We start from the raw sequence: 72,089 nt of genomic DNA, 5'->3' as shown, positions 1-72,089 counted from the left end.
AGACTCTACTCCGCAGTAAATTAGTGTTAGTCATGACGAGCAATTGACATGAAATTTCACTCTGTATTTAACAGGTGGACATAACTCTTGAGGACTTCCACGTGGACAAGCGGGACTATTTTGACAACGGTGAATGGGAGATAGTGAAGGCCACAGGCAGCCGTGGTCTGAGGACAGACAGCAGCTGTACCTATCCCACCATCACCTACTACTTCATCATCCGCCGGTTGCCTCTTTTCTACACACTCTTCCTCATCATACCCTGCATTGGCCTGTCCTTCCTCACCATCCTCGTCTTCTATCTGCCCTCTAACGGTGGCGAGAAGATCTCTCTCTGCACCTCTGTCCTGGTGTCGCTCACAGTTTTCCTCCTGGTCATTGAGGAAATCATTCCTTCCTCTTCCAAGACTATCCCTCTCATCGGGGAGTACCTGGTCTTCACCATGATCTTCGTCACACTCTCCATCTGCATCACAGTCTTTGCCATCAACATCCACAATCGCTCCTCCTCTACACATCATGGCATGGCACCGTGGGTGAGGAGGATCTTCCTACATCGACTGCCTAAGCTGCTGTGCATGCGCAGCCATGTGGACCGATACTCTCCAGCTGATATAGCCAGAGCAGGAGGACTGGGTATGATGAAGACCTCAACATCTGAACTTACACCTCTGCTCTACACCAGACATAACCTACAAGCAGCTTTGGATTCTATTCGCTACATAACCATGCATGTGGTTAAAGAAAATGAGGTCCGAGAGGTGAGTATGTTGGATTTGTATGTATTTGTACATCATATGTAATAAGATAATTGGTTAAAGAGGACATATAATGCTAATTTTCAGGGTTCATCTTTGTATTTTGCGTCTCTACTGTGACATGTTTCCATGTTTAATGTTCAAAAAGCTCTATATTCTTCTCCTAGTGCTTGTGCTGCAGCACCTCTTTTCACCCTCTGTCTGAAACCAGAGCCCAGTCTGCTCTGATTGGTTAGCTGGCCGGCTCTGTTGTGATTGGTGAACCGCTTAGAGATGAAGCCAATAGAAGTGCATGTGTTACAGAGTGATGTCACTATGTCCCCCTCTGGAGGGTACTTTGTGATTTTAGCCTTTGCAGATCATTTACATGAAGAAATCGATATCACACTACAGGAAAGGGGAAACCCCAACAAGCATAATAGGGCCTCTTTAATACTTTCACTGACTTGAAACAACTGATGTGCTTCTCTCGTACTCCAGGTGGTTCAAGACTGGAAATGTGTAGCCCAGGTCCTGGATCGAGTGTTTCTTTGGGCCTTCCTCGTGGTGTCGATCCTGGGCTCTGCACTGCTCTTCATTCCTGTTATTTACAAATGGGCCAGCATAATCGTCCCTAACCATGCTGGAAGTACCCTCTAAGCCGCGGTTAAACAAACCGCAAATGGAGGCAAAGCACATCAACATGTCGTTATGGGTCCTATTTGAGATTTTAAAGACTGAGATACTGTGATTATCGCATAGATATGGTCCTACTCTGCCAACTACATTCAGGCTGACTGATCCGCCAGAGATGAAGCTGCAGATTTGAGGCATCGTTTGCTGAGTGTATCATTCAAATACTTTGTTTTGTTTATAAGAGTTTATTTCTGTATTTCCGCGTGTAAAGATACCTTAAAATACTCAATTGATGTATAACATATAATGATAAAATCACCCATGCTTCATCCACACAGAAATACACTCATTTCCACTTGCTGGCATCTTAGATAGAGGTCTGATAGCGATACTAGGTGGCAGACAACATGTCCTCACAGGATATTTTTGATAGCATCAGGCTAATGGCTGTTGGTCACGGAGGTGGCAGGGTGGTGTGGTAAATAAAAATGTAGTTGTATTCACTTTAAACATCGTAAGAGTAATTTAATAACAGCTTCCAACCTAGATATTCAGATACACCATAGATAGAAAAAGAACTTCATTCTCATTCTTCATTATTGTACTCTGTGTGCATATCTGCTATGTATTCTGTAAGGCAGAATTACAATAAAACTTATGGATCTACTTTGATTTTATGTTATTCTAGATCTATAACTGAGGAAAGTGGAAAAGAGAAAGGAAGTGAGAAAAGAACCCTATACAACATACTTCTACTATAACACCTTTGTGTCTCACTGACATGTGTACATTCAGAAGAGCAAAGCTACCATCTGCTATTCCAAAAGCCACACCTCTTCAGGGTGCACATGGTTTTTCTGAATACCTTCTGCGTGACTGCTCGGGAAGAAGAGGCGGACGTTCGTGCCCAGACTTGAGTTTCTCTGAAAGCCTTTCTGCCTTAGGGACAAATCCTGCATTCGTTTTCGGGGAACACGATTCTTAGTAACACATCATTACAGAGGCAATGCATGTCCAGGAAGTTTTTTAGAAAACTGCAAGTAACTCAAATGATGTAATACAGTGCAATGCAACAGAAAGCCTTGGGTTCACTAAACCAAAATCAACATCTCTAAGCACAAAGATAAATTTCTCAATTCCCAGTCTGCAAATCCTCCCTCCTCTCTCAATCCTTGCCTTGTGTCTTACGGGCCCCTACACACGGCGGCGTGCGTTGCCGATTCAACGATTTCTGCCCATTCACTTTGAATGGGGTGGACGTTACACGATTCGCCGAACTGCATTGGGGAGCAAAGCGTAGCTTCTCTCGAGGTGCTCGCTGCAAAAGTAGAGCAATGTTCTACTTTTTGCCGCCTCGACGGAGGCGTCAGCCAATCAAATCCCTCGTATGAAAATCTGACAGTACAAGCATAGCCAATCAAACCAGGTGTATGTTGGGAGAGCCAGACCGCAGTTATTTCCCATATGTCAACAAATGGAGGAGAAAATGGATCGTGGCGGTAGGGAATTACCCGGTACTCTATGACCAGTCCCTTCTTTACATACAGGGATACAAACCGGAGGAGCCAGGCATGGGGGGAAGGGTGGCATAGACCAGGGGGGGAAACTGGTAGTTTTCGCTTGTTGGGAGTTTATATCCAGTGTATTTCGTTTGAATGGACAGCTAGCAAGCATAGACAGTATATTTAGCCAGCATGGATGTAGCATGAATGCTTTGCTTTGTATGTCCGGGGGCAGGACATTCATGTGATTGGTTGTGGTCGTGTTGCTCGCGTTGACCTCCCCAGCTCAAGACAACGCCAAGGGCAACGCATCGCCGCCTCGGTTCTAGGGCCCGGTACGTCCACACGAGCAAGCTTCAGAAAGGAAACTTCAACGCTTTCTCTGCCCATTGACCTTTGAATGGGGATGACGTCACTTGTGCCTCGCTTTTCGCCGAACTGCATTGTGGGGGAGCGAAGCGAAGATTTCCAGGATGTCCAGGATTCAAAAGTTGAGCAATGTTCAACTTTTGAAGCTGAGCTGGAAGCGCCAGCCAATCAAACACGTTTATGCAAATTTGACAGTAGAAGCGCTAGCCAATCAAACCGCGTGTAAGCAGGGAGAACCAGACCGCAGTTCATTTCCTCATATTCCAAACGAGAAATCACGGTAGCAAATCACCCGGTTCTTTACGACCAGAACTATTAACGGGAAACAAACCGGAGGAACCAGGCATGGAGGGAGGTGGCAGAGACAGTGGGTGAAACTGGTAGGTTTTCGCCTGTTTGGGGAGTTTATATATATATATATTGCTCGCATAAAATCCCCGTTTTTTTTTGCTTTGTATGTCGGGGGCGGGAGATTCATGTGATTGGTTGTTGGTCGCATTGCTCGCAAAAAATCCCCAAGCTGTCAGACACGCCCACCTCCAAGATTTTCAAGATTTTTGAAAAGCTGCTGTGTGGACGTACCGTGAGTCCCACCCAGAGGAGATGCGAGTGGAGAAGGCAAGGAAGAGTCTCTAGGAGAAAGGAGTCAAGGAGGAGAAACATTTAGAAACGAGAAAGGACTGATGAACTCTCAGTGCTCCAGAAGCTCAGCCCGCACTGCCTCAGCATGGCCATGTCTGCACATTACAGCAACAAAAAAGCAACACAGGCACCATCAACAAAACATGTTGGTGATTGTAGTGATGAAATCTGTGAATTTCAGTTGGTGCTCCATCAAATATAGTAGAGACTGTAAATACAATGTTTTTGTTGTTTTCAAACAAACAAAGACAGTTTAAACTGGTCCTGAAGAAAGTGCATTTTTCTAAACTGCTCAAAAAATCTTCATAGCTGTCTACAAAACACTTTAACACACGTTAACTATAAAAGGTACAATTACTTTGCATGGAATTCAAAATGATAAAAAACAATCCAATCCAAAACATGTCATGCATCCAATGCAACTAAATCTGCACAAAGTTGGATTAGTCTGGGATCCTTACAGTAAAAACAGTTATGCAAAGATACATGGTTATCATTATTATAGCCTTTGAAGACATTTTTATCTAAACAAGACACAAGTATTTGGATCCCCTTTGCTCTTTCCTGAAAGATCAACAAACATGTTATTAGTTGGTATGAGCACCCTCTTGAAAATCCTCCTATATAAAGAGCATGTTATTGACCATAAATAAGAAGTACTGAAGGCTACTTCAGAACAGAATTCACTCGAGGAGGTACAAATAAGTAGCTTTAACACATTGCTAAGCAACAAAGAGGCCACATTGTTGTCCATCCCAGAAGAAAAGATTATCCATAATCCACTTATATAAGCTTTCATGGAATTTCTCATTTTGTATTGAGTGTTTCCTTTGGCGTTTCACACAAACATCTTAGCGCCTGCTACCCGGAGTTACTTCATGTAAAACAGGTACGTTGCAGATCAATCTTGCATGTATTTTAATTATTTTAATGGGAAATGTTTGATGCAAAAGTACTTTATTGAAGTATATGTTTAAGGTTAGATTTCGAGAGTGAATAATGATGTCTTTATCTGTTTCTCATGTTCAGGTTAAATATGCCCCTTTACAGAAATGCAACAAGTCTGTTCCTGTTATCCTTCGTGTGCTTGTCATGGAGAATGTGTCACGGAGGGAAGATTTTGATCCTTCCTTTGGAAGGTAGCCACTGGGTTAACATGGACATCATGATCGAAGCTCTCCACTCTCGAGGACACTCTGTCGATGTGGTGCGGACCAATAAAAGCTGGTACATCCAGGATGACTCTCCGCACTTCAACACAATCACCGTTCCTGTCACTGAGGCCTTTAATAATGACTTCATCAACGAGATCCTGAAGAAGATCTTTGCCATAGAAAGAGAAGGGAGCTCAGTTTTGAGCTTTGCAAGTTTGCAGGCGGAGATGTTTGCTGCGATGTTTAACATGCACAGAATAATGTGCAAAATGGCTACTGGCATGTTTAAAGATAAGGACTTAATGAATAGTTTGAAGGAGAGTAAGTATGACTTGGTGCTTACTGACCCGGCGTGGGGTGCTGGTATATTGTGGCTCACGCTCTTAAGCTGCCTCTGGTCTATAATGTGCGGTGGATAACTAGTGGAGAAGGACATAGGGCCATTGCACCGTCTCCTTTATCGTATGTCCCATTGACCGGCTCAGGACTGTCAGACAAAATGACCTTCTTTCAAAGAGTCAAGAACTTCCTTTTCTCTCTCATTTGGCAAGCTCAGGATGCATTTTTTATCCGCCCTCAGTATCAAGCTGTTTGTGATAAGTTCTTCGACCCAGAAGTCCGGTATACTGACTTATTACAGGGAGCAGACCTGTGGCTGATGAGAGTGGACTTTGTGTTTGAGTTCCCTCGTCCCACCATGCCTAATGTTGTCTATATTGGAGGGTTCCAGTGCAAACCAGCAAAACCTCTCCCTGAGCACCTGGAGGAGTTTGTGCAGAGTTCTGGAGAGCATGGGGTCATCATCATGTCTCTGGGGACCTTTGTAAGTGAACTTCCTGCTGATATGACAAACGAGATCGCTGCAACCTTTGCGAAATTACCCCAGAAAGTCATCTGGAGACATAAAGGTGACAGACCAGCGACTCTGGGCAACAACACTCTGCTAGTGGACTGGATGCCTCAGAATGACCTTTTAGGACATCCCAAGATAAAACTGTTTGTGGCTCACGGAGGAACCAATGGAGTCCAAGAGGCTATTTATCACAGTGTCCCAGTTGTTGGTATACCTTTGTTTTTTGACCAATACGACAACCTGCTGCGTCTAAAGGAGAGAGGAGCAGCTAGGATTCTTACACTAGCGACAGTGGACAAAGACAACAACTTTCAGGATGCCATCCAGGACGTCCTGAATGAGCCCTCCTACAGGTTGAACATGCAGAGACTCTCCAGGCTGCACAGAGATCAGCCGATGAAGCCGCTGGACACCGCCCTCTTCTGGATAGAGTTTGTCATGAGACACAAAGGTGCAGCTCACCTGAGAACTGAGTCCTACAGACTGCCCTGGTATTCCTACCACTCTGTAGATATACTACTGTCTTTTCTGGCTACTGTTGCAGCGATTGCTCTTCTCCCTCTTGTGTTTGTAAGTTGTCTATGTCGTAAGAAGAGCTTGAAAAGGAAAACAAGTAAAAAATGAGAACCCACTGAACTCTGACCTGTTTTTTGTACAATCATATTATACATCATTATGTTTACGAATCTTTATTACCTGACAAAAAGACAAAGTAACATACAGTATATTGAGTGTCCACCAGCTGCCCTTGCAGCAGGGGGATTATGGTTGGGTTGCATTTGTAAGCCTTCACAGTATAACAGGAATATGGTGTTAGTTTTCAATGCTGGATAAAGGCTGGTTGTGTAAGGCCTTTTTACAAAGCTGTGTAACAATGAGAATAGGTCAACCCCTTCCAACACAGACACGGGTGAACAACAACACTGTGACACAATCCATATTCAGGTTTAGCAGGCACAGCAAGCAGTTATGAGCAGACATGCTCATAACTGCTTGCTGTGCCTGCAAGATTAGATATCTGACACATGTGCAATCTGTTTAGAACATTGCTTTCCATGCAGGCTGCAGTCACAGTATACGTAAATGCCCTAGTTTGTGGCCTCACATGGTTCAAATTAAAAGTGAAAAATAGTGCCATACAGTTAAAGCCACTATCATGTAATTGAATATTTACAGCAATGCACACACTACTGCTCTGATGATAAAGCTGTGACTGGATTCTTTCTGTCAGCGGCTCCGTTGTATTTCCCACAGGAGCTGCAGCAGTGATGAGAGAGGGGAGGAAAGCAGCAGTGACACATATATTGGATGCCTCTCGTAATTGGTAGCTCATGAAGAACAGGGTTTGTCATTACAGCCACTGCGGCAGATGGAGTACGTTTCTTATCAGATAATGTCAGGCCCTCTTTGGTTGAACTTTCACGAGGGGACACTGGTAATGGGGGATGCAGACAGCTTGTATATGAATGATTTGACAGTGTTGAATCAAAACAAAATGAGAAAACAAAAATGATTGGTATTAAATGTCATCATTAACCACGTCTGGCCAAAATAATGAATGATTCCCGCATGCTGCTGTGGAGAGGCAGTGAAGTGAGGTGGCTGCACGGAGGCGTCGACTATCCCTGTTTATGATTGGTGACCACAGAATGCCAGGAGAAGGGGAAGGGGAGGTGTGTGGGGGGCGGACTCTCTGTAGGAAGAGGAGGAGGAGCAGGAGAGGAGGATGCATTGCCCGTTCATTACTGGAAGCAGCAGGGAGTGAAGCAGCATCTGTTTGAGGCGAGAAAAAGAACCTGCATGGAATGGAGGAGCGCTAGAGCTGCACCGTCGCTGTCGTCAAGACTCCCACCGCCTCCACCACTGCTGCCACTCTGGACTGGGATTTAATGGGAGACACTCAGAGCGGGTATCTATACATCATTTGAATGCTTACTCTGTGAAATGTATCACCTTAGAGAGGGTCAAGTTAGCAAGGTGATGACAGATTGCATTCTTGGCTTGTAAAGGATGCTATAAAATGTGTAATGGATACTGTTTAGTATGGACGTCATTAGGGTTTTAAGCTTTGCACAGCTTGTTCACTGAAATCAGGAACTGTGGTTGAACGTATAGCTTCATTAGAGGGGAGGAGGGTTGGCTGCCTGGGGATTTGAACCCTTAACCCAGGTTTAATTGAAGCTATAGCTCAGTTGTGTGCCTGTACACAAAAGCAGCTTTTTCATAACCACTGTTATTGATATTCTTTCCAGCGCTGTGATGCCCGAGAGACCAGTCGTGTGGATCCAGTGCCACCTCTGATACGATGCTGAGAGCAGGGGGGGCAGCCACCTCTCTGGCACTGCTGCTGCTGCTGCCGCTGCTCTGCTGCTGCCACCTGTGCCACTCGTTGCGTAAGTTTCTCAAGGACTGGGAATGCCTCATCCAATTACAGATGGTATAGTTGCAGCTAAGGTGGTCTCTCAGGGATATTAAGAATCAAAGAAAGAAGATGTCAGATGGTCAGTAAAGAGTAGAGAACTTGCAGAGACAAATCAAAAGTACTGATTTCAGTTTACAACAGTAGAACAGTTTTACATTTGTAGGGGGGTTAACAATTTCAATTTGTTATCTGGTTTCCTAGTCCTGGCTGTCTTTGTAGGGATTTACCATTTACAGGATCATCTTTGCTAAGTAACACATAATCAATAGTTGATTATGAATAGTTAAAATAGTTGATTAATGCTGTGGCATTCATGCCATTTTGGATAGAACTGTCATGTCTACAACTCTGGCACAAGGGCAAGGTTATAGTTCCCATTTGGTCAAAGGACAACTCAGGATAGGAAGAGAGTTGAGAGTTCTCTGACATAATAACAACTTATGAAATAACTTTGGTTTTATTTCATTGTTACAAGTCTATTCAAAGCATCCATGTTGCCTTTTGTTCTCAGTCCGTAAGACCTCTTTGATTAATTGGTCATTTTTTAGTGTTCATGCTGAATTACTAATTTCCAAGAAACTTCAGAGCACATCTCTTGGACCCGAGATTAAAAGTGATGCTTTTGCACGTCACTTTTTGGAGAAACTCGGTTTTACAGATCTGACTATTAAATTAACAAAATGTTTAGACGAAAAAAGGTATGAGTGTTCATTTCCCAATACTTTTTTAGTCCAGGAAAGCCGTATAATATGCACAATACAATGAGGCTGGAAGTAACTGGTCAAAACGGGGACAACAACAGGAGCAAACAACATAGTAAAGTTGTTCACCTTAAGTTACAAGTAAATGACGGCTATCCTTCCTTCTAAGGTGAATACAGTTCAGTTTGGAGGTCACGTGACCGGGTCAGGTGATAACTCGGTTGTAAACTTGGAAGATGCTGCTTGTGGGCAGCTGGGGAACATGGGTGAGGAATAAGGGGGGAGGTTATTACTGTCTGCACAACACAGAGATTAACGGCATGTTGCAGGAGAGGAGGAAAGAGGGAGACCGCTGTTGCCATGACATCGTGTGCATATTTGTCTGCGTGTGTATCAACTGTACAGTATAGGTATGCATATACACAGTATGTTGTGCATATGTTGGTATGTGTATACATCTTATGATTCTGTGGGTCTCTCTTTCTGTTGCTTTGCATATTTGGCTGAATTTCACAACATGTCTCACTGTAATCCTCACCATCTGTACAAGAGCACACATAACATACATTATGTATTACATATTTAATTTATATCGATGTTTTTGTTATAAAACCAACTGCACCTTACATACAGTATTGACCCAGGAAAAAGATGTTCATATTAAATATCAATGTTGCTCAGCATGAGGTGCACATGAGCATTCCCTTTTAGCTTATAGCACACACCTTATATCTATGCATTTCATCAATCACACACTTACACAGAACATGTAGAATCCAGCAGCTTGCTTTTCAGTGGAGCAAAATGCTGCTGATAGTGGGAGTAGATGCTGTAGAAATGATGAATTTGCTTATCACACACAGTCATTGATTGAGGGTGTTGCAGCCTTGTTGTTATTGATCCGCACACATGTCTGAGAGGGTGACACCATACATTTGTGGTCAGTCTTGGTCTAGATTTCCAGCCACATTCTCCATCCATATATTGGGTTTATAACCGCATTGCTGAAAGATTTAAAGAGCAGGCTCAAAGATAGAGTGTAATTCAAAATGTGTCTACATTGGAGCTCTTCTTCAGGATAACAATGAACCAGTTTAACTGATTCTGTCTGCACTGCTATATCAATAGATTCATCTTGTAACTGCGCATAACGCAATATCTACGTGTTTTGTCACCCAGTCTGAGGGTCATTTTTTTAATGTATTGATACAAAATATATAGTTGATACTTTGAGCAGGTTTCCTAAGTAGAAGTACTGTTGACCAACAGGCCACATGTACTGGTTGCATAGAAGTCAGATTGTAGAAGTCTATGAGAAAATGATCCGACTTCTTTCCCAAAACCGGTTTCACAACTTGTTTATCACAACATTATTGTCCCATTTAGATTAAAATAGATGATATAGCAGCGTATTAAGGGCTTGTCTACCTTGTGATTATTAAGAGTATTTTCCGGCCTTGGTGTTTTGAATTTTTCATCTTACAGCTTTTACCATTTCACAGTGTGTTTTCAGTTCATTTGGTCAGTTACAAATGTTTCGTTTCGTGTTTTGGTTGTACCTCCACCCTCTTTTCATTAGGATTACCGCATGGTCATTAAGATGACTATGTCTACTTCTCATATACAGTCTATAATGTGGGCTCCAGTTGACAAGCAACCCTGACTGCTTTATTGAATATATCCTTTGCTGTTGATACTACTTTCTTTAAGGCATTTTAGGACACCTGTTTTCTCTGTTTCTGATAGAGAGCAGACATGAGGTCACATCTAATCATCTGAGCATTGAGCAAACCTTCCGTTTTTCTGCAAATAAAGTCATAACCACGAAGGGCATATCCATATTCTATAGATAACACTGTAGCAAAAGTTAGAGAAATGAATTGCAGTGCTATTTGAGAGAATAAAGGAAACATAGCTGTATATGGATTAATTATCAAACATTGGACGACTGAATAAATCCACAGATGCTTTTACTTTCGTTGAAATACATTTAAGTTGGTATGAACTGTATTATAAAATGGTATTTTTACATTACATTACATTTTTCCACATCATTTAGGGGTTCCAAAACCTCTCCGCTTTGGCAAAAGCAGAGGATAAGCTGTTCAAATAACCTCTTGTAAACTACCAGAAATGGGTCCCGGCCAGTGGAATACCTGAACCAGACGATCAGCGTGAAGTTTGGCCTGGCCATCTCCCAGCTAGTTGATGTGGGTAAGAAAGAAAAGCACTGATTATTGATATAATTCTAGTCTTGAGTCTCCGATGTGTTGACTACAGCCTATGAATGTAAAACATATTAGGCTTGAAAGACAGAGTGGTCATACATTTCTTTCAACTCGGCTACTTTTTAATTGAAACTCTTTTACACTGTTTTTAGGATGAGAAAAATCAACGAATGACAACCAATGTGTGGATGAAACAGGCAAGTGTACTTCACATCGAACCTAAACATTACAATATATCATTTGTAATCATGCAGGTTTAAGGTATTGCTGATAGTGTTTATTTAGTGGTTGAGGAACTACTCTTAACAACCTCTGACACATGGCATTTAGAGGCGACAAGTCACCCTTTTTATCTGGTCTGGTGGCATTTCACTGACAGCTCTCATATGAGTCCTTTGGGCCCTGTGCCCACGCACCCTGGCTCCACCAGCCGCCTCTCCCCAACTCCTGTCAGCCTTATTCATGGCTTTAAGTGTCCTGTCTGTTGAGCTTCCTTTGAGTTATCACCACAGACTAGACTCTGTCATTGGGGTCAGTTGCTCCCTTTCAAAGTGATGGATTACCTCTTGCCAAAAGGCTGATGGAAGGGCAATGCCCCCTGTGGTGATGTCTATATATCATACATGTAATTTGCAAAGTATTTCAGTGTCAGATTTAGTGATTTAATTTATCGCAATCTTTTGGCGGGCCGCTTTTTGATTTAGAAAAAGGAAATACCGAACTACAGTTTTTTTTCATACACTGGTTTACCCTCCAGCGTTTCACAAGGGATTTATCGTGTAGCATATTTTCCACATTAAACAGATTTGGTACATTGTGCTATATTAATGCTAGAAAATACAACATTACACATAATATACCACATCTAAGGAACAGTTTTGTATTGGTCTTTATGCCAAGAGTTAGATGAGAGAATTGATACAGTTAATATGAAGCTAAAGCCAGCAGCCGGTTAGCCTAGCTTAGCATAAAGACTAATGATGTAAAAACTAGTCTAGCTCTATCCAAAGGTTACAAATCCACTTAGACTTCTAAACTAATTAGGACATTGTTCAGTATAAACCGGTTGCCCACACTTCCATAAAAAAGCAGTTTGTCATTTTTACAACTGTTGTGATTTCCTATGAGTCAGACGAGCCGTGCCCCCTTCTTTTGGTTTTTTAGCGTATTGTGGTCTGTGGTTTGAGTGTTCTAATCTGACATTATGGGAAATATGCTTATTTGCTGTTGTGCCAAGGGTTAAAGCTTCACTTAAAAGCCTCTATGTGTAGATGTTTTTGTCAAATGTGTTCAATGTTTCCTTTATGTAGGAGTGGACTGACAGGAAACTAAGATGGAATCCTGATGACTATCAGGGCCTACAGCCATCCGAGTCCCTTCTAACAGGATCTGGCTTCCCGACGTCGTACTGTACGATAAGTATGGGCCATTATATAAGGAATAAATTTACATCTGTGTCAGTCATTTAATTTTCTGTTAGCCATGGCCACACGGAAATGCTGACAGTGCTGTTACATACAGTCTTAAATGATATCTATTTCAACAGTTCAGATGGGCATTTCGAGGGAACTGTCACTAAGGCAGTTGTTAAGTATGATGGGACCATAACATGGACACCACCAGCCAATTACAAATCAGCCTGCACCATTGATGTCACCTTCTTCCCTTTTGACCATCCAGAACTGCTCAATGAAGTTTGGCTCTTGGACATATGATGGCTCCCAGGTGAGACTCTTACTCCGCAGTAAATTAGTGTTAGTCATGACGAGCAATTGACATGAAATTTCACTCTGTATTTAACAGGTGGACATAACTCTTGAGGACTTCCACGTGGACAAGCGGGACTATTTTGACAACGGTGAATGGGAGATAGTGAAGGCCACAGGCAGCCGTGGTCTGAGGACAGACAGCAGCTGTACCTATCCCACCATCACCTACTACTTCATCATCCGCCGGTTGCCTCTTTTCTACACACTCTTCCTCATCATACCCTGCATTGGCCTGTCCTTCCTCACCATCCTCGTCTTCTATCTGCCCTCTAACGGTGGCGAGAAGATCTCTCTCTGCACCTCTGTCCTGGTGTCGCTCACAGTTTTCCTCCTGGTCATTGAGGAAATCATTCCTTTCCTCTTCCAAGACTATCCCTCTCATCGGGGAGTACCTGGTCTTCACCATGATCTTCGTCACACTCTCCATCTGCATCACAGTCTTTGCCATCAACATCCACAATCGCTCCTCCTCTACACAATCATGGCATGGCACCGTGGGTGAGGAGGATCTTCCTACATCGACTGCCTAAGCTGCTGTGCATGCGCAGCCATGTGGACCGATACTCTCCAGCTGATATAGCCAGAGCAGGAGGACTGGGTATGATGAAGACCTCAACATCTGAACTTACACCTCTGCTCTACACCAGACATAACCTACAAGCAGCTTTGGATTCTATTCGCTACATAACCATGCATGTGGTTAAAGAAATGAGGTCCGAGAGGTGAGTATGTTGGATTTGTATGTATTTGTACATCATATGTAATAAGATAATTGGTTAAAGAGGACATATAATGCTAATTTTCAGGGTTCATCTTTGTATTTTGCGTCTCTACTGTGACATGTTTCCATGTTTAATGTTCAAAAAGCTCTATATTCTTCTCCTAGTGCTTGTGCTGCAGCACCTCTTTTCACCCTCTGTCTGAAACCAGAGCCCAGTCTGCTCTGATTGGTTAGCTGGCCGGCTCTGTTGTGATTGGTGAACCGCTTAGAGATGAAGCCAATAGAAGTGCATGTGTTACAGAGTGATGTCACTATGTCCCCCTCTGGAGGGTACTTTGTGATTTTAGCCTTTGCAGATCATTTACATGAAGAAATCGATATCACACTACAGGAAAGGGGGAAACCCCAACAAGCATAATAGGGCCTCTTTAATACTTTCACTGACTTGAAACAACTGATGTGCTTCTCTCGTACTCCAGGTGGTTCAAGACTGGAAATGTGTAGCCCAGGTCCTGGATCGAGTGTTTCTTTGGGCCTTCCTCGTGGTGTCGATCCTGGGCTCTGCACTGCTCTTCATTCCTGTTATTTACAAATGGGCCAGCATAATCGTCCCTAACCATGCTGGAAGTACCCTCTAAGCCGCGGTTAAACAAACCGCAAATGGAGGCAAAGCACATCAACATGTCGTTATGGGTCCTATTTGAGATTTTAAAGACTGAGATACTGTGATTATCGCATAGATATGGTCCTACTCTGCCAACTACATTCAGGCTGACTGATCCGCCAGAGATGAAGCTGCAGATTTGAGGCATCGTTTGCTGAGTGTATCATTCAAATACTTTGTTTTGTTTATAAGAGTTTTTATTCTGTATTTCCGAGTGTAAAGATACATTAAAATACTCAATTGATGTATAACATATAATGATAAAATCACCCATGCTTCATCCACACAGAAATACACTCATTTCCACTTGCTGGCATCTTAGATAGAGGTCTGATAGCGATACTAGGTGGCAGACAACATGTCCTCACAGGATATTTTTGATAGCATCAGGCTAATGGCTGTTGGTCACGGAGGTGGCAGGGTGGTGTGGTAAATAAAAAATGTAGTTGTATTCACTTTAAACATCGTAAGAGTAATTTAATAACAGCTTCCAACCTAGATATTCAGATACACCATAGATAGAAAAAGAACTTCATTCTCATTCTTCATTATTGTACTCTGTGTGCATATCTGCTATGTATTCTGTAAGGCAGAATTACAATAAAACTTATGGATCTACTTTGATTTTATGTTATTCTAGATCTATAACTGAGGAAAGTGGAAAAGAGAAAGGAAGTGAGAAAAGAACCCTATACAACATACTTCTACTATAACACCTTTGTGTCTCACTGACATGTGTACATTCAGAATAGCAAAGCTACCATCTGCTATTCCAAAAGCCACACCTCTTCAGGGTGCACATGGTTTTTCTGAATACCTTCTGCGTGACTGCTCGGGAAGAAGAGGCGGACGTTCGTGCCCAGACTTGAGTTTCTCTGAAAGCCTTTCTGCCTTAGGGACAAATCCTGCATTCGTTTTCGGGGAACACGATTCTTAGTAACACATCATTACAGAGGCAATGCATGTCCAGGAAGTTTTTTAGAAAACTGCAAGTAACTCAAATGATGTAATACAGTGCAATGCAACAGAAAGCCTTGGGTTCACTAAACCAAAATCAACATCTCTAAGCACAAAGATAAATTTCTCAATTCCCAGTCTGCAAATCCTCCCTCCTCTCTCAATCCTTGCCTTGTGTCTTACGGCCCCTACACACGGCGGCGTGCGTTGCCGCTTCAACGATTCTGCCCATTCACTTTGAATGGGGTGACGTCACGATTCGCCGAACTGCATTGTGGGAGCAAAGCGTAGCTTCTCTCGAGGTGCTCGCTGCAAAAGTAGAGCAATGTTCTACTTTTGCCGCCTCGACGGAGGCGTCAGCCAATCAAATCCCTCGTATGAAAATCTGACAGTACAAGCATAGCCAATCAAACCAGGTGTATGTTGGGAGAGCCAGACCGCAGTTATTTCCCATATGTCAACAAATGGAGGAGAAAATGATCGTGGCGGTAGGGAATTACCCGGTACTCTATGACCAGTCCCTCTTTACATACAGGGATACAAACCGGAGGAGCCAGGCATGGGGGGAGGTGGCAGAGACAGTGGGGGAAACTGGTAGGTTTTCGCTTGTTTGGGGAGTTTATATCCAGTGTATTTCGTTTGAATGGACAGCTAGCAAGCATAGACAGTATATTTAGCCAGCATGGATGTAGCATGAATGCTTTGCTTTGTATGTCCGGGGCAGGACATTCATGTGATTGGTTGTTGGTCGTGTTGCTCGCGTTGACTCCCCAAGCTCAAGACACGCCAAGCGGCAACGCACGCCGCCGTGTCTAGGGGCCCGGTACGTCCACACAGCAGCTTCAGAAGAAACTTCCAACGCTTCTCTGCCCATTGACTTTGAATGGGGATGACGTCACTTTGCCTCGCTTTTTCGCCGAACTGCATTGTGGGGGAGCGAAGCGAAGATTTCCAGATGTCCAGGATTCAAAAAGTTGAGGCAATGTTCAACTTTTGAAGCTGAGCTGGAAGCGCCAGCCAATCAAGACAACGTTATTATATGCAAATTTGACAGTAGAAGCGCTAGCCAATCAAACCGCGTGTAAGCAGGGAGAGAACAGACCGCAGTTCATTTCCTCATATTCCAACGAGAAATCACGGTAGCAAATCACCCGGTTCTTTACGCCAGAACTATTAACGGGAAACAAACCGGAGGAACCAGGCATGGAGGGAGGTGGCAGAGACAGTGGGTGAAACTGGTAGGTTTTCGCCTGTTTGGGGAGTTTATATATATATATTGCTCGCATAAAATCCCCGTTTTTTTTTGCTTTGTATGTCGGGGGCGGGAGATTCATGTGATTGGTTGTTGGTCGCATTGCTCGCAAAAAATCCCCAAGCTGTCAGACACGCCCACCTCCAAGATTTTCAAGATTTTTGAAAAGCTGCTGTGTGGACGTACCGTGAGTCCCACCCAGAGGAGATGCGAGTGGAGAAGGCAAGGAAGAGTCTCTAGGAGAAAGGAGTCAAGGAGGAGAAACATTTAGAAACGAGAAAGGACTGATGAACTCTCAGTGCTCCAGAAGCTCAGCCCGCACTGCCTCAGCATGGCCATGTCTGCACATTACAGCAACAAAAAAGCAACACAGGCACCATCAACAAAAACATGTTGGTGATTGTAGTGATGAAATCTGTGAATTTCAGTTGGTGCTCCATCAAATATAGTAGAGACTGTAAATACAATGTTTTTGTTGTTTTCAAACAAACAAAGACAGTTTAAAACTGGTCCTGAAGAAAGTGCATTTTTCTAAACTGCTCAAAAAATCTTCATAGCTGTCTACAAAACACTTTAACACACGTTAAACTATAAAAGGTACAATTACTTTGCATGGAATTCAAATGATAAAAAACAATCCAATCCAAAACATGTCATGCATCCAATGCAACTAAATCTGCACAAAGTTGGATTAGTCTGGGATCCTTACAGTAAAAACAGTTATGCAAAGATACATGGTTATCATTATTATAGCCTTTGAAGACATTTTTATCTAAACAAGACACAAGTATTTGGATCCCTTTGCTCTTTCCTGAAAGATCAACAAAACATGTTATTAGTTGGTATGAGCACCCTCTTGAAAATCCTCCTATATAAAGAGCATGTTATTGACCATAAATAAGAAGTACTGAAGGCTACTTCAGAACAGAATTCACTCGAGGAGGTACAAATAAGTAGCTTTAACACATTGCTAAGCAACAAAGAGGCCACATTGTTGTCCATCCCAGAAGAAAAGATTATCCATAATCCACTTATATAAGCTTTCATGGAATTTCTCATTTTGTATTGAGTGGTTTCCTTTGGCGTTTCACACAAACATCTTAGCGCCTGCTACCCGGAGTTACTTCATGTAAAACAGGTTACGTTGCAGATCAATCTTGCATGTATTTTAATTATTTTAATGGGAAATGTTTGATGCAAAAGTACTTTATTGAAGTATATGTTTAAGGTTAGATTTCGAGAGTGAATAATGATGTCTTTATCTGTTTCTCATGTTCAGGTTAAATATGCCCCTTTACAGAAATGCAACAAGTCTGTTCCTGTTATCCTTCGTGTGCTTGTCCATGGAGAATGTGTCACGGAGGGAAGATTTTGATCCTTCCTTTGGAAGGTAGCCACTGGGTTAACATGGACATCATGATCGAAGCTCTCCACTCTCGAGGACACTCTGTCGATGTGGTGCGGACCAATAAAAGCTGGTACATCCAGGATGACTCTCCGCACTTCAACACAATCACCGTTCCTGTCACTGAGGCCTTTAATAATGACTTCATCAACGAGATCCTGAAGAAGATCTTGCCATAGAAAGAGAAGGGAGCTCAGTTTTGAGCTTTGCAAGTTTGCAGGCGGAGATGTTTGCTGCGATGTTTAACATGCACAGAATAATGTGCAAAATGGCTACTGGCATGTTTAAAGATAAGGACTTAATGAATAGTTTGAAGGAGAGTAAGTATGACTTGGTGCTTACTGACCCGGCGTGGGGTGCTGGTATATTGTTGGCTCACGCTCTTAAGCTGCCTCTGGTCTATAATGTGCGGTGGATAACTAGTGGAGAAGGACATAGGGCCATTGCACCGTCTCCTTTATCGTATGTCCCATTGACCGGCTCAGGACTGTCAGACAAAATGACCTTCTTTCAAAGAGTCAAGAACTTCCTTTTCTCTCTCATTTGGCAAGCTCAGGATGCATTTTTTATCCGCCCTCAGTATCAAGCTGTTTGTGATAAGTTCTTCGACCCAGAAGTCCGGTATACTGACTTATTACAGGGAGCAGACCTGTGGCTGATGAGAGTGGGACTTTGTGTTTGAGTTCCCTCGTCCCACCATGCCTAATGTTGTCTATATTGGAGGGTTCCAGTGCAAACCAGCAAAACCTCTCCCTGAGCACCTGGAGGAGTTTGTGCAGAGTTCTGGAGAGCATGGGGTCATCATCATGTCTCTGGGGACCTTTGTAAGTGAACTTCCTGCTGATATGACAAATGAGATCGCTGCAACCTTTGCGAAATTACCCCAGAAAGTCATCTGGAGACATAAAGGTGACAGACCAGCGACTCTGGGCAACAACACTCTGCTAGTGGACTGGATGCCTCAGAATGACCTTTTAGGACATCCCAAGATAAAACTGTTTGTGGCTCACGGAGGAACCAATGGAGTCCAAGAGGCTATTTATCACAGTGTCCCAGTTGTTGGTATACCTTTGTTTTTTGACCAATACGACAACCTGCTGCGTCTAAAGGAGAGAGGAGCAGCTAGGATTCTTACACTAGCGACAGTGGACAAAGACAACAACTTTCAGGATGCCATCCAGGACGTCCTGAATGAGCCCTCCTACAGGTGAACATGCAGAGACTCTCCAGGCTGCACAGAGATCAGCCGATGAAGCCGCTGGACACCGCCCTCTTCTGGATAGAGTTTGTCATGAGACACAAAGGTGCAGCTCACCTGAGAACTGAGTCCTACAGACTGCCCCTGGTATTCCTACCACTCTGTAGATATACTACTGTCTTTTCTGGCTACTGTTGCAGCGATTGCTCTTCTCCCTCTTGTGTTTGTAAGTTGTCTATGTCGTAAGAAGAGCTTGAAAAGGAAAACAAGTAAAAAATGAGAACCCACTGAACTCTGACCTGTTTTTTGTACAATCATATTATACATCATTATGTTTACGAATCTTTATTACCTGACAAAAAGACAACGTAACATACAGTATATTGAGTGTCCACCAGCTGCCCTTGCAGCAGGGGGATTATGGTTGGGTTGCATTTGTAAGCCTTCACAGTATAACAGGAATATGGTGTTAGTTTTCAATGCTGGATAAAGGCTGGTTGTGTAAGGCCTTTTTACAAAGCTGTGTAACAATGAGAATAGGTCAACCCCTTCCAACACAGACACGGGTGAACAACAACACTGTGACACAATCCATATTCAGGTTTAGCAGGCACAGCAAGCAGTTATGAGCAGACATGCTCATAACTGCTTGCTGTGCCTGCAAGATTAGATATCTGACACATGTGCAATCTGTTTAGAAACATTGCTTTCCATGCAGGCTGCAGTCACAGTATACGTAAATGCCCTAGTTTGTGGCCTCACATGGTTCAAATTAAAAGTGAAAAATAGTGCCATACAGTTAAAGCCACTATCATGTAATTGAATATTTACAGCAATGCACACACTGCTGCTCTGATGATAAAGCTGTGACTGGATTCTTTCTGTCAGCGGCTCCGTTGTATTTCCCACAGGAGCTGCAGCAGTGATGAGAGAGGGGAGGAAAGCAGCAGTGACACATATATTGGATGCCTCTCGTAATTGGTAGCTCATGAAGAACAGGGTTTGTCATTACAGCCACTGCGGCAGATGGAGTACGTTTCTTATCAGATAATGTCAGGCCCTCTTTGGTTGAACTTTCACGAGGGGACACTGGTAATGGGGGATGCAGACAGCTTGTATATGAATGATTTGACAGTGTTGAATCAAAACAAAATGAGAAAACAAAGAATGATTGGTATTAAATGTCATCATTAACCACGTCTGGCCAAAATAATGAATGTGTGGATATTAAATAAATAAATACATTGAAAAAAAGACACATAAAAAGATAAATAATAATAATGTTGTCAGTCAAAGTAATCTTTATTTTTGTTTATTTAGCATTTTCTCTCTTTTTTCAATTTTTCTATCTATCTATTAGCGTATCTCTTTTCATCTGGATTATTTTCAAGATAGACAACATGTTTTTTCTAAAATAAAATAGTTATGTTAATAAACTAATTTGGAGTCAAAACCAAATGCATGTCATCCAACCCAGTCTCACGGCATTTTGTGTTATAGTCACGAAATGTAATCTATTGATTTGTGTTCACCAACACGATTTTCCCATTTTTTTTCGTGTCACACAGAACGATTTTAAAAGCAATGTATTTCTATTGGTAGTACGTTTCGTGCCTGCACCAAATAATAACAAATTAGAAAGAAAAAAAGATTTAAAAAATACAGATTTCAGTATTCTGAGCCTCTGAGCCCCATTTCTTTTCCTCACGGACGGCAAAAAAAGTCTGACATTATACAATTTAACATAAAAACAATAATCTGGATATTGAGTAAGAACATGTTTTTATGAACCACACAGCTTCCGGTCTTCCACGACCCGACCGGACAAAATGACGTGGTGCAGGCACGTAACATACTAAGAATACAAATACATTGCTTTTAAAATCGTTCTACACGGAAAAAAAAGTGGGACATCGTGATGGTGAAGACGAATCAATAGATTACATTTATTTCGTGACTATAACACGAAATGCCGTGAGACTGGGTTGCGTCATCATGTATGTATTACTATGATGCCAATAATGAAATGTCTAAATATCACAGTTATTGTCAGTATACCGGTATGTTGTGATACCCCTTGTATAAACAAATATGCAAAGATACAGATTTTTTTTGTAAAATGTTTAATCATCTCATGCAACACAATTTACACCAGCTGCAGTCTTGATTATTATTAACAAACTGTTGCACACTTTATAAGACACTGATTGTACAAAATGGCATGAACACTTACTCTTTTTTCAAATATTCACTTGTGTAATATATACAAAAGATAATGTAACCCCTCTCAAATACAGAAAGGATCGATGTGGTTTTTGATTTGATTTGATTTATTTCGAATGTGTAAAACAATAATACAAACATTTAACATGATAATTATTATACAATACAAAATGAAGCAGTGTCGAATTGATATACAAAAATATTACTGATTCTAAGTTATGTATAAACAAATGATCTACTAATTACACATCCGAAAAGGGGTGGGAAGAAGTTTACACTTATTTGATTTATTTGTATCCTACTCCTGCTTTATTGATTATCAATTAAAAAATAATTTCGCATTTAGATGTTTATGAGGCACTGTACTTTCAAAAAACGAGTTCCTTCATCCAATTTAAAGATTAACATTCATTTCAAATGTGACTGAACCAAAGGGGGGCATCACAGGCTGGTGTTCCAGTTCAATCAGGGGAGATGTGGATTTCTTATTTCCTCTCTGAATGACACGGCATACACTGGTCCTGCAGCTGGATCCTCTGTGATAAAGAAGTTCACAGGTTAGTAGCGGCTCTGTGGTAAATGATGGCGCTCATGCATTCATTCTTGATACTTTCTCTCTGAATGTCATAACCAGATTAGCTGTAGTGAGTCAGAGAGCACAACATGCTATACATATCTGCACTGCAGCTAAACATTCATTTGTGGTTTTCCTGTAAGATGCACTGAAGACAAGTTTACAGAAAAACAGCCAATCTAAAACAATGCAGTATCATATTGCCTTCTAAGCTTTACTATTATAACCTTATTATGTATGTTCTGCCTTGTTCTTGAGCATTGTTAGAAAAGCAAAGAAATCCAAGCAATAAGAACCAATTTGATTGGATTTGACTTTATTTCTCACGCAGCCAGCTGTGCGCTATATGAGAATAGTGCACAATAAGGATTTGACAGGACCTTAAGCCCTAAACATATGGGAGTTGGCACACATCTGATCAAAGTAATCAAACTCATCATCATCCTCATCTACATGTTAGAAACCAAAGTCATCTACTTGCCTTTAATGGGCAAAACTACTTCTGTAATAACTCAAAGTAGGTTATCTCTGACCTGCAACATGGTACACTCCTTCATGATCAGCAGAGTACGTGAAGTCCTCATCGCCTAGGTTCTGATACCTGAGGAAAATCAAAGTCTTTGTATTAAGAATGCAGACAAAATAAAATATAAGTATAACTATTTTTTTAAAGTTTTAAAAGTCTGTTTATTTTGCAAATCATTATTTGTTATGGTGGTACTAAACTGCTAAAGTATGACACAATAAATAATTACTTGCCACGAAAAACAACACGTAAAATATCATTTGTAATAATATGTTATGTTCTTACTCTTCGTCCTGCTCCATGCTGAAAGAGTCTATTTAATCGGGGGGGGAAAGACAAAAAACAGTGATACATTCGTTTTTTTAATTGTGACAATTGTTTATAACATATTTGTTTAGCACTTTTCTTACATAAGTCATAGTGCTTTGACAACAAGACATTAATAACCTAATTAACAAAATATTTGAAGCTACTACTCTTCCTCAGGAGTTAGTATGATCACATGATTGCATGTAAAAGTCTTAAAGACAAATATGGAGGCGTTGCAAATTAGAGGACAGATGTAATTAAAGAGACCAGAAAGTAGCTACATTATGTTTTCTTTCTAAGTCATACTCATTTCATTACCATCTCTCCAGAGCAGGGGTCTCAAACTCAAGGCCCGGGGGCCAATCCCGGCCCGCGACTTCATTTTATGTGGCCCCGCAAGAGCTTGCAACGAACATGAGCAGGTTGCCCATAAACTACCCACAATGCATCTCGTTTTGTGACATGCCCACTGAAGAGACTTGCAATTATTTTCCCTGGACTTCTGCTTTCAGAAGTAGTTAATTACTAAGTTATTATCCTATCCAATAATAATCAAATTCAGAGGCAATCATGTAATATATATATTATATATATATATTATATTTATATAGGTACAACCGGCCCTTTGAGTGCAACCTTTATGTGAATGTGGCCCACGATGAAATTGAGTTTGACACCCCTGCTCCAGTCCAGAGTCTGCCTTTACGGTAAGTCCATTTTCAACCTACCAAATTGTGCGTCTCCCTCTCTCTGCACCTGCTGTTCCTCCGTCATGTCCGCCTGCTGGTCCGCTACACTGTAGGACAAACACTTTAATCAACTCAGAATGACAGATGAGCGGCTGAATTTAGGCGTGTATTCAGTATACTTGAGTTCACTGTAAACATCAAGCATCTAAAACGATGTCTCCAAGCACAATCCACTGAACAAAATGAAAAATGATTTCTCACTCACCATGAGTTGGAAGCAAAGCATACTGAAATAGGAACAAAAAAAATAGTTTTAAAGTAAAATAAAGCATTTTTACTGCATATGTTGAGGTTCTAACGATATAACAAGCTGGTGTCATACAGAATACAACTTATATATGAATACTAATAACTTAAAGGTGGGGTAGGTACGTTTCAGAGACCGGCTCGAGATACACTTTTTGTTATATTCCATGGAATGATCTTACCTGCCTGTCAGCCTTCCATCGGGGCACAAACTTATCTCGTGCCCTCATTGGTCATGTGCGCATTCGTGTGTGTTGGAGGAGGGGCTCTGTGAGGAAGTGGCAGATTTTCTCCGGTTGTGTATTTTCAAATTCTAGCGATCTCGAGCCGGTTTCTCAAATGTACCTACCCCACCTTAACTTAAGCTGGTCAGACAATGATAGCTTTATACTGCAAAAAATGAATGATTTGCATTTTGATTTCCTTCTGATGTACTGACCTTGTTTGTTGTTCCACCACAGACACAGTCCCAGTAATATCATCAGGGCTATGACTCCAAAAGATGCAATAAACCTAAAGATCAAACTTTCTGGAAAGCAAAAACACACGTGATTGGCTTTACTGTTTCAAAATACATGTTTTAACATTGGAGCCAAAGCAAATTTCACTTTTGCTGCATTTCTTTTACAGCTGACATTCTCACCTTTGACCTCGACTAATACTGCGTTATTTCCATACAGTGTTTTCTCGCGCTCTTGGATGCATTTTGATGGCAGCACCACACAGCTGTAAAGGCCCGAATCCCTCACCACGGCACCTTCGATGGTGAACTTCGCCTCCATACGGGCGACATTAAATGCTTGCACTTGGAGGATGGTCTCATTTCTCATCAGGTAAGAGTGTATGAGCTGACATTCACCGAGTGTTTGCAGGGGGCCAGAAACGATACACCTGAATGCCACATCGTCTCCCTCGTGGACATCGGACGGCGCAGCTACTGAAATATCTGCAGGGAGAAAATTGGCTGTGCAACAGGAAGGACAACATGAGTGGAGAGAAATAACATTGACATGAAGCTTTCATAGGGATAAAAGTCCTTACATATAACCACAATCTCAATGGCACGTCTTTCCTCGGTTACTTTTGTAGGCACATTTTTACTTGCTGAGTCTTTCATTGCAGAGTAGACACAGCTGTAGTTCCCACTGTCATTAAGACCCACTCTGTGTATGGTGAAGGTGGTATCATTTTGATCTTTCTTCTGTAGCTTTGTGTCGATCCAAATGTCGCCCTTACATAAATAAACTGTAACCTGGATCTGTTTCTTTCCAAACGTGCTGCAGGTCAAATGAAGGTCGCTGTTCTCGCTTATAGTTTTCTGCTGGGCCAGGATTTTCGCAGAAGAAATATCTGTAACATTGAGTTGAGTTGAAACAGAGACAGCATGGATTAGCGATACAATGCAAATCAATCATATTGAGAATACAGCCGACAGAGGGGAACATCTATCAGGGGTCTCAAACTCAAGGCCCGGGGGCCAAATCCGGCCCGCGACTTCATTTTATGTGGCCCCGCAAGAGCTTGCAAAGAATATAATACGTTTATTATACCGGTTACATGCCACTTTACAGAAGCAGTTTGCCCATAAACTACATGTCCCACAATGCATCTCGTTTTGTGACATGCGCACTGAAGAGACCTGGACTTCTGCTTTCATACGTAGTTAATTACTAAGTTATTATCCTATCCGATAATAATCCAATTCAGAGGCAATAATGTAATATATAATACATTATTTTATATTTATATTATATATTTATATCGTTACAACCGGCCTATGCGAATGTGGCCCGTGATGAAATTGAGTTTGACACCCCTGATCTAAATGAAAGCTCACCATTAGTTTGGCTCGTGACCTGGTTTGCGAGAGCCCCTTCAATAAAAGACAAGTTACAAGTGAATCGTTGTACATGCATGCAAAGCAAACGCTTACTCAATAATAACAACACATGAAATCACTTGTAGATGTACTTACACAGAAGAATGGTGATCGTATTCATGATTGTAAGCAATGTGACACCTTTAGTCTCCAGAACAACGTGTGAGACCCAGTAGAAGACAATAAGGTATACACCCACAGACAAGTGAAAGAATAAACATGCAGTAACTATAATGAGCCACTTCCTGTTCATTCTGTGGTGTCTTGAGACGCTTGGAAACGTTTTAATGCTAAATTAAACACCATCAGGTAAAAAGGGGTCAAACAGTCTCTTCTGTTCCATTTCAGAGCCAGTGTTTGCAGAACATAACTTCTTCTCAAAAGAACAGAAAAGATTCACTGATAACTTTAGAAGCTCATTCATTTTGTACATCACACAGAATCTGTTCGGCTGATCTCCTGCTATCCTGCAGATCGGCCACACACAGGCTCTCAGTGAGCTTTCATTACATTCATTAGCCAGGGGTTTCTTATCAGATGTGGCAGACAGCTAATTCTGTCTGTCTGTGCTTCCCTGCCAGCATTCAATTACATATGGGCTGGATTCTCTTGTAATTACATAGTTCGCCATCTGCGCTGATCTTTTTGCTAAAGCCTAATAATAATCCAACAGTGACATCCTGTACTGAGAGCCCATCCAGCTAGAGTCTTTTAGCACTGATACTCACAGTGTCTGTAGGAAATTGTGTATATTTGGTAGATTTATATGAAAAATGTGCATTTCACCCATAACTGGAGCAACACTTTAGTAATCCCATGACTCCACATATCTTTAAAGGGGAACTATAACGCAAATGTTAAGGTTCACATTTGTATGTAGTGCCTCTCCTGTGACATGTCTCCATGCTTTAATGTTCAAAAAGCCCAGTCTGCTCTGATTGGTTAGCTGGCCGGCTCTGTTGTGATAGCGTCAACCAAGGTTCAAGGTTCTTTATTTGTCATGCGAACATAGCTACAGAGAAGTTATGTCGATGAAAATCTTAGGTCACAGGCTCCTCCAACAGTGCAACGCAATAATACAGAAAAACAGAAAACCACTTAGAGATGTCCCGCCCCTTAGCCTATCACGTCAAATGTGTTGGAGCGCTAGCCAATAGAAGGGCGTGTGTTCCATAGTGCTGTCATTATGTAAGGGAAGTACACAAAAGAGTCCAATGAAGGCGTTTCAGGCAGGAACTTTGAGATTTTAGCCATTTACAAACACAAAAACCAATAACACACTAGGAAAGGGGTAACCCTCCCCCAAAGCATAATAGGGCCTCTTTAAGTACGTGTGAGAATTGAACCCTTACCCCCAACAGAAGCAGACTTGTGGTGTCAGCACTGAGCTGTTAAGAGGCAGTGCAGAAATGGCAGCAAATTGTATTTTGGCCAGGAAGGATGATTGGATGAAGAAAAGAGAGGAACCCTATAAGGCCCTTCATCACTTGTCACACTCTCTATATTGATTGTGATCCAATAAGCTGAGTTAGCTCCAAGGGGGCACAAAGGAGGTGGTACAGAGTAATAAACAGAGCCTCGGTGGCCTCCTTGGAATCACTTCAACATCCCACATCTTCCGTTTCCTGTGTCAGAAATACTGGTAGTGTAGAACAATCCACTGACACAACAGATGTCCAATATAAACCCTTTATCGAACTTTCTTAAAGATTTATTTACAGAAATATGCAGAAGTGTATGTACATTTTTGTTTTGTTTTCACACTTTCAGGGCATTTTAAATATCCAATGTCAGAATTGTCAAAGTTGTTAATGTCACCCTTTCCAGGAGGTCATGCTATCCAGATCAAACAGCATGTCATGTCTTAAACGCGTAAAGCATAAATAAAGTGTTAAACCTGGAAAAGGGTGACATGTCTCTTTAAAATATTCAGAAAGTATCATTTGTAGTAACAACGAGTTACCACATGATGTCACTGTTTTGACTGTCTTGCTTGGTTCTCAGAAACATTGAAATCCAGATGTTATTTTCATCTCCATGAACACATATATTGAATATTTGGTATGGCACTCGAGGTGTAATTAACATTTAAATAAGAAAATGTTTTAGATGTTCCTATTATGAAAAAACATCCTAAATATTGAGCTAGCATGTGTGATTGTATTTACATAATTGCTTGATGTGAAATTGGGTGCTTTAATTTCAGTCATTTTAACCACTGTAACCATTGGCATTATAGATTATATTTACTTCAGAACTAGTTTGTAAACATCAAAATGACTAATTGTTTAATTGTTGCTCTTTTTTAAACCCTGTCCTCAACATTTAAGTGTCCAATTCTTCACACAAAATCCCAGTCATCTCATCATCTTGACCTTGGATCCACTCCATATGGTCGGAGCCGTGGTGAGAATATTAAACGTAATGAATACTTCAGCAGTGCAGTGTTTGTTTCATCAAAGTGATTTAAATGTCATCCCAAAGTAATAGAGGCTGAAGGAAGAGGCCGGCTGTTCCCATGATGCACACAAGGATAAAAACCCAAAGGAATATCCGGTCAATAACCATGGCAACGTACTTCCACTCATCCTGCACCTGTGAGAAATGAAACAGTTTCAATGACATGTTGACACTTCAGTCACTTCTTTGAAAGAAAATGCATTTAAACTTTTACAATCTTGACTTTAAATGGGGTTTTCGCGCACTCACCTCCTGTGCTTCGTTCTGCAGTCTCATGTTCTCTGCTATGTATTTGACGCTCTCAAGAGCCTCCCTGACCTCGGGGGACAGCGGCAGCAGTGGCATTACTCCTCCCTCCATAGAGTCGGAGCTGGAGCACTGACTTCCTGCTCTGACTGCACCGCCTCCAGTCAGCGCCCCGATGCTGCCAAGCCCCCCGCTCGCCCCCCCTGAGTCTGCCGGCAGCTTGCTGGATCTCCCGTGCCAGCAACAGTTGCAATGGCCCTCGCAGCCCAAGAATGCGGAGCCAGCACCTTTGCCCAGGGTGCCACTTAAGTTATTGAGGCTGGAACGCTCGGTGTTGTTGAAAAGCCGTTGGCGGTTTGTCAGACTGGACACCGCGCTGGAGGCCGGGGCCTGAGGTTTGTGCTGCCTCAGCAAAGTACCTGACGAATGAATGGCACAGGGCCTTGAAAGAGGCGGCCGAACACTGTTTGTCGTCGCCACCCTCTCAGGGTCTCTCTCTGGCCTCCTCATGAACATGACCCTGGGCAGCATTCCCAGGAACACTGTCCGCACCCAGCAGGGCATGGTGTGGGTCTTTGGTGTGCGGTAATGGACGTTCAACACAAACACGGTGATGACAATAGACAGGGTGACAAAGATCATGGTGAAGAGGAGGTACTCGCCAATCAGGGGGATGACCAGCGAGGTGGAGGGGATGGTCTCTGTGATGACGAGGAGGAAGACAGTTAAAGACAGCAGGACGGAGATGCACAGAGTGATTTTCTCTCCGCAATCAGACGGCAAGTAAAAGACAAGCACGGTGAGGAGGGAGATGAGGAGGCAGGGGATGATCATGTTGACTGTGTAGAAGAGGGGCAGACGGCGGATGTACAGAGAGTAAGTGATATCCGTGTAGATTGCCTCGCAGCAGTTGTATTTAATGTCATGTTTGTAACCAGGGGCGTCGATGATTGTCCACTCGCCGCTCTCCCAGAAGTCCTTGAGGTTGATGGTTGAGCCAATCAGCACAAGATCGATCTTTGCCTTGTCGTACGTCCAGGAGCCGAACTTCATGGTGCAGTTTTGGTAGTCGAAGGGGAAGTAGGTCACGTCTATCTTGCAGGAGCTCTTGAATATGGCTGGTGGGATCCAGGTAACATCGCCGTTAAAGCGAAGCAGGGCCTTTGTTTTGTCATCAACCTGGAAATCTCCAACTGCACTGTTGAGAGAGAAAAAGGTAATTTAGATTAAACTGAAGGATATAATCGATTCCCTATTGGAGATATTAAAACAAATAACCGGTGTGGTTCCATTTAATCACAGCCGAAGATGTTTCTCATACACCCCCTTTGAGGATATGCAACACAAAATTATTGATACAAAAAACAACAACATTATTGGTTGTCAATGCACGACAATCCTTAATGTCAATTCACTCAACAATCAATGGTGATGTGGAGCGACGTTTTTAACTCTCACTTGTTGTAGAGGACAATGTCTGGTTTCCATATTTTGTTGGACGGCACTCGAATAAACTCCACGCCTCCAAAATCTTCCGGAAGCCACCTCAGTTTGTAGTCGTTCCAGATCTGAAAAACAAAACAGAGTAATCAGATTAAACGAAAAGCAAATCAAAGAAATTACAATGTCAGACAAATATTGGACACAATAAAAAATGATATAAAAGATTCGACACTGATGAAAGTTGGTCTTCCTAGAAATAGCTTTTGAGAATTATCACTCAAAAACAAATCAACCTCACGGTGGCGCTAGAGGAAATGTCAGGGGGTGGGATGGACTGACAAACAGTGGTGTTGACTGCAAAGAGGATTCTTTCTACTGAGGTGTTCAGTAAAATAGTTTGTTGTAAACAGCTTTAAAAACTACAAAACTAATGTTAAAGTGGTGATTAGCTTTTACTATACACATCTATTCAGACAGATTTCAAACGCATTGTCTTTTAAAAACTCAAACTGTGGCCTAAATACAGAGCTTAAACTGTATTCAGACATAATGGACAGTTTACAGTGTGTTTTATGGAGTTGTCACTGTTTTTGACCCTCTGTTGAGGTCAGCCAGGAGTCCTTATGCGACTCATAAAGCAACAATAGAAAAGCAGCCTCAGAGGGCTGTATCGAGCGCCACCGTGACGCGTCCTAAAACCCGGAGGTAAACTCCTTCCGGTTCCTTCGACAAAAAGCAATGTAATTTCTCCATAGGATTTTGGAAAATAGCTCGAAATAAGGTCTGTGTTGTTGACACAAGTTGAAGAGCTAGATCACGTTTTGTTCAGCCGGATAATATCCACATGTCTACCCTACTTTTATAATGTGTCTCTTCAATGTGTCTCAACCACAGACATTATTTCGAGCTATTTTCCAAAATCCTATTGAGAAATTGCATTGTTTTTTGTCGAAGGAACCGGAAGTGGTAAAATGCTAACTTACTTCCGGGTTTAGGACGCGTCACTGTGGCACTCTATTGCACAATTGTGATGTTGAGCAGAGGAAATGTAGACTGTTAATACATTGCTTATCAAAACTACAAACATTAAGATAATTAAAACAATGATTCAACTCTGTGTAAACATTTAAAAAGTAAATACAAAAAACACATCTAGCCGTATAGGATGTATTGACACTGTAGACTTGTTCTGGGATAATGAAAATCAACTGAAGTTGAAGCAGTTTCATCTTTTAGGGAAGGTATACTGTAGAGTCTGCGAAGTCTCAGTCACACTGTCAAAAGGAATATTATGGACTTTGGCAAGTATACTGCATTCCAGACTGCTTTCAAATTATTAAAACATCATTCAAATATCAAATGGACCATGCAATCTCAGTTTGGTCATAGGGTTTGGATAAGGATCAATGTGGTTATAAAGCTTCCTGCTATGAATAATTCAACGTGTCAGTCCATCCCCAAACAATCATGTATGACAGAAGGCTGGATCCATACTGGATGCCCTTGCTCAATGTCCATTTCCACAGACATGCACCGTACACTTACATGTCTCAGCCACAGATTTGTCTCCATGATCTGATTGATTTCATCCTGAGAAAAGAGCAGAATAGATAATGAAGACATGTAAGCAAAGAAAGAAGATGTAAATGAAGACAGAAGATTAAACAGGAAGAACACCGTCACATCCGATCATTCAATTCACCAGTGAGGATTGTGTGTGTGCTTTTCGCAGGGTCAGACCTCTGCGTTTCACACAGGAGGATTAACACAGACACACCTGGGTCCTCCAATGCCTGCCCTGGAGCATAACCCTCATGACAGCTGAAGTCAGGGATCACAGTAACCTAACTTTAATTCTAACAACCCTGCTGGAGCAGAACAAGGGAGGGATGAACCACTGTAGGGCCAGGTTTATGTGGACCGTGAATCAACAAATCTCATGACACAGTATATAGCGTTGACTAATCATATTACCAAGTGGGAGAGGTTCTACGTGACCAGTAAGCATAGATGGACAGAATGCCGCGGAAAAACCTTTATTGGATTATCTTTGGGAGACTGATAGCAGATGTCCTGTAATCTATCGTTAAACCACTCAGACACAAAAAGGAAATATAGCATGTTCTGGTTTGGATCAGATGATGAGTCATTGAGGATTTGGTGTGTTCAGGGTGTACAAATAAGGCTTTACGTTGTTTTCCCCTTCCCTTCAAAATGCAGGATTAGCACCATTTTACCAGGTAGTGGTCACATGTTCCAAACATGACCAAATAATTACATGCGATGACTATGACATCTAGACATTTTGGTAAACATGCTTATACGCTTAGCTGAGAATATCAATACCACTCTTATGTTTTGAAGCTACATCAGTTAGCTTAGTTTAGCACAAAGACAGCTATCTCATCATTTAATACTTTGTTTTTTGTACGGATTCAACAAATGGGACATACCATTAATAAATGGGCTTCAAAGGTAATAGTTGGCAAAGTGTGTGATCTTTAAAAAATACGAGCCAACTACTTACAAATTATTTATCTATTTACCTAATATATCATATTTCAATGACTTGTATATAGACACTTATTGCACTATTTCACTTTTTTAAAACTATTTTCTTCTTATTTAATATTTACTTGCACTATATTTTTCAGTTTTCTGAGTGTTGCACTGTTGGAGGAGCCTGTGACACAAGATGTTCATCGACAACTACACTGTAGCTATGTACGTTTGATGTTTGAATAAAGAACCTTGAACAGTGTCCCTGTTTTCAGTATCAATGCTAAGCTAACTGACCTATAAGGTGAATAAACACATTTCTCAGGTACATTTGTTATGTGGAGTGGCATTGGCTCGACAATGAGGGGCGGAGTTAAGGGGAACTAGATAGCTAAAGAGTTACATTAAAAGTATATTAATGTACATCCACATCATAAGAGATGAACTATAGATGGTCTAGATGAGCTCATTAGCCCTGCTGTAATTGGTGTAGGCTGACCTGGGTTAGAAGCACCAGGTGTGGGGAGGGAATACAAGTCATCCATCAGCACGAGGGGCGCCACAGCCTGCTACGTCGACTGAGTTGAGGAGAATATAACAACATATACTGCATCTCTGGATCTCGACAGGACTTCAATACTGAAAAAGATTGCTTATTGAAAATAGGTATAGCAAAACAGATTGAGATGGGCTAAGGTGTGGCAGACCCTCAATTATCCATTCAAACTCACCAGCACCTTGTGTAAGAATAAAATGTGACATGCTTTTACACTAATAACGTTGTTATTGAAAATTACAACGTAAAGTCTTTAGGGAACGAGCATTAAGTTACATCCTGCGTTGTCTTACCAGTAACTTTCCTGTGTTTTTAATGATCAGTTCTTTGGAGTGCTGGGATAAGTGTGAGGTTTCCCCGTTGGATCTAGAATCGGCATTCAAAAGCACCTTTTGATTCCTCACCTGATGACCTGTGTTAGGAAATGAGGACATCCAGCAGCGACTGATGGGGAGCATTGTAGAGTTCAAGAGAGTAACACTAGAAAAATGAAGTATTTTGAATATTTGAAGGCTGTTAAATGTCTATTCTTCCACTCTTAGTTGCCTTTAAGGATTTTTTAAGTAGCTCTGCTTACTCTCTTTGTATTGCAAATGAGAACTTTGATAATGATATGATGATAATTGTGCAATGCAAAGATTGTTGTTCTACTATATGATTTGTAGTTGTGAATTACTATGGTATGCTAAGCTAAGTCGTCTCCTTATTGAGTTTAGTAAAATTATTCAAATAAAAAAACAGAGACTGCTTTAAAAGAGAATAAACCAGTTGTTAATACTGTGCATGAAGCTGCCTTCCCCGTCTAATGTGAGCCTCTTTGCTTAATTAATAGCCATCCGCTCGAGACCTTCCTGCGTCTCTGTCTGCCAGGTCCAGCTCACCCTGCCCTTAAATCCAAAGGTGATCCTCTGCAGTGGCAGTGATTGAGTGATAGAGGTGCTCAGGCAGCTGACATTCCCCATCTTGTCTGGGCCAAACAAACAGCCGCACTTCTTTCATTTAGTACTTTCTCCTGCAGGATTTACACCAGGGGCTACTGCAAACCGGCAGGGAGTACCTCAGGCGTCTCATTCTGCGTCCCCAGTGTCCCCTACTCTAAAACTGTGTTGCTAAAAGTCCAGATAACAACACAATCTCTTTCTTCTTATGCTCAGACCATACAGTCTACGGCTCAGACCCTCACATTTGATGCCGTCTTCATATTTCCTAGTTATTTTCTCTCAGGTCATGACTGCTCATTAAGCAGAGTGTTAAATGTCTGACTGTGGCAAAGTAGCATCCCATAATAAGTCATATTTACTGTAGACACGCATTAACTTGGGATCCCCCAGTCAGAGCTGGTTGATGTCGCCAGGGAAAAGAAAGTTTGGGGCTCTCTGCTGGAACTGCTACCCCGCACCCGACCACGGATAAGCGGGAGAAGATGGATGGATGGATGGATGGACGGATGGATGGATGGATGGATGCATTAACATTTAGTAGGCTACTTACCACTTTGACCAGCTGTGACATGGACACCTCGAACTGTACAACGACTGCGTCAGTCACATTTTCCACCGGCCGTATGTACTGGTTATAGTTGGAGAATATGACAGAGAAGAGCTTGTGCTCTGCGTCTGAACAGGAGCCTCCTGAATGAGAGCAGAGGATCAGATCTGTCACTGCGATGTCGTTTATTTGATTTAACAGTACAGCTTGTTTACAAGAGGAATATCATCCAAATGAATGTGTGTTATTCATTAGTCCGGGGGAGCATGCACATGCCTTCATATTTAACCTATTTCACACTGATTAGGTTTAATCACCACTTTCCTTTCACCTTCAAGAGTGCTGGATTTGTAATTTTTCAGTGTAAAGAAGTCATCATACCGCATGCATACAAACCATGCATCCCTAAAAGTCATCATTTATTACCTTCATTTTAATGAGTATTTGTCTTACATTTTAATGTATTTAGTAAACAAGGAACATGCACATCAAATATACAATAATCTCAAAAAGAGAAGACATTTTCTTTGCAAGGTTTTGATATTAGGTATATTTCAAAACTCAGCTGATCTGCTATTTTTTAAATGTCTAGGTATGGTTTAATCCAATTTGATTGACAGGAAGAGCCTTCAAATGTGTGTTTTTGATATTTTTTAAATAACTTAATAATAACCAAAGAATCTAACAATATAATACACATGTTTATTTATTAATTAATCCAATTGTAAATGCATCTTTAAATGTGCCATTAATACTTAACAGCAATGCAGAACAACAAGTAACAAAATGCTAGATGCTAAGTAGAAGCTATACATCCCCATTTTCCTTTTAAACTGTGGGTTTTCTCTGGAAGTTTTTCCTTGTACGATGTGAGGGTCTAAGGACAGAGGGTGTGTCGTATTGTCATACTGATATTCTGTCCAAACTGTGAAGTCCACTGAGACAAATGTAACATTTGTGATATTGGGCTATATAAATAAACCTTGATTGATTGGTTGATTGAAGCTAATAACTCACCTTCTAGATGAAACAGGAGGAAGAAGCATGAGAGCAAAACGGAGCAAAAAGTGGCTTCCATTGTTTTTTAAATCACAAGTCTGTATTTTGTATCCAGGGTCAGAGGCAGCAGCGGCAGACAGAAGGAGAAAGTGAAGAGTGAAGGCGCGTCCGCAGCTCCAGAGGGAGGTAGAGGTGAGGAAGAGAGGAGGAAGAGAGGAGGCTGGGAGGAGAGGAGACAGAGCCACACTGAGCCACTGAGATGGGGCTCACTGCAAACCTACTGCCACCTAATCTCATAAATGCAATGTCACTGCGAGTTTGTCACTTAAAGATCACAACAGACGTGCACGTAGGTCACACAAAACAGCCTTGACATTGATTGTGCCTAGTTCCTTACAGGATGTCAGTGCTTTGTTGTTTCACACGCAGTTTTCTCGTTTATGAATTTGAAAAAACAACAACAGAGTGAATTCAATCAATAGGCCTACGCATCTACGCACACGCTCGAACAAAAATAAATGAAATACGTTTGCAGCAAGTGCCACGTTGTGTAGTGACAGAAACGTCCGTCCCTTTAATCCCCCTAAAACATATTTTCTTAATCAGCTTCAAACTTGAGGTGATTTGATCCTACATTAAAATAGTTTTTCTTGCCGAATCTACAGCAGTTTTTAGTTATACTTGTCTGAAGTGGGCGTGGCTAATTTGGAAAACAGTGATGTCACGTATTTCCAGGCACCAATCCGGATGTAGCATTTAAATGCGACTCTAAAATGTGTGGGCTTTAACTGTCAAGTCAAAATGTTATCAAAATGTACCTGCAGTGTAAAAGAAGCAGAGCAACTGAGCTTTGGTTGTTAAAATGTAAAATCTCACATTCATAAATACATATTAGTCGGAAATAAGTGTTAAATATATAAAAAAACACGTAGGCCTATTATTTGAAGCCACATTTTTATGGACTGCTGAATAAAGACCTTTCTAGCACCAGGTTGTGCCCATGATGAATTCACACAGAGATCTTCTCATCACAGTGTTTATTAAATAAGTCCATATTAAATTAACAAGTAACCTTCATTTCGTAGGACAAGATCAAGTAGTTCGGCCCTCAGCAACAACAACAGAATCCTTCTTCATTTATTGATTTTATTTAAAAAATAAGAAAAATATCTCCCCCGATGCCCACTTTTAATTTGAAAATAGATCAGTCTTTGACTCAGATGTTCCTTTTTTCCAATTTTATTGTCAGTTCAGAGACAGCTGTGTCCTTCTGCTGGATTAAGGGTAGGCCTGAGAGCTTTTCAGTAAACATTCACCCTGCTGAAGTGACCCCCAAACGATGAATACACCCCTCTCAGCAGCAGAGATGCTGTGTGGTGTCTGGCCCTGCACTGTCAACTAATTTAAGTGGGGAAAGTGTTGGCAAGAACTGTCCCCATGTGGGTTTAATTTCACATAGATGTCCAACAAATGTTAATTTAACCTTCATTTTCACAGACAGTGCAGAATTAAACTTAGGTTGTTATATGCACTGATACAATGTTTCCACTAAGGCGTGTCATGTTGCAAAAAGTCTGTATATGTAAAAGGAAGTGCAAGAAGTCATTTTGACTGGACCCTAATATTTTTGAGGACTTTGTAATGGCGGATTCTTGTTAGAAACTTGTCAAGGATTGCTTAAGTGGCAGATCAATCCTCAAGGACAAGGCTTCCATATCTTATTGGAGACTAATGACATAGGCTTGTGATTTATTGGACCTTCCATCGAGTGTTGAATGACGACTCCTCCCGCTTTGTTTCGACTGAAACAGGTGAGGAATTGTTGATGGATATGCCGTGGCAGTGCAATGACAGTGGAACTGAAAGACGAATGAGAAACCCCTGCATGATGCTAACAACTGTAAAGAGAGATTAAGGAAAAGCATTAACAAAGATGTTGATTGCTGTCTCTCAAAAGAAGGAACAGCCTGCAGAATCTCAAACGAGCCCACTCAGCACCGTTTATTGAGCTGTAAAGGTTGTGTGTTGGTGAGCGTTTACTTCAGCATTTGCTCATGTGTGTTTTCTTTGTGAAGAATCATTTCTTTGTCGGCCTGCAACTGCCTGTATGTACCTTTTCTGTTGGTGACAGACATTACCTCTTGTGGAATGAAACACGTTAATTTCCATAAGATTTCAGTGTCTGGAACGAATACACTTTATCACCATGTTGCACACAATTTAAAAAAACTTTTCTTTTTTTATCGTAGGCAAGTGCCTGAAAATGTTATAGAATTTGCACTCATTTGGATTTCAAAATACTTTATTGTAAAAATACTGACATTTTACCGATAAGGCAAGACCTATTAAAGGTGGTAAGTTTGAGAAACCGGCTCGAGATACACTTTTTGTTATATTCCATGGAATGCTCTTAACATCCCAATAGCAATGAATATCTGAAGTGCTTTGAGGAAAAATCCATTAAAGAAAATCTCATCTGTGGAAGCCGTAGCACTGTAAAAAGCACGACCAATCACCTGAGCTAGCCCGGCTAAAGTAACTGGACGGCCTACCTGCCTGTCAGCCTTCCATCGGGGCACAAACTTATCTCGTGCCCTCATTGGTCATGTGCGCGTTCGTGTGTGTTGGAGGAGGGGCTCTGTAAGGAAGTGGCAGATTTTTTTTCGGCTGTTTATTTTCAAATTCTAGCACATTCGAGCGGGTTTCTCCAAAATTACCCCCCACCTTTAAGTGTGTTTTGCAATAGATGCATTCAACTAAAATCCCTATCAATGGTAAATGAACGTGCCCACTCCCATGCTAATTGGTCCATTTGCCCACGATTGATATGATTCAATCTGCAAAGGTAAGGATTTTGTTACACAAGCAAGCAGTAGAGGTGAAATGTCACAATAAATCTCTATGAAACACTCGATGTCCTCTTAGTCAGAAGTGTTTATAACAATATTACATTATTGTTTGTTTTTTTACAATTTCAATCAGGTGGAGGGAAAATATTAATACATTTTGAAGCGTTACTACATTTAAGTAAATTACAACATTGGGTACTGATAGCAATTGTGCATACATTTTAAGAAGTGCCTTGATTAAAGATGGGGTAGGTAAGTTTGAGAAACCGGCTCGAGATCGCTAGAATTTGAAAATACACAACCGGAGAAAATCTGCCACTTCCTTATAGAGCCCCTCCTCCAACACACACGAACGCGCACATGACCAATGAGGGCACGAGATAAGTTTGTGCCCCGATGGAAGGCTGACAGGCAGGTAGGCCATCGGCTGAACGGATTGGTTGTACTTTTTACAGTATTACGGCTTCTACAGATGACATTTTTTTATGGATTTTTAGTCAAAGCACTTCAGATATTCATTGCTATCGGGATGTTAAGAGCATTCCATGGAATATAACAAAAAGTGTATCTAGAGCCGGTTTCTGAAACTTACCTACCCCACCTTTAAGTATACGTGTCAGGGTTATGGCTTTAACTTTGGAAAAAGCACTGCGCCTCAAGACAATGTGGTCCAGATCAGCTGCAGCCCTGACAGTTTTGTTGTATCAACATTATTTTTTGCATGCAGGCACACACTCACATTTCAAGTGAACAGCTGTGTGATTAAATGTTCTAATTGGCACATATTCAGCAAACGTATTGGCGCTAAGGACACACTTTATCACCAGTAAAACAGATTAACTCAGCACTTTGGCAAGACCCTGACTATTTTAATACTTTATTGTGGATTTCATACATTTAATCAAACTGAAAGAGGGCATTACTCATTCTTTAATCACACATCACATTCCAACGACATGGTTATACAAGCTTAACACATAATAAAGTAAATGGTAACTGGACTGCATTTATATAGCACTTTTGCAGTCTTTGCGACCCCTCAAAGCACTTTTAAATACAAGTCAGCATTTAAACAAAGGCATAGGCTGCCATACAAGGTGCCCAGTGGCGACTCGTCATTAGAAAGTAATGCAAATAATAATTAAAAAAAAATATGCAAAGATTAAATATGTTCAAATATATTTTAAGATCATGTTTATTAATCTGATTCGTCTGTACATTGCTGCTTTAGCCTGCGTTCTTCCAACTAGTGTCCACAGTGTGCCTATTGAGCGATGTGGGGCAAGCCCCTCTCTCTGCTGTAGAAATGAACGTGTACTGTAAAAACTACACTGCGCCAGGGTTTCCGCTAGGATTTTTTCTCGCCGGTCAAATGTCCGGGCAGAATTTATTTTACCGGACTAATTTGAAACTTACCGGTCATATTTCAATAATAATAATAGTTGTGTAGCAGAGTTTCCGTTAGCAGGTAATTACCGGACTATGAGCAGATATGCTTCAGTTTAAAACTCAGTTCACGGGCTCATTTTTATATTGCTTCAGTTTATAATCGTAACAGATCGAAAAATTCAGATTCATTTTTCAATAAATGATTCCACAAACAACAAACAACATAATTATTACATTCAAACAAACTACTTGTAGTAGATAACGTACATTATTCAGAAGTTTACATCAACTTTGAATAATAACACGGGAGAAACGGATCCTCTCCCTCCCTCTCTCTCTCCTGACAGCACGTCAGTTTCTCATGCAGCTCGCTAAACAGAGGGCGGGGCTTCAGGTGATCCTGCAGAGCTGCGTGTCTCGGTCAGACTCAGCAGCTGATCTGATCTCTCTCTCGCTCCGGTTACACTTCACTCGCGTTTATGTCCATATCGATCAGATCCAGCTCTCCTGATCGGCCTTTATAGAGAGCACCGATCAAACTATTAAGAGTGAATATCGGCCGATAATGACCGGCGGCCGATCTATCGGAGCCTCCCTAATTATTACCAGACATTTTGACCGTCAGGTTTTGAATTTACCGGTTTTTTATACATTTTACCAGCTAAAAACCGGTAATTACCGGCTAACGGAAACCCTGCACTGCGCATGCTCAGAGTATTTTTCTATTCAATGTGTGCGGCAAAAAAATAATCACCAGTGGGGTATAGTGCTGGCATACCTACCAAACGTCATCTCATAATTCAGAGAGCTGATTGGCTGTAAGTACGTGTGCCGCGAAAAGTGTAGTTTTCACCCTGTAGTGAAGAGGAGACGAGAGAGAGCAGCGTATAGCGATTACAATCAGTAAAACGGAAAGAAAGTGAATTAATCTACTGAATCTACTTCAGCTTTGGTAAGTTCATTTTATGTCATATCTTTTGCTGATCTTCTGTGTTTTGCCTATAGGCTATTGCTCTGCTGGATCGACTGATATTGTGACCTCGGTGATGAGTGTCTGTGTTTTCCTTTTCTCTCTATCGGAACCATGGATAGCCTACAGCTATTTGTTTACGTGTTTAAAAAAGCACCAGAAGCTTATACAGTATATACACATCTAAGTTGTTCGTGCCCCACCACTTTTGTACATATAAAAACACCTCTCAAGGTGCCACCTGCTTAGGGAAACTAACATCCGTACTCACTCACACACCGTGGGCTATGCCATCTGGAGCAATTTGGGGTTAAGTACCTTGACGGAGGACATATAGATATGTTGACTGCAGCGGCGGGGTAATGAACTACTGTCCTTCTGAGTCACAGTTGCCCCAACATCTTGCTGAAAGATGTTAATCACTTACATATTTGGTGTATTTCCGTAACTGTTCAGCATACTTCAGTGGGGTGAAAGCTTCATTCAATCCAGGTCTGCAGTTGTCCTTAGACATTAAAAGAAATGACCTCTAATGTCATTTGAGGTCCCTTACTGAAGTACAATTTCCAACAAATAATGTGTGCTGGAGAGGGTTTTATTACTGTCGACCATGTGGTTTTGATTATCAGGGGACATCTGATGTTGTCATCTTGCAAAAAGATCATGTCTCTTCACTGACGTACACAATGGGTGCGCATCTCACCATAGGGTTATAGGCTTTAACTAAACAAAAAAAATACTTACCCTAACCTAATTTCGTGATTGCTGAAAAGATAAAATTATCAAAACTCGCCCCGTATTCTTCATGGTTCATCATATGCGTGGAGCCTCTGAGCTGGGCTGTTGGTTGGGGACGATCTGAGTCTGGAAGACAGGCTGCAGAAATAAGCCCAGGGTGCCCGTCACACACACTATCACAAAGATCCACAGGAACATACGATCCACCACCATAGCCACATACTTCCAGTCCTCTATCACCTGCAATTATACAGAAATGTAATGAAAATCAGGCAGCGTGCAGGCTTTGGTCACAATACAGTTCACACAGACATTTATAATAATAAACCAGCAGTAATGCAGAGTGGAGATTTGACCAAATAATCGTGATTGAGTGTTTCATAGCTGGACGCTGCAAGGAGTGCCTATGCAACAGAGTGAATTAATGAGTGAGAGAGAATCTGTTTCTGAATCAAAGTTCTTTTAACCACACAATCTGTAAAACCCTTATTACATATCTTATAGTGTACATCTTGTCAATTTGCAAGGACCACCTTCAATTGGACTGAAATGGAAAAGAAGAGTCTTCAGTAATAGTATAACGTTTTCAAATGCATTATATCCATTCATAAAAATAATAATATTGCTTAGTATAGGTTAGCTTGGTCTTAGGATGCTGAATGCGAAAATATTTTAATTTATTTTTTAAAAGACATTTTCCTTATTGCTTGTCAACACTAAAATAAGCTATTGACCTATTCATCCCATTTTTGCTGCTGACCTTGGTAGTTTTAAAATCAAGTAATTTCTCATTCCTGGTTCCCTCCTACTTTTATTGATTTTTCAGAGGAAGGGATTGATGACCAAAATTCTGCCTTTAATTTGCTAGGTCACATCCAGTACTTAACGTTATTAGTTATTACCGGTGTCACAGAATGTCCAGTCTTACCAACACCTTTGATCCAGTTTATTGGGAACAAGAGTGTATTGACGATGGTGTCAGATTGCTGCAATTATCCATTACAGCACTTAGAATTTTGACTGAGGCTGAAATAGTGACAGAACATAACTTCATAGCGGGATATGTTTATGTTTTTGAAGAACTAGGGATGTAATAGCTTGACATTTGTGCGCAATATTCTTAAAAAACCTAATCTTTAAAATGTTCATCTTGCTAAAGTTGTACATTTGATATATTAGATTATTAAGTGGCGCAAACATTACAAAAAAAACTTCATACCAGTATTGTATACATGTAATGAAAAGTTGAAATGTGTATACATACACTCTGATCATCATCATCTCCCATCATGTGCTCAGCCACAAAGCGCACCCCGTTCACCGCCTCCTGGACATGAGCAGCCCATTCTGAGTTGCTTCTCGGCTGGGAGTCCTGGGTAGAAGTGAAACTACTGGGAAGGTAATCATTTGGGCGCGTGTCCCCCTTCCTGTTGGAGTGGCTGTAGCCCAGCGGAGGAACTACAGTTTTGTGTCCTGGTGTAGAGAAGGCAGAGTCGGAAGACAGCATGGCAGAATTCGACATTGTGATACCTGTTTTGGCTCTGACTGGGTAACCCATACCCAAAATGGATGTCCTCCCCCGTAGACACCGCTGCTGGCGAAGTCTCTGGCGTGCAGAGTTATTTTGAGGGCGTCGCATGAAGAGTAAGGCAGGCAGTTTGACGAGGAATATCAGCTTGACCCAGGAAGGCATGGTGTGGGTGCTTGGGGAGCGATGGTGGACGTTGAGCACGCACACACTGGTGATGATGGAGAAAGTCACGAGCACCATGGTGAACATCAGGTACTTTCCGATCAGGGGCACATCCAATGAGGTGGGAGGAACTATCTTTGAGATCAAAAGCAAGAACACAGTGAGAGCCAAGAGCACGGAGATGCAGAGGGTCATCTTCTCCCCGCAGTCTGAGGGTAAGTAGAAGACCAGAATGGCCAGAGAGGTGATCAAAATGCAAGGAATTATGAGGTTTATGGTGTAGAAAAGGGGCTTCCTCTTAATAATGAAGTCATATGTGAGGTCCACATATGTGGGATCCAGAGGGTTGACAGTCCGTCTGCCCGGCAGCGCCAGGATATCCCACTCCCCACTGGGCGTAAAATCATCCATACTAGCCACCTCAGACTTCAGGATCAGGTCGATCTCGGTGTGATCATACGTCCAAGAGCGGAACTTGAGGGTGCAGTTCTGCAGGTCGAAGGGAAAATGCTTGACCTCGATCTTACAGGCACTTTTGTAGATGGCCGGGGGGAGCCAGTTGATGCTGCCATTGGAGAGTACAATGGCATTGGTGAAAACTGTTACCTCATAGGTACCATCAGCGCTATGAGAGGAAGAGGAAAGACTTATAAGAGCTTTTTAATCAATCTGCAAGGCCTGTGTAATCAACCCTGCAATCACAGCGAAGTGCAGATAAGAGGAGAGCTACTCATACTGAACAGTTGTATTGCTTATTTCCTACAGCCAAGGACAGGAAAATCAATATCAAAACCATTATCCACAGGAAAAACTAAAACCTTCAATCATATATAAACTCTGTAGATTCAGTTTGGAAAGATAATGATCAGAACCCATCATTATTGTTAAATGTCTAGCTATCGGAAAAAGTTTCCCATCTCTATCTTTAAATATAGATTTCATCTTACTGTATAGAAGTGTACAATCTTTCTGTAACATAACAATATGAGATTTCAGTGGTTCTTACTTGTTGTACAGGACAATATCTGGTAGCCAGATATGTCTGGAGGGAATGCGCAGCTTGTCGATACCTTCATACTTTGCAGGGTCCCATGATAACCTGTAATCCACCCAGTGCTGGAGAGAAAGAGAGGCCTGCCGTCAAATCCAAATTCAAACAAGTATTTAAGACCAGCTCTTTTCTAATGACATGCTTCATTATCAGTGAAATGTGTTTGGAGCACAATTATAGAAGCAGTTTGTTCCACACAGAGAGGAAAGTGGATATGGTTTAATTCAAGTTCAGGGGGAAGGACATGTATCAAGACACTGAGTGGTATTACTGAGAGTATGACTCTGAGGTTTATCACACTTACCTGAGTGAGCCAGACATTTGTGGTCATGATCTGCTCTCTCTCATTCTGGAAATGTACAAATGAGGTAGAAATTAAGAAAAGGTTTTCATGAACAGATACAGTTACCATTTCAAATTGAAATATAACTGCATTTTAGCTGACCCTAAACACTCATCTAAGCCATGAATTATTCAGAATACTCTAGAAGTGATCCCAACAAGGTGTATTTTACCATAGAGGCTAATACTGCAGTTCACAGGGCAGTGAAATTGTGAAATAGCTTATTTTAAAATATGAATAATATGTCTAGATAAAAAATAAATACAGAAGTCTATAACCAAATATTTTAGTGAAGGAGGAACAAAAAGCCACATAGCATAACATCACATACATGTTGTATGTGATGGCGAACTTAAGTAGCACTTTACCTACAATAACCAGTAACAATAGCTCGTTTGCACAAAGAAGTCAAATAATGTTGTTAAAAAGTAAGGGAAGGAGGAAGTCTCTGCTGATATCCCCAACCTTTTTTTTGTACACAGAAATAATTACTATCTTGATTGCACACTGTCAGCTTCTAAACAGCTCCTTTTTGTCTCAATGCAAATCAAAGGCATATCATTTTAAGGACAGAGTTATTAATAACTTCTGGGTTAGGGCTACCCATCCTGTTAACTGGTATCTTCAAAAACAACTGAATTAAAAACCTTCACTCATCTTAGATTGCTTCCCAACATGCATGTCTGTGGCATTGTCATCACACAGCCGTGACATACACATCCAATGAAGTCATACCAAATGGCAATTACTCCATGGGTACAATGCAAACTCATAAAGTGAGGCTGTGAATGATCCTTTCTGCCTTGGTCTGCAACTGGGAAGAGCCTCCACTGTAAATCAGAGGAGAGACTATCACTGTGGCTAAAACAGCTTTATGGCGGCTTTTAATCCAATGTGCTGAAGTTTCAATCTGGACATGACAGAGGCAGAGATCACAGCTGACCACATCTATCCTCCACTTCGTCCACCCACTCACAGCCGCTCTGCAAAGGCTGGTCTGTAATGAACTGCTCTCTCAAAGCTTTGTGGCATCCTCTCTTTCTTTCACCGTCATTCTTGTTCTGCCTCTCTCTTTGTCATCTTGTCTCCCTCACACACACACAGATGGACACACATGATGGGTAGAAGTATTTGGTGCCTTACCACACTGATGAGCTGAGCCAGAGACACCTGCAGCTTCACTGGGACTCTCTCGCTCCTGTTGACCGCCGGGCGGATGAGCAGATTGTAGCGATCCTTTCCCAGCAACCAGTTCATGAGACGCTCCTCTGAGTCAGCACTGCTGGTACCTGGTGACAACATGTTTTCAAATTACTATGTTTATGCAGATGTTTTACACATCCCAAACATCAGTATCAAGACAAACCACTTAGACCTTGGAGAAATTGGACCTAGGTATCCATAGAGAGAGACTTTTATGCTCTGAAAATGTAAGGTTCGTTCTTGTTTTCAAACAGATCCACTTATAAAACAACTAAACTACTATGTTTGCAGCCACTTAATGAAACAAACCATCTGGAAATCACAATGGAATTGATTTCCCATGGAACAAACAAGACTACTGCTGTTAAACGTTCTGGCCATTCTGGGCATTCAGATATGACCTAAAAAAAGTCACACTTTTAGTACTTCCTGCTTTGGCACTAAGCTATCGAATTATGATACTTAAATCAATATTATATACCTCCCTTTGTGCTCATACACAGAAACACAATAATGAATAAATCTGTTTAACAAAAAACTGTTCCTCCTCTATCTTTTGAGTGTGTCTGACTGCCTCACAAACTGCACATAAACTCTTAAGGGAAACAGCCGCTGCCAATTAAGGAAGCCAGGGATGGCTGTGTTGTGGAAATTATACTATAATGAAGGCTCTAAAGTAATTTCCCCAAAAAGTCCAGATATGCTTCGAAGCATTTGATTAATGTTGCTTCTTCATAAAGCCAAACCACTGGATGCATCTCTCAAGTGAGAATAGGCTAAGAGTAACCAAACTTCGACTCCTTCTACCTCCTTCCCTGATACATGAAGCCCACATCAGGGGTGAAGACAATCAGTGCTTCTCATTTGGAGCCAAATGAAAACATGTAGCAATAGCTCTTCCATTTTCCTTGCATGCAGCAGGTTATTAATGCCCCCACATGGTCTGAAGTAGCTGAGTCGGCTTTCTTGTGGGAAGCCCTCCAATGAGGTGGGACTGATACTGATGGGCCCACTGCTACTGTTGTCAATACTCAGCAGAGTGATATTCATGGCTGCAGAACACCAGAGAATCAGCACATATGCCTGTTTTTCAAGCTATGTGATGCTGCAGCGCACAATTAGGAACATTGTTAGACTTCCAGTGCCTCTCCTGTTGTGCAGTATCAAACTGCGTGTGCCATTATCGACACACAGACTCCCGGCGCTTTGCAGGGCGTGGCATGCTGCTGTCAGTCTGGCCGCATGGGTCAGCGCAGGCTGCCATGACTGTGCCTTTGTCAGTAACTTGGCTCAGATCCCATCCAAGTGGGATCTCCACAGCACTCCACAGATGGTGTGTTGTCAAAGCCCTCGGAGACCTGACAGAAACAAGCTCTGCCTTCCCCAGAGGTACAGGGTGCTATCAAACCACCCAAACTTGTGATTACCTGCTGTAGACTGCCACTGGGGTGTGTGTGTGTGTGTGTGTGTGTGTGTGTGTGTGTGTGTGTGTGTGTGTGTGTGTGTGTGTGTGTGTGTGTGTGTGTGTGTGTGTGTGTGTGTGTGTGTGTGTGTGTGTGTGTGTGTGTGTGTGTGTGTGTGTGTGTGTGTGTGTGTGTGTGTGTGTGTGTGTGTGTGTGTGTGTGTGTTTAGGTTACATGTGTATAATGTGTAGCGCCTTATAAGTGTTCTGTTGACACTATGTTGAACGAGAGCGAGCTCAGGCGAGTTAATGGTACATTCAGCTGTTGTGAAGTTGATAAGGTCACTCTGCAGAGCACACTGAAAAACATTATTTTTCGAACGTGTATTATGTTTGAGAGCATAATGAAGTGTGTGAATGAAGCAAAACATTGGGCATAGGTTGAGTCAGGTAAAGTATAAATGCTAATTTCATCCACTTTGTATTGGTGACTTATGACAATATCACATCCTCTCGTTTACAGGGAAGTAGATGTAGTGGCATTGATTCACCACTTAAACGTTAAACCAGCTGACAAAAAACTTGTGTCAGTAAGTGGGATTATCAGTATGGGGTACTCTTTTTATTGCAATTTAAAATATATATCCTGTGAGATCAATTGTGAAGTAAATGTGTTTTTTACCAAGGAAATATCCGCTTTGGTCATGTGAAGTTGAAGAAGTCAAGGACATAAATGTAAGCCTGTTGTGTTATGTGTAACGTTGCTGCCTTCTTGGCCAGGTCAGCATTGAAAATGAGATTTTACCTCAATGCTTTTATCTGGTTAGATAAACATGTGACATGCTTAGGAAGCTTTTACTACGTGTACAATTGTCATATATTGTTGTAGAGGCAAAGTGGATGTGACCCTGCACTTGCTGTTGGTTTGATGACTACAGTACATTTTATGGACGAATGAAGTTGGCTTCCGATTCAGAGCATCCGATTCGGCAGTTAAGGGGAAAGTTAAGGGACATTTAATTTACAGCGCTGAGCGAACAATCCTCCGTGTTTGAACCTCTTAAATCGCTGCATAGCCGATTTATTTGGACTGGATTATCCCAGAGGGTCTAAAGATTCTTTATAACCCAGTTTGAGATTTGTGAAACCTTAATTCTATTTGTGAAAATACAGAAAAGGGAGATTTCAGTGTTTTTTTCACATGTGTAGACCACATTAGACCAGGTCCTGATCTGAAACCACTAAACTCATCAAATCTGGACAGTTGCAGTTACAGGCAAAACATTTCAACAGGAAATTAAATATAGTCTATAACTAGCATTGTTCAAGTTTACTTTAAGCAACAAGCTTTGTTTGCCTAATTACAGTATGTCATCTTGAGTACTAGGATTGCTTGGAATGTGAAAAATGTATACAAGATTAGAAAATAACACTTTGGAAACAATCCCTGGTTTTCTGCTAAGCTGTCCAGTCTCCTTCATGAGAGAAATAATGCTTGGGCTAAGGCTAGGAAATCAGGCTCAGAGGTAGAATGGCTACGTTTTAGGCAGCTAAGAAATAGCTTCACATCTCAAATAAAAAGTGCTAAATCAAAGTACTATTTGTCGGTTACCACAGAAAACCTGAATAATCCTAGGAAATTTTGGAAAGCCTTAAAATCGATTTCCACTGGTGATATCCCAAATGAGCTACCTCCGTGCCTCACCACAGCATCTGGCATTATATCAGACAGGGCTACTATGCTAAATTGCTTTAATAAGCATTTTGTGTCTTGTGGCTCTCTGTTTGGCTGTGTGGCTCCTGTGAACGCTCCAATCCTTGACTCTGAACAATGTGGTCTGGAAAACCCTTTCAGTTTTACCCCTTTTACTGTTGATGTTGTTCATGAAGCATTATCCAAGTTAGATCCTAGGAAACCGGCTGGCCCGGACAACGTAGAACCTTTCTTTTTAAAGATAGCTGCAGATTGTATTGCTCCACCTCTTACTACTCTTTTTAACCTCTCCCTCAGCACAAATGCAATTCCAAAAGTATGGAAGTCTGCTTATGTCCTGCCTTTATTAAAAGGAGAGGAGGCAACTATTTTAAATAACTATAGGCCAATCTCTAAATTGTCAGTTCTGGCGAAGGTGCTCGAACGACTTGTGAGTGAACAAGTAAAGGAGTTTTTATGTACAAATGACATCCTGTCTAAACATCAGTCAGGCTTCAGAAAGAGACACAGCACCAGCACTGCGACGATGAAAGTGGTGAATGACATTACTAGTATTTTAGATAATAAGCAGAGTTGTGCAGCTCTGTTTGTTGACCTTTCCAAAGCGTTTGACACCGTTGATCATCTCATCTTAAAGCAGAGGCTACTCAGTATTGGCATATCCAGCAATGCAGTGGGTTGGTTTGTGAACTACCTCTCTGAAAGGTCCCAATGTGTTCATTTTGATGGACTGTCTTCTGAGTGGTTAAACATTTCTAATGGTGTACCACAAGGTTCTGTTTTAGGACCACTTTTATTCTCCATATATATTAACAGCGTAGGTGATAATGTGGATGAAGCTACTTTACATTTTTATGCGGATGATACTGTGATGTACTGTGCAGGTCCCTCCATTAAAGAGGCTGTTGTTAAATTACAGGCTGTTTTTAACATTATTCAGACTCAGCTCTCTGAATTAAAGCTTCTTTTAAATGTGGATAAAACCAAGGGAATGCTCTTTTCAAAAGCAAAAAAGACACCAGAGCCTGTTTTAGATATTGTAACTACGCAAGGAACAAAACTTGAAGTTGTTGCCTGTTACAAATACCTTGGTATCTGGCTTGATGATTGTCTCTCTTTTAAACTTCATGTCAATAACCTGCTTAAAAAACTGAGGGTTAGGCTAGGGTTCTTTTTCAGAAACAAGTCCTGTTTCTCGCTTGAGGCCAGGAAAAGGCTCTGTGACCGAGATGCTTTCTGACACTATGGGTGTTTGTAAGTGTTGGTGAATATGTAATTATGATGTCCTCTATTGTTTGTTTTTATGTTGTTTTTAAGTTTCATGTGGAACTAAATTGATGCAGGTCTCCCTTGTAAAAGAGATCCATGATCTCAAGGGACCTATCTGTCTAAATAAAGGTTTGAAATGAAATGAAATGGTATGAGAAAGTTGGTTCATTGTAATCCTGTCTTCTCTCTCAGAATCTCAAAATAATTGCTATTCATATTTTTGCTTTAGGCCAAAGCAGCAGAAGCTGTTCAAAGTGGATGAAAGACTGAAGGTTAGCCTTTTTCTTCAGAAAAGGGATATTTCAGTGCTTTTTTTACATGTAGACCACATTAGACCAGGTCCTGATCTGAAACCACTAGACCTAGACACATCAAATCAGGACTGGATTATCCCAGAGGGTCGAAAGATTCTTTATAACACAGTTTCAGATTTGTGAAATCTTTATTTTATTTGTGAAAATACAAACACAGGTGGAAGGCTGAGGTTGCTGCAGCAGGCCAGGATCAGGATCAGAAAGTGAACCTCCCAGCTGGGCAAGCAGGGCACAAACAGGACGACACTCCCAGTACCTGCCAGAGGACAGCAAGGCAGGGAGCACAGACAGGCAGAAGGGGGGAGGGGTCGTCACAACATGTTCTTTTGTTTTATTGTTTTGTCTTTGTATTTAAGTATTCCAGTAATGTATGTTGCATGTTTTAATTTGATTGTATTTACTTGTTTAAATGAAATTTGTTTTACGTTCACTTATAAAATCTGTCCAGGGACAACAGATGAAAAATAGCCTCTTGGCTAACTCTGGCACATTTACAGGAATGTTAATTAATGTGCACTGTCCCTGTTAAACAAATGAATAAATAAATAAAAATAAGTGTATGCTCCTCATTTAGCTGATAATTCTTTATCTACATAGTTTTCGTATCTTAAATACTGTTTCATAGCAAACAACAAAATGAAAGAGATGTTAAAGGAATTCAGGTTCATGAGATAAAGAAAAAGGCTAACCTTCAGTCTTTCATCCACTTTGAACAGCTTCTGCTGCTTTGTCCTAAAGCAAAATATGAATAGCAATTATTTTTCTAAGAGAGAAGACAGGATTACAATGAACCAACTTTCTCATACCATTGTTACCAAAGTGTTATTTTCTAATCTTGTAATCTATCAAGCAATATAGTACTCAAGATGACATACTGTAATTAGGCAAACAAAGCTTGTTGCTTAAAGTAAACTTGAACAATGCTAGTTATAGACTATATTTAATTTCCTGTTGAAATGTTTTGCCTGTAACTGCAACTGTCCAGATTTGATGAGTCTAGGTCTAGTGGTTTTAGATCAGGACCTGGTCTAATGTGGTCTACATGTAAAAAAAGCACTGAAATCTCCCTTTTCTGTATTTTCACAAATAGAATTAAGGTTTCACAAATCTGAAACTGTGTTATAAAGAATCTTTAGCCTCCGTGGGATAATCCAGTCCAGATTTGATGAGTCTGGTCTAGTGGTTTCAGATCAGGACCTGGTCTAATGTGGTGAAGATGCGAAAAAAGCACTGAAATCTCCCTTGTTTGTATTTTCACAAATAGAATAAAGGTTTCACAAATCTCAAACTGGGTTATAAAGAATCTTTAGCCTCTCTAGGATCATCCAGTCCAAATAAATCGGCTATGCAGCGATTTAAGAGGTTCAAACACGGAGGATCGTTCGCTCAGCGCTGTAAATTAAATGTCCCTTAAATTTCCCCTTAACTGCCGAATCGGATGCTCTGAATCGGAAGCCAACTTCAGCGTCGTATTTTACGGCATGACTGATAATCAAATAAAATGTTACCCCTAAAAAAACATACATGCTATCCATGCATGTGTTTTTGATTAAGATAGAATTCTATTTTTAAGAGCTCACATTTTATTTGTAGGTTGAACAATAAAGTAAGAAATGTTTGTTCTCCGTTATCGTGTAAACTACACAATTTAGCAACTGTACTGAAAACGTAGCTTAAATCCAAATAAAGAGCTGCAATTCTACTTCGAGACACTTCACGAAACACAATCACTTCTCCCAACAGAAGCACTTTCCCCAAAAAGAAATGTGGAGCTGACAAACAGATACAAGCAAAACAGTTCTAAGTAGTTTCGGTCACAGAATGTAAAGAAAGACACACTTACAGTGGATCAAATAGAAGAAGTACGCGAAGATGGAGAGAACACGAGTCATTTTTTCGGCACCATCTGCTCCGCGGGAGCTCTCGGTGATGAAGCCTCAAAGCTGCGGTGTTCCGCGATCTTCCTCTCGGGCATTCCGGAATGATACACGCTCTCGGTTTGGACACTTAACCAGGACTGTGCTGATGCACGAGAAAGAGATAATTGACCGAATAGCGATATCTGTTGCTCCGTGGTGTGGTTACTTTACAGCAATCCGTCCCATGAAATTATCTGAGTTCCCTCTCTCGGGTATTTACGCTCTGCCAAAGCGCACAGTCTGCCCTGGCGCGCTGCTCTCTCCAGCGAGTCCTCAGGTCCTGCTCCCGGTCTGTGTTTGGCTAATGTGAGTGCACCACCTCAGGAGCTGTTTTAGATAGAAGGTAACATTATGCCTAAAAATGCCACTGAATCTGTTATAAACTGTGTTTTGCAAATAGACAGGGAAAGTTGTTGATTTTTGTTGATATAGAATACTTTTGCTTGGATTCGGTTAAGACGTGCCTGCCTGAATGTTGGGGGAGTAATAGGCTACACTCATTGCATTAAGTATGACTCATATGTATTTATCTAACATCTTTTGCCTCCACACACCCAATAATATGAGTATGTTGGGATTCAGTATTTACCTACAGTAAAGACACACAACTCAAATAAAAACATGCAGACCTGTAGGCCTATCCTCCAAGAAATGGTTAAAAATCATATCAAAGGATCTTGAGCCCAGTATAGTCACATGCCAGAAAAGGATCCTGTTTTCACAGCATCCTCAATACAACAACCCAGACATATCTGAGTGCAGATATCAATATAGATATCTTGGCCTAATTCTCTTTCCATCAACAATTAGCTGACAATCACAATGACTTGCAATAACTTGCTGACTTCACACGTTTTGTCAAGTGTGCTCAGGAGAAGACAATAAATTATTCTCTGGGCCTGGATGTGAGATTTAGTGAGGTGAAGTCCAGTCAGACCAGGGGCAGTGCATTCCTGGCAAGGCAGATTTACAGTCGCCACGCTGCTTAAAGCCTCATTATAATGGCCAGTAAAGGAACTGTGTCCGGCGTGAAGAGAAACCCAAAGGGACTCATCTTGGGTTATAAATTCTAACTCTGAAGACTTCTATTCTGGATCATTGAGAGCAGACCAATGGGACAGATTAGGTTTTTACCATTACTTGTTGGGGGCACAGTCAGATTGTTTGCACAGAATACAGATGTTTTCATTGATTTCAAACATTTAAAGCAATATCATATTATATTAAATCCAAGTCCTGAAAGAAACAACAATTGGATCTATACGACTATAGTTTTTGTTCATTTCTATTTACTACAAACTATATATTTGTTATATTACTGCAGATCATTTTGCAACATATGGGAGTGTTAAAGATGGATAAATGAGTTTGTCCTACCTTATATTGAGTGATTAATCCTATGATATCGCTGCATATCCATTTGCAGAGACCTAAAACTTGTTCGAGAAAAAGGATGCATGTCTGGTTTTGTGTAGAGAATCGTGCAACTCTGCTCATACATCATTCTGAACAGTGGAGCTCAAACATCCAAGTGAAGTCAAAATAAGAAACACACATTAATGAGTTGAGGGGGGACTTTAAAGTGTACATTAGGTTAATAAAAGTATACTGTAAATCTCCTGTCATGGGTTTACTTCACCTCAGTAAATAACAATGTTGTTTTGTGTTTGGAGATCTTCAAAAAGTAAGACTGGCTTCACTGCACTTTAACACTTTTTTTAATCAAATTGAAATCAGGAAAACATATTACTATTTGTAATGCCAGACGTGGAATAACATTCTTAAAATAAGTAAAACCTTGCACCTACCCCCTTTTTCTATCATACACTTTATTATGACACACCAAATCAGGACAAACCACCAGCTAATGAACTGCAGTGTAGACATGAGTGGTGAAACATGACTGCTAAATATGAACCACGGACCAGCTCATTTTGTTAATGGACGCCTAAGGCATCCTAATATACAGTGATGACAATTTGCACAGAAACATTCTGTGAAATACTTTCAACATTGGATCAGAGCAAGAAAGTTGTTTACACTTTGGATTTAAGCCAGGGATCCTATAACTAATACAATCCAAAAAGGGGGATGCAGAAAGCCTGTTACAGGTCTTTGGCACATTTTGGTTTGCTTGTTATTAACTTCTTGATTGACGTAAAAAATATTGATGATTACGATGAGAAACTAAACTTTAGAGGTGGTTTGTAGATCTGCTCAGATTAGTTGGAGAACTATTTTAAAGGGGACCTGTCATGCAAAATGTACTTTGTGATGTCTTTACATACATATGTGTCCCTGGTGCACCGGGGAACTCACGCAGCGCCAGAAAATAAAACCCTCTCTCTTTTCCTCCGTACCCAAATCTTTTAAAAATGGGTGTACAACGAGCGGATACAGATTCCATCCGAACTGACGTCAAATCGGCAGCGGACCCACAGAAAGTTGCTATCAGAAACAATGCCTGACGTGTTTTGGACGTAATCACATCTTTGTTTACATTAGCAAGCCTCGCTCAGATCACTCAGAGCTAAGCTGTACTGAAGAGCATGTGTTTTAAAAGCAGGAAATAAAAAAAGAACCCACCTTGTGATGAACCCGCAAGAGAAAAAGCATTTGAGCTCCATACTGTTTCAGAAATAATCCTTGATGTGGTTTAAACAGGATGGCGTTTTATCACAGCAGAATTTAACTGTATCTCCGGTAGAATTCTGATCAGGCATTAGCTCCGCCTCATCTTCTTTCTTTTATTCAAGCTAAGGACCCAAGATCCGCGTTTCTCTAACAGGGATTCAAAAGAGGGGTGTGAGCAGTATGAGGGACAATGGGTGATCTGTTTGGTATTTTGAAAAACAAACTTCACAGACATGTTTTGTATAGGTAGGGCCCTACAATATATGTTTCAAATATAGCATGATAGGTCCACTTTAAGGCAAATTTATTTTTAAAATATTCACATTGCCTAATCCAAAGCTGTTCTCCCTGATAACTTCTTCAAAAATGTTATACATATTCACACACATTTTATGTTAAGCCGGCACACAAACTATTTGAGGGATGGAGGGATATGTTGGCAGCTCTCGTTTAAAGAACATTTGAAAGGTTGAAGTACCACTTTGTTCAAGTACCACTTGGCAAAAGCTTAACCACAAAAAAAAACATAATATATGGCCTTCGGAGTTAAATGTTTTAAAGGAAATATATATATATACAATGTTTTTGATCACATGCTAGCGGTGTGGCTGGAATGCTAGCAATGTTAGCATTGCACTGTTGGTTACACAATACCATGACCCACAAAATATTCCATTCCCGCAATCTCCAGCTCTACTTTTGCGAGAGAGAGAGCACTCACCGGTACCGGAGATTGTTGTTGTTAGCATCTGGTGCTAGCTAGCTACGCTAACGGATATAAGGAGCTTTTTCAACAACAAGGTGGAGGGAGAACTCTCGCCTGTCAGACTGAGAGGCTCAGATATCAGCTCAGGTGAAGTAAAGGACTCTCAGTGTTTAGATTACCCACTGAGATTAGTTATCTCAGTGGGTCTCAAACGGTTTGGTCACGATTAATGTAAACAATTATTTCCGCGGCACACGTTTATATGATCATTATAAAAAAAATAAGAGAATAAATGAAAAACAGGTATGACATACTATGACAGTAAAACAAGAATACAGTTTAAAAGGGTGATTTGTAAAATATCCATAAAGAAAAAGTAAATCTGTTTACAGTTCTGTTTCAAATGGGTGTTGAGAGATGTATCCATAGATCTCTTCATTTTGCTCTCAAAGCTGCACCAGATTGATGCTTTTAACTCCAATATTTAAAAAAAAAATCTTCCCGGGGGAGCAAACCCCCAGACCCCCCTATGTGAGGTCCACTCCCCACTTATAAAAAATAGCACTTTACCCCTGCTTACACCTATATGCAGTGAGCTGATTATCGAGCCTTCATTGTAACTGTCGCGGGTACACTGTGTATGTGTGTGGGGAGTGTTGCAGTAGAAAGTTCAACTGTAGCGACCGGTACATTAATGGGAAACCCTACATGTTTGAGCACCCTCTATGAAACGTCAAACTACCCCACAGCACCCCCAAAGGAAAATCTCTGGCGCCGCCACTGAGCCTGCAACCCCGTTTTGAAGAAATGTGCAGTGCCAAACAGGCTCATTGCAGCCACTAATGCTGTGATAAGACACGCTTTTTTGCCAAATATCAGCATTTTCTTATTTCTTATTGTTCTAGCAAAGGGATTGCACAATTGTATTTATTTTTCTGAGCACACATACTTATGGAGCATTGTTTTATTATCACTGTTCTAGCAAAGTGATTAAGGAATGCTCACGTTCATATTGATGTATTTTAATGTTAACTTCGCCCATTACGTGACTATTTGTGTTTTTTTTTCTCCAAAGGGGGGCCTGATGGAAAAAGTTTGAGAACCACTGCGCTAAACAAACAGTGAATAAGGTAAACAGTACAACGACTAACAATGTTAGCATGCTGATGTTAGCATTTAGCTGCAAAGACCCGCTATATGTATGTTGACTCTTAAAAAAGTAAAACAAAAGTAAAGTTGTAGATGTATCACACTCATGTACAGTAGGTAGTGGCACCTTTAAAGTTCTTTGCAATCCACCAAAAACCAAGAGAAGAAGAAGAAGAAGAAGAAGAAGAAGAAGAAGAAGAAGAAGAAGAAGAAGAAGAAGAAGAAGAAGAAGAAGAAGAAGAAGAAGAAGAAGAAGAAGAAGAAGAAGAAGAAGAAGAAGAAGAAGAAGAAGAAGAAGAAGAAGAAGTAGTCCCGGCTGGTGTGCTCACATGTTAGCAGAGGCCCTGTTGTTTTGTTCTGGATATGAGCTGTTTTCAGCCTTTACAGCCAATTTGCTCACAACTTTAAATCATTCATCAAGTTCACTCTAGCAGGTTGCCTTTCTGGATGCTCAGTGGAGGAAAAATACCAGGATACAGCTCTGAAAATGATTTGTGCTTTTCATTTCAGGGAGTTTAATAGAGTTTAGTAAAAAAAGAAAAAAAAGAAGCTAAAACAGCATTTAACTCCTCATTGGTTCAGACAGTTTACAAACGTCATTGCCATTCGTGCAGTGTGGTGTAACCTATGGTAACACAAGTCCAGGGTTACACGATCTGCAATAGCATCATGAAAAGACAGCATAACCCTCTAAAACCTCATGAGAGTTTGACAGCGGACATGTTGAAACACTGTTAGACAGTAAGCGCATCCGTGTAAGAGATGTCTCTGTGTGCAAGGGAAGCGTGAGAAATGGCTAATCTAAGAAATTGCTGTTGTTGCAGTACCATGTTGCACCACTGCAATCCAACCCTGTGAGGGATATATATCAAGCAGGCAGTTCATTACCTGGAGTGCTTGGCTCCTGTACCGGAGAGTCAGTCACAGACTCATGTGAAGATATTGACTTCCCAATGTCCATCCCCTGCAACGGGGTCCACCCATCTAATTGGTTCATTACTTTAAGATGTGTTTGTGTTATGATGATAATCTCTGGATACTTTGGAGATATTTTAAGTGTGTTGTTCACTTCCTAACAGTGGTTGTTAAGGCACTTTAGGTTGAACATGTAGTGTAAAATTCAACATTCAGAAATAAAAAAATGTAAATACATGATGTGCAGTACTTTACTTTTGTAACTGGTTCTTTGTACATTATACAAGTCCACTAAATGTAACAAGAACATTTAGTAAATTCTACCCCAATTAGTTTTTTGGGTAATATTCCAATTTACTTTTAGATTAAGATTCAAATCATGATCTGAGTATTTGGAAATTGCTCAACCAACTGCAGAAGTAAAATGCAAGCAATACTATAATGCATCAAACAGTCCAATTCTCAATTGTACTGGTCATAAATACATAATTGTGTATACTAAAACTGAACTTTTACTATTGTGGATCTGTTTAAATCTTCCACCGTTGGTCATACAATAGCCAACAGTGCTTCGACAGAGATCCAAATCTGGTTCTCTGAGTTTTAACACACAAGGTTCCCTATATCTATTTAAAAGCACTTGTATTTTCTATAAAAGCATCTCTGCTATGCTGGTGCAACCCTGTCTCCTAAAAATTACGTTCCCACAGAACTAATCTGCATTCTCAAATACGTTTAGCTAGAAACGTATTTTCGCCCACGTTACGTTCGTTATGAACATATCTCAAATACGTTTATTTTCTACATATCTTCTAGAAACATGTTTTCTCCCACATTACGTTCGTTATGAACGTATCTTAAATACGTTTATTTTCTACATATCTTTGCCATTTATTGTCTTGCTTATAATAATGATAATAGTCATTTATAAATATCATTTTAGAGCACACCTTTGAAATCGACAATCGGGCTCGATATATAGTTAAATTAAAATCAGTAGGCGAGGCTGTAATTTCGCCAGCTGTTACTCTCATGAGCGAGGCAGAACATAATAGTTTTAACATGACAAAAAGCTGCTGTGTCGTTTATTGCACCTCAAACATTAAAACAAATCCAGAGTTACGTGTTTCTGAACTTCCTCTAAGAAGAAAGGACAGTAACAGAAGAGCTCTGTGGCTTCAGGCTTGATCGCCGTTCAAATGACAGCGTTGGTTTCCCCAAAAGTGGGCGGGGCTGTAAAGTGAAGTAGATTTTACTCTCATCTATTATTCAAAACCATTCTATTTATTCTAACGTATTACATTCCAGTGTTTTATCTTTTTATTTATTTGTTTTTATTTTAAATGGTATAATGTCGGACTTTTTTTGTCGTCTTTGAGGAAAATAAATGGGGTTTAGAGATTCAAAATACTGAAATCTGTATTTTTTAAAATCTCTTCCTTCTAATTTGTTATTCTTTTCTAAATAACACACTGTTATTTACTCAACAATAGCACACAATTATCCTTGTTTTTATTTATTCGTTTAATTCTATAATCTTGGGCATTTTAGCATGCTTTTTAGCCGTAAATAAAGTCACCAGAAACAGACGGGACATTTCGAGATTTAGGATGGCCCAAGACACTACACTACCCATAATCCCCAGCTATCGTTTGGGACTACAGTCCCGTTGACAAACCCCGTGATGTTGCGCCAAGGTTACCGAGCGTCAAGCTCTTTGAAATGGAACGAAACCACGGCAGACTATTCAAAACTGGACTCGAACGCCCCCCCAGAACTACACATGCTGGCTATTGTGTTTCGCAACATGTTCTCTATGGCACGTCTCTACTGGGAATTGTAGTTTTAAAAGACGTTTTTCCCAAATTTAGAAGTTGACAGTATTAAACTGTGTACAGCCCTGGAGGTTTAGGCGATAGGAAACACATTGGTGTGTACACATTTAAAACATGTAATTACTAAATGGGTGAAAATCGCTTGTATCCATAATGGGCAGCATTAATATATACCCACACGACAGCTCATTGTTACTTTGTAATTCTACTCCACTACAATTCAGAGGTTAACCTGGTATTTTTACTCCACTACATTTAGTTTAGTTACTTTGCAGATTCTGATTAATGATGTGAAATATATAAACAACCCTTAAAGCAGACTTTAGTTACACCTGAATACAATTCAGGGAAGGTGATTGTCAAGTGCCAACAATCAGGAGAGATATTTGATAGTTGGTGCTTGAGAAGACTAAACATTTATCTGCAGATCTTTATAAAGTATATTCATTACTCGTTATTCTCTACTAATAGTTAATTAAAAACTGTATAATGGCTATTTTGCATATCCCTTTCAAGATTTCAAGATTTTCTAAGGTGTATTGATCTTATACACAACTTGGGTCGCAGGTTCCTCAACAGACATCTATCAATATGTGTGTACTGTATACCTCCACCATTAAACTGTCATATTCTGCACATTTCTTATACTATCTACATACATAAGAGTATAATGAATGTGTATAATATCAGTTAAAATAAGATTGCAATATTTTAGACGTTAAGTACTTTGTCAGGCTTAATATTCATCTGTAGATAGATACCCCCAGAGCTTTTTTCTTGTTTAAAAGACCTTAACCTAAAGTATTCTTTAATGTGTTAATAAAGGTTAATTCGTTTTTCTGTTTTGCACATCCTCCTATTAATATCTGTGTACATCCGGCACTAAACTCTTTTATTGTAGAGATCACTTAGTATCTTCTTGACTTTTTATATTCTATATTTCTATCATTGACCTTCTACTTTCCCCCTATGAAAGTATGTACTCTTAATATTGTTTTAATCAAATAAGATTATTCAACAAAAATAATTCAATAACATGCTTTAACCACTAGGCGGTGCACACAAGGTACACACAGCATACTAATAATAACTTTGTATTATTAGTGTAGACACTTATGTATAACATCTGAAGATGTGTAATTTTATTCATGTTTTTACATAATTTTACAGGATATTGCTATACTATTTCTCTTGTTTTACTTCTTCACATTAATATCTGATTTGTAAAACATCACAGACAGAAAGGCATAGGCTATCCGTCATTTAATGGTAAGCTATTGAAATTGTGATTCCATAGATGTGTCTCCCATCACCCAAATCCCCTGACTATTCTCTCAACTCAGTATTTAGATTCTTATATTCAAAGAAAATCAGTAATATCTTTAAAAACTACAAGTCCTTTTTTATCAGCTGTGCACCGTTATGGTGTAAATATAACCAATATACCAATTGGATCAAATATAAAAGTCAACCGAATTACTATTGATACTGCAAGGAGATGTATTTTGTGAAAAGAAATTGAAGATGTTGTTTAATTGTTGATATATTTATGATCCACGTCAAGTATTCAGTTTTGGCAGCAGTTCTCCTGTTTGTCTCTCTCTATAAATAAAGAATTACGGCAGATGTGTAAAATTTAATGCAGCCGAACCGTGTATTACAATGCCGTTATGTGATGACTTCCAAAGAGAAAAGCAAGCACACTCTGAATTAGGTATTATTTTATTTTTCGTTGTCGGATATCATATCTCCATATCATATCAACACCATATCCCAGCGTGCATTGCGGCTAAAACATCCAATCAACAAGCTTCAAGCTGAGGATCTTGGGTAATCAGTTTAGTGGGTTTGTGGTGTGTATCGCTCAAAATGTCCCGTCTGTTTCCGGTGACTTTATTTACGGCTAAAAAGCCCAAGATTATAGAATTAAATGAATAAATAAAAACAAGGATAATTGTGTGTTATTGTTGAGTAAATAACAGTGTGTTATTTAGAAAAGAATAATAAATTAGAAGGAAAAGATTTTAAAAAATACAGATTTCAGTATTTTGAGGCTCTGAGCCCCATTTCTTTTCCTCACAGACAGAAAAAAAGTCCGACATTATACGATTTAAAATAAAAACAAATAAATAAAAGATAAAACACTGGCACGTAATTTACGTTAGAATAAATAGAATGGTTTTGAATAATAGTAAAATCTACTTCACTTTACAGCCCCGCCCACTTTTGGGGAAACCAGCGCTGTCATTTGAACAGCGATCAAACCTGAAGCCACAGAGATCTTCTGTTACTGTCCTTTCTTCTTAGAGGAAGTACAGAAACACGTAACTCTGGATTTGTTTTAATGTTTGAGGTGCAATGAACGACACAGCAGCTTTTTGGCATGTTAAAACTATTATGTTCTGCCTCGCTCATGAGAGTAACAGCTGGCGAAATTACAGCCTCGCATACTGATTTTAATTTAACCATATATCGAGCCCGATTCTCGATTTCAAATGTGTGCTCTAAAATGATATTTATAAATAACTATTATCATTATTATAAGCAAGACAATAAATGGCAAAGATATGTAGAAAATAAACGTATTTAAGTTACATTCATAACTAACGTAACGTTGAAGAAAATATGCTTCTAGAAGATATGTAGAAAATAAACGTATTTGAGATCCGTTCATAACAAACGTAACGTGGGAGAAAATACGTTTCTAGAAGATATGTAGAAAATAAACGTATTTGAGATACGTTCATAACAAACGTAACGCGGGAGAAAATACGTTTCTTGCTAAACGTAATTGAGAATGCAGTTTAGTTCTGTGGGAACGTAATTTTTAGGAGACAGGGTTGGCTGGTGTCATATGCAAGCTCTCTGATTATTTGAGTGACTGCAACTTGCTCATCAGCGGCCAATGGCAGGCATCCAATGTTTGGCACTTTCAGTTGGCCTGAACTGCTAAACCACCATCCAGAAACTCTGCAGAAATGCATTATACAGTACACTGACGACCACACAAATAATTACTTATTGTTCATTGATTCATATTTCTGCAAGCAAATCATTATCATAGGCTGTTTTCTTTTTTTTAAAGACAGTGTGGTGGAACGTCCAACAGAACAAGATGTGAACTCTCCTATAGACATGAATAAGCTACATCCTCACAACATTTGCAAAATGTTTGGGGTATGGGGGGTGTTTTTGAGTAACATTAACGTATAGTTTAAGCACAAAAGAAATTGGGTTGGGGAGCAAAAGAATGCGAAAATAATAACTAGCCAGAGGGAGGTTTAATATAGTTCACATTTGTTGTGTCAGACTGGGAGGTCAGTAATGAATAGTCTCTGGAGAAGATGGATTAGTTCATTAATGTATTCAGCTTCTCAGTGACAGACATGATGGCGAGACTGCTCCCGAGTGTAGTGTTCAATATGTCATACAGCAAGAGTGAGGAAGATAAATTGTCTTCCCTGACATCTGCAGATAGAACAGGACTTAATGAGACCTCCTGAATGTACTCTGCAGGGCCATTTCTTACAGCTCAGAGAGAGGTATTAAACCACATCTGTCTTGAGGCCCAATGCCACACATCCTGAAGGGATTCATAGGTCTGGGTCATCCCCAGAAGTATGATTTAGAGGTGGCCGTCTCCCAATGTCCAGAGTCAAGGAACTCGTCTGGTCAATTTGTCCAAGCCTTTACCGATGTTGATTGAGAGATTAAAGGCTGGTTTACCAAATTGAACGTCACAGATTAAAAACTGAGAGGCTGGCAGAAGGAGGGTGCACTTCAGACATGATAAATTAAAAAAAGATTGTGAAATAAAAACAGAAATAGGGTCATAGATCTAAATTTGGCCTACACACAGAGGTATGTGCTGACTGTAAAGTATTGTGCTATGTGTGCGGCAGTATCAGACTGCTTTTTTGCATTCAAATGTCAAAACAACTCAATGGTCTTTCTCTATTAACAGAACTGTTCAATTAATCCCCATTTGTCACTGCAAGGTCTTAAAAAGTCACTATTTACTGACATGCATCTCCACAATTACAGCTGACTAGAATCAATTATTTCTGCCCTAGATGAAATCCTGCTTAGAAAGGTGTGTCTAGCTCCCAGACAAGAGCCAGATCGAAAGCAAAGCCATGCAAACTGTCTCTATCTGTAAATCTCTTCCTTCTGCTTCTTTGGTCACAAGAAGTTGTTAGATGTCAGTTCGAAAACAAAGGCTGCCTCGGAGAGACAGACGAAAGAAGCAGATGGTACACAACAAAGTTACAAAACAAAAAACAAAAATGTAGGTTGGTTAGGGAGATAGGCAAGGCAAGGCAAGGCAAGGCAAGGCAAGGTAAAGCAAAGCAAGGCAAGTTTATTTATATAGCACTTTTCAACACAAGGCAATTCAAAGTGCTTTACAAAAAATGAAAGACATTAAGAAAATGGCATTTAAAATCAGTCATTAAAAAGAAAAGCTAATAAAAGAAACATTAAAAGAAAAAATATATGGATAAAAGTTACAGTGCAGTCTAAAATATGAATAGTTCAATTAAAAGCAGCGACAAAAAGAAAAGTCTTCAGCCTGGATTTAAAAGTAGTCAGAGTTGCAGCGGACCGGCAGGTTTCTAGGAGTTTGTTCCAGATATTTGGAGCATAATAACTGAACGCTGCTTCTCCATGTTTAGTTCTGACTCTGGGGACAGAAAGCTGACCAGTCCCTGAAGACCTGAGAGATCTGGATGGTTCATAATTTAGCAGGTCAGAAATGTATTTTGGGCCTAAACCATTCAGTGCTTTATAAACCAGCAGCAGTATTTTGAAATCTATTCTTTGACACACAGGAAGCCAGTGTAAAGACTTCAGAACTGGAGTGATGTGATCCACTTTCTTAGTGTTAGTGAGGACTCGAGCAGCGGCGTTCTGAATCAGCTGCAGCTTTCTAATAGATTTTTTAGTGAGACCTGTGAAGACACCATTGCAGTAGTCGAGTCTACTGAAGATAAAAGCATGGACAAGTTCTTCCAAATCCTGCTGTGACATTAGTCTTTTAATCCTAGATATGTTCTTTAGGTGATAGTAGGCTGATTTAGTAACTGTTTTAATGTGACTGTTGAAACTCAGGTCAGAGTCCATGACTACACCTAGATTTCTGGCTTTATCTGTTGTTTTGAACATTGCAGACTGAAGCTCAGCGCTAACTTTTATACGTTCTGACTTGGCTCCAAAAACCATTACCTCAGTTTTATCTTTGTTTAATTGGATAAAGTTCGATAGATGTTGCCAAAGATCCCTGCGTAGCTGTCAAAGGAACTGTGAGTCATATAATCCACATTATTTAAAATCATTCTCCTCAATGTCCATAGACAAATGTAAATTAAAAAGGATATCATTCCACTAGAAAATGGAGAGAGAACACTTAAAATAGGCCATATATTGTGCTTCAACATGTTAATAGCTTTTGTTGAAAATTATTTCTGATGCATATCAATCTTTTCCTACGAAGCATTCCAGTCTTGATTTCTCGTGATTGCCTCTTCTCGCATGCAGTGAAACAAAAATGTTAGTGAGTAAAAGACGTGGGGTGAGATGCTGTTTGGTGATGCAGATTTAACATAATTGATTATTACACGACTCAGGCACAAAATTAACAAAATAATAAAAAACCTTCACCCTAAAGTGTAGAGGTGGTTTACGACTGCTCATAAAACCCGTTACCAATACCTAAAGTATACCATCTTTTAGAAGTTGTTGCTCTTTTTGGAATATAATGTCCTTTGTATCGATATTGCAGCATGAAAAACCCTAATGCTTCATCCAATCATTATATCTGCTCCCTGATCTCACGGAGAATTGTAAGTGGCTACTGCCTGAGATCGAATGCTGTGGTTTTATTAAATGTGCCAACTGCTAGGACTGTCTTAGGGAAGACATCTTTTAGATGCGCAGCTCCTCTGTCTTGGAATAGTCTGCAAATTAAATGGAAACTGAACAATCTGGTGCCACTAAATGTTTTTAAAGCTCGGTTGGATGCTACTCAATCAGAAGCTGTTGGTACCTGTTTATGTGGATAATTATGTAAATGATGCTGGATGATGTCCTTTTGTTGTTCTGTTTATGCTTTTATGTTTCATGTGGAACTACTTGAGCAGGTCTCCCTTGGAAAAGAGATCAATGATCTCAATGGGATTTTATCTGTATAAATAAAGGTTTGAAATGAAATGAAATGAATCCTCTGAACGCATTTGGGTTGAACAGGAAGAGCAGGAGACATTGGTCCTGGCTGGTCATTATTATGATGGAGTTTGACTGTTAACACAACTCTGGTCTTATTGGACGTTGGAAGCTGAACTCCTCTCCAGGGACTCATGGTGAGGTCACAGCTGTGCAGATTCAATCAATGGCTATCAACGCTGGCCATGAAAATGACCCGCCTGGGCCTGACCAGGAGTGTGTGATGGGTAATACACCACCATAAAGGGGTCCCAGCGGGAGGATGCATCTTTAAGAGCACAGCATTTAATCCACTGTTGGTCGGGATGCGAAACTCATTAGTCCATTAGATTGAAAAAGAGCATATATAACTTGAGTCTTTGTTGTAAGTCGTTTTTAAGAAAAATGTCATGATCACAGATTGCATTTTTAAAGTATGTGAGTTCTTAACTTGGATGCGTGTGACACTATTGTGACCACCATAAACAAATCACTAAATCAGACATAACTTCATTATAGAATAGAGAGTTTTGTGAGGGATTTGACTGACCTGTATGTGACTGCAGCTTTCATGACGCAACGATATCCTTTTGGCTGTTGCTCAGTGGATACCTTGGGTTAATGACATTTGGCCAGGATTATGTTTCTGTGATTCAATTCAGCGTCCGTGTTACCATCAAAAAACCAACTCTCGAGGGAGAGGGATGGAGAGGATGAAGACTGTCTGTCATACGTGGTGCCCGAGAGACCACAGAGGCTCTCATCCTCATCCTGGGGGGCTGGGTTCAGATGGTGAGTGACTGATTGCTGTGTGTCTGTGTGGACTGGCTGCTAATGATGCTGGGCAAAGATAATCAACTAACCACAGGCAGCGGGGCTGGGTGTGCTTCAAAATAAGGGAAACAGATTGGATGTAAAACAGCATATCCCACATGGTAATCCAACCATCCATCAATTAGGTGTACTCGAATAGCGGCCAAAGGGGATAGTTTGTTATTTGTGGAGCAGATGCTTTGTAACCTGTGTCTGTCTTTAATATTGCACCATACTGTGATCTTGAATAGGTAAAATCATCAAATAAGGCTTTTCGAAGAACAGATTGAGGTTGCCTCGACAAATGATGCATGCATTGCAAAGGCAGTCAGCAAGTAAATATTATTGCATTCCCAATCCATCCATCATGCCAGCCTGCCTGCACTGTAACTTTAAAAATGACAGATCGTAGCAGTATAATAAATTAATTCCTTGAATTTCATGGAGCCCAAAGTCTGCAAAGTCTACCTTATAAGGTGTTTTTTTTATTCTATGCAAAGTAGAAATAAAAAGCAAAAGTTTGTTTTCTGAGGAATATGAATCTTTGCTTTCTGGCAGAGAGGTAGATGAGACAATCGACAACCCTCTTATGACTTCCAGTTAAATGTAAGGCTACAGCCAGCAGGCAGTTAGCTTAGCTCAGCAAAAAGACTGGAAATGGGGTGCCTGACTTTGTCAAATGGTAGCAAAGCCTCCTAGCTAATCTAAACATCAATAAAATCTATTTCCTTGCCCCGAGCATTATCCTGGACACAATTGAAAGCCTCTTGAAGTTACTGGTTAAAGTCAAGGACACAAAAAATGTCAAATTGTTGTTTTTGCACTTTAGCTAGCTGGTTTCCCCGGATCTAGACTTTGTTCTATGCTAAGCTAACTGGCTACGGGCTGTTACTTGTGTCATCTTCACAAAGTATTTTTTATACAGTAGATGTTCAATATTACTTACTTAAAGGTGGGGTAGGTAAGTTTCAGAAACCGGCTCGAGATACACTTTTTGTTATATTCCATGGAATGCTCTTAACATCCCGATAGCAATGAATATCTGAAGTGCTTTGACAAAAAATCCATACATTTTTTTTCATCTGTAGAAGCCGTAATACTGTAAAAAGTACAACCAATCCATTTAGCCGGCCCGGCTAAAGTAACTGGATGGCCTACCTGCCTGTCAGCCTTCCATCGGGGCACAAACTTATCTCGTGCCCTCATTGGTCATGTGCGCGTTTGTGTGTGTTGGAGGAGGGGCTCTATAAGGAAGTGGCAGATTTTCTCCGGTTGTGTATTTTCAAATTCTAGCGATCTCGAGCCGGTTTCTCAAACTTACCTACCCCACCTTTAATGCATCTTAAAATGAAAATGCTGCAAAAATCTAACTGAAATAAATAATAGCAAAACACTTTGTGAAGTATTCTTGTTCACTTTCTGGCGAGTTACATGGGGCTTGGCTTGGCAAGTGGAAGGTCACCAGTTCAAGTCCCGGCAAGACCAAGTGCTACCGAGGTGTCCCTGAGCAAGGCACCGTTCCCCACACTGCTCCCCGGGCGCCGTTCAAAATGGCACACTGCTCCTAACACTAGGATGGGTCAAATGCAGAGAAACAATTTCCCCACGAGGGATTAATAAAAGTCTATCTTATCTTACATGAGAAGATTGATAATGTCCAGAAACACGACATGCTGATGTTGGCCAGAAGTCACAAGAAAATAAATCGTATGTCTCATGCCCTTGAATGTTAAGGAAACGTTTGAGACATTGAATAGTGATTCATCTCTTCAATGTGGCATTTGAATGCTTCTGTTCCCTTTTGTTTATCTAATCTGAAGACATAAAATAAATCCTTTTTCAGATAAAAATCTTCACGCTATAAAAATGTGACTAACGATGAAGGAATAACCCTAATTGGTTTGAATGAACATGCTTTTCTTTGGCATTGGACCAGAGAGCGAGGTTAGGAGGATGTCCTTGGCTTGGTTAGATGTAAGTTGTAATCTTCGTATTGATAATAACTTAGTCTGGACTGTTCATTAATGGCAGTGTTGTAGCTGATAAGGAGGACATCCAAATAAAACGTTTGACACGGCTTAAGGATCATAAGTACCGAACAGTATTAGGGTAAGATATATGTATAAAGTTGAGAACAAACTTGACATTTAAAAAATAAAGTAAACATTTTAGGATAAATCAAACTTTAGCACGAAAACTTTATTCTTGAAATACTAAAAAAAAGTTACATATTTCCCTTCTCATTCCCTGGTACTAATGTTCTAAGCATCTTAGCAAACACCGTATTTTCTTTTATCTTTAGGGACCGTAGGCTATCAAAAATCTTCTCTGCTTAACTTTATAGATACATTTGACCTGTCTGAAAAGTAGTTTTTTTCAGGCGTGACTATTTCCCTTGCTGTTCTCCTGTTGAGAGCTAGAGAGAGGTTACAGACTGGTCCACTGGTAGAGGTAAATTGGATGTGTCAGAGCTCGCAGATGGTGTGTTGCTTCCCTTGAGACCCTCTACTTCTTGAAATCTCCACTGTGATCAGAATCATTGGTGGAAAGTGTTATCTGCCACACACAGCTTCTCAGCAAAGCCACCATATGTTTCCCTCTCTCATTGTGTGACATCCCTCACTCTACTCCACAGCCGCCCATATTCACAGGACTGAAAGGCAGACAGTTAGACGTCTGGGGGACAATCTTAGAGAGGATCCAGATTGTCCTGCTACTTAGGCAACATTCTCATGTGAAAGAAAGTTCAAAGTATTACGCATGTCTGAAAAAGCAGCATTTGTAAGGTTCTTCGTCTAACTTTAGATCAATCAGATTCATGCAACAGATCAAATTGTTGTACATTGTTTTAATAATCCTAATCCTACTATTTCCACATATGACATTAGATTCTATTAATGATAGCAAACACCAACAAATGAGTTGTACATATAGCAAGGATGAGGATGGTGTGATGGAAAGAGTACATTGTAGACCATATTTTAGATTTTGTATATATATAAGTTTAGACTCTTCTGTTGACCTTAAGGACAGAATACTGTATGTCATAATATGTCATACATTGTTTCTTTAAAAAAAGAAATAGTTTGAAGCCACCCCTGCAGTCCAAAAGAGCGATTTAGACATTGTTAGGCAATCTGAAACCCACTTTTTTAAGCATATTGAGGTTTTCAAAGTGATTCAGATAAAAGCCATTGACTTCTGGCTCAGTTTCACAATGTCAAAAGGTTTAGTGGTTACACTGAACACTCACTCTAATGCAGCGGCTTTTTGATTGACAAGGCAAATTATTTAATCAAAGTTTGATCTCCGATTCAACTTTTTCTGAGGTGGCCGCTCAGTACAGAAGTAGTTGATACAGTAATGCTTATCTGTCAGCACCTCAATCAGAACCCTGGCTAGCCCTGAGTAAGTGCTACTCTCTGCCTGCATGTGCTGCTCCCATTTCAGGCCCGTTGCCCAGCTCCAGGCAGAGTATGATTTAGATGATATTTGTCCTCTTAGCTAATTGATTTAAGCTAGGCCTCCTTCCCCCATTGTCAGCCTGTCAGGGTCTCCCACTAGCCCCGTAAACTGTATTAGCATTAGGATGGATAGATTGGCAGCGCTGCACTCATATACGAGGCCCATTTGCCTCTTGCCAGAGCAGCAGTGCCCCAGAAAGTAAATAGACGTTGGTTTGAATGTGATTAGGCAGCATTTTACTTGGTTAGCCCACATGAGGAACAACAGATCCCACTGAACAGCGATGCTCCACAGATAACCCTTATCCAATTAGATTGGCACAACACAGTCCATGTATCCATTACCCTGTAAAACTTATGAAAAATACATGACCGTACAAATATAAGGATGGCCATCAAACAAATTGTCTTTGCTTTTTAGGCTGTTATATTGGCGTTTCACAATACAATTCTAACACCTTTGCTTTATGAATCTTACAGATGTATTATAAAAGAGCAAGGTATGAACATCACACTAACCTGAACTCAAGATATATAACCATCACACAGCATCATTTATAAGATGTGCTACATTATTAAAGTCAATGTTGTTAAAGCTGTTTCTCTCATTCTTCTTGCACATATTGCAGCTGTGGTTGTGTTTTCATTACACTGTCTCCAAACTTAATATTGATAACTGAATCAAAAACAACTCATCAATGTGCTGCATCGGTTACCCTGCTACGTTATAGTGTAATATGCTTTTGAATACAAAGTGTCAGACCTATAGATGTCTCCTTCCAACCTGACTCATAGCTTTAACTTTTTTACTGATGAAGTAAAGTACTGTTTAGACACTTCTGGCGATGCCACTGCTCTTCAAGGTGACATTTTCTCTACATTCATTACTATTTGAAAGTAATTGCCCTCTGTGGGCTCATTAGAGAAACACTTAAGTCACCCAAGACCCATGAAATTGACAAGTGCTTTGTTTTTTTTTTAAATGTAATTATGTTTTGGAAGACAGTGGTGTAAACATTATTATTCTTTGGTAACATTTCGGCTTAGCCACAATTACGTACTCCCATTTCAAACCAATGCTCGTGTTTCAGCGTATTCTGAGCGACCTTTTCCAACTTGATTAAAGCTTAAACATTTAAAAGCCAACAGGAGAGTCTCTTTGCTGCTGTATCATACCTGCTTAGCTGAGACACCGACATACAGTTAACACCTAACCAGAAGAGCAAAGAAGCATTACAATCAGTGTGCGAAATACGGGGGGGGTCCGGGGGAGCTCGACTCCCCTGATTAACACCTGAGCCCCCCTGAAAGCCTCAACAGCTACATTTGAGGGGGGTCTCAAATTATAATATTTATTTGCCACTTGCAATGGTCACTAACATGTTTTTAAGCTTACTATGTCCAGTATTTACAATTCAAAACATGTATTCACAAATATCGTCTATTTTGGCTGGCAAAAGCATTTCCTTGCATAGCATCGAAAACAGACGGCTCTTTAACGGTCGCGTATTCATTCATTCATATGAACGTCAGAATATAGAATTATTTGACGGCACCCCTGAAGACGCCAGACGGCGCCCCGGTTGAGAAACGCTGCTATAGTATAGACTACTGATTGTCTTGGCTTGCATGCATGGCATATTGTATAGGAGGCATACTGCATATTGAGAAATATTCGACCGGTATATTGCGCAATAAACGGGAGATGGGGACCCCCCGATTATTGACGGGTATTTCGCACACTGATTACAATGTAGTACTTAATGTTAAACATAAATGCTGTGTGTTAACCAACTACCATGTCTGTCAGAATTGTGGATGATACATAATGCTACTCCAACTATAAGGGCTCCGTTTCCTGGATGCTAACCATTGTCTCAGTTACTATTTCCTTGAAAAAATAATAAAAATGGGTCCTCCTTGATGAGATTGGCCCAGTCTCCTCTGACAAACTGCCCCGCTGCATGTGGAGGATCAGCAGTATGACAACAAATGGCTTTGGCTATCCATAGCTAAATATCTAAACACTTAAGAGGGATCAGCTGATTCAGTTTCACTTAAGTTTACTGTTAATTCTATGTGACTGGAGCAAAGGGAAACCCAGGTATTTTGAT

General features: G+C 40.5%; 5 protein-coding genes and 1 pseudogene across 6 annotated transcripts in view; 4 read left to right on the top strand and 2 right to left on the bottom strand.

Annotated features, from left to right (window-relative positions):
• LOC117440609 (neuronal acetylcholine receptor subunit alpha-5-like) overlaps positions 1-1,607 on the top strand; it is a 6,985-nt gene extending 5,378 nt beyond the window's left edge. For both annotated transcript variants that reach the window (XM_034076855.2, XM_034076848.2), the window contains exons 7-8: positions 75-761; positions 1,239-1,607. In XM_034076855.2, the coding sequence (XP_033932746.1) occupies positions 75-761; positions 1,239-1,397 (846 nt within the window). In that variant the 3' untranslated portion in view covers positions 1,398-1,607. The remainder of the gene's footprint in view (positions 1-74; positions 762-1,238) is intronic.
• A 3,420-nt stretch (positions 1,608-5,027) lies between these two features.
• On the top strand, positions 5,028-6,517 carry LOC117442712 (UDP-glucuronosyltransferase 2C1-like). The gene is given in 2 exon segments (XM_034078666.1): positions 5,028-5,403; positions 5,406-6,517. Coding segments are annotated over 2 exon segments (1,473 nt in total). The 5' UTR covers positions 5,028-5,042.
• Positions 6,518-7,583: 1,066 nt separating this feature from the next.
• Positions 7,584-14,981, top strand: LOC117442702 (neuronal acetylcholine receptor subunit alpha-5-like; annotated as a pseudogene).
• A 3,018-nt stretch (positions 14,982-17,999) lies between these two features.
• LOC117442692 (UDP-glucuronosyltransferase 2C1-like) lies at positions 18,000-19,490 on the top strand. The gene is given in 5 exon segments (XM_034078647.1): positions 18,000-18,183; positions 18,186-18,679; positions 18,681-19,218; positions 19,221-19,351; positions 19,353-19,490. Coding segments are annotated over 5 exon segments (1,470 nt in total). The 5' UTR covers positions 18,000-18,014.
• Positions 19,491-27,861: 8,371 nt separating this feature from the next.
• Positions 27,862-35,515, bottom strand: chrna3 (cholinergic receptor, nicotinic, alpha 3). The gene is made up of 6 exons (XM_034076865.2): positions 35,426-35,515; positions 34,412-34,551; positions 31,411-31,455; positions 29,881-29,990; positions 28,426-29,620; positions 27,862-28,311 (listed from the first exon to the last, which is right to left on the bottom strand). Exons 1-6 carry the CDS (start codon positions 35,484-35,486, stop codon positions 28,183-28,185), a joined length of 1,680 nt encoding a protein of 559 aa, XP_033932756.2. The 5' UTR covers positions 35,487-35,515; the 3' UTR covers positions 27,862-28,182.
• A 5,306-nt stretch (positions 35,516-40,821) lies between these two features.
• On the bottom strand, positions 40,822-54,015 carry chrnb4 (cholinergic receptor, nicotinic, beta 4 (neuronal)). The gene is made up of 8 exons (XM_034106649.1): positions 54,005-54,015; positions 51,001-51,026; positions 45,584-45,732; positions 44,402-44,446; positions 44,053-44,162; positions 42,816-43,671; positions 42,618-42,725; positions 40,822-41,593 (listed from the first exon to the last, which is right to left on the bottom strand). Exons 2-8 carry the CDS (start codon positions 51,008-51,010, stop codon positions 41,429-41,431), a joined length of 1,443 nt encoding a protein of 480 aa, XP_033962540.1. The 5' UTR covers positions 51,011-51,026; positions 54,005-54,015; the 3' UTR covers positions 40,822-41,428.
• Positions 54,016-72,089: the final 18,074 nt, after the last annotated feature.

Source organism: Pseudochaenichthys georgianus, chromosome 3 (genome assembly GCF_902827115.2).
Source record: "Pseudochaenichthys georgianus chromosome 3, fPseGeo1.2, whole genome shotgun sequence".
Lineage (NCBI taxonomy): Eukaryota > Metazoa > Chordata > Actinopteri > Perciformes > Channichthyidae > Pseudochaenichthys > Pseudochaenichthys georgianus.
The sequence above is the reverse complement of the archived record's forward strand: the minus strand, read 5'-3'. Positions and strand labels throughout refer to the sequence as shown.

Excerpts from the sequence above, each read along its gene's own strand:
- chrna3 (XM_034076865.2), bottom strand. The coding sequence starts at position 35,486 with ATGGAAGCCACTTTTTGCTCCGTTTTGCTCTCATGCTTCTTCCTCCTG. Across the intron at positions 34,552-35,425 it reads CCTCCTGTTTCATCTAGAAG|GAGGCTCCTGTTCAGACGCA; the intron begins GTGAGTTATTAG and ends GCTCTCATTCAG. Across the intron at positions 28,312-28,425 it reads TGCAGAACGAAGCACAGGAG|GTGCAGGATGAGTGGAAGTA; the intron begins GTGAGTGCGCGA and ends CATTTCTCACAG.
- chrnb4 (XM_034106649.1), bottom strand. Across the intron at positions 44,163-44,401 it reads CAAATGTCTGGCTCACTCAG|CACTGGGTGGATTACAGGTT; the intron begins GTAAGTGTGATA and ends CTTTCTCTCCAG. Across the intron at positions 43,672-44,052 it reads GATATTGTCCTGTACAACAA|CGCTGATGGTACCTATGAGG; the intron begins GTAAGAACCACT and ends TTCCTCTCATAG.